Source organism: Arachis stenosperma, chromosome 10 (assembly GCF_014773155.1).
Source record: "Arachis stenosperma cultivar V10309 chromosome 10, arast.V10309.gnm1.PFL2, whole genome shotgun sequence".
In the NCBI taxonomy this organism is placed as follows: Eukaryota; Viridiplantae; Streptophyta; class Magnoliopsida; order Fabales; family Fabaceae; genus Arachis; species Arachis stenosperma.
In genome coordinates, this window is record NC_080386.1 from 53,157,711 (window position 1) to 53,229,799 (window position 72,089).

The 72,089-nt window shown below is 38.8% G+C and overlaps 1 protein-coding gene and 1 non-coding gene across 2 annotated transcripts; one reads left to right on the top strand and one right to left on the bottom strand.

Moving 5' to 3' along the window:
* Positions 1 to 11,610: 11,610 nt before the first annotated feature.
* Positions 11,611 to 19,751, bottom strand: LOC130955508 (uncharacterized). The gene is made up of 4 exons (XM_057882379.1): positions 18,717 to 19,751; positions 17,886 to 18,023; positions 12,120 to 12,359; positions 11,611 to 12,030 (listed from the first exon to the last, which is right to left on the bottom strand). Exons 1-4 carry the CDS (start codon positions 19,614 to 19,616, stop codon positions 11,938 to 11,940), a joined length of 1,371 nt encoding a protein of 456 aa, XP_057738362.1. The 5' UTR covers positions 19,617 to 19,751; the 3' UTR covers positions 11,611 to 11,937.
* Positions 19,752 to 34,711: 14,960 nt separating this feature from the next.
* LOC130959619 (small nucleolar RNA R71) lies at positions 34,712 to 34,815 on the top strand. Its single transcript, XR_009078691.1, has one exon. It is a non-coding gene; the product is annotated as a small nucleolar RNA R71 (small nucleolar RNA).
* Positions 34,816 to 72,089: the final 37,274 nt, after the last annotated feature.

The following is a 72,089-nucleotide window of genomic DNA, read 5'->3' on the forward strand; positions in this document are numbered from 1 at the left end:
TACCTTTTGTGTTTGATCAAGAATGCATGATGGCTTTTGAAGATCTCAAAAGAAAACTTTCCTCAACACCCATTATAGCCCCACCTAACTGGGATTTACCTTTTCAGCTGATGTGCGATGCATCAGATTTTGCTATTAGGTAAGTATTATGACAGAGGAAAGACAAATTAGTACATATTATATACTATGCCAAAAAGTTCCTTAATGAAGCTTAAAAGAACTACACCACCACTAAAAAGGAATTACTAGCCATAGTGTTTGCATTTGATAAATTTAGATCATACTTCATTGGTTCTAAAGTGATTGCTTTTACTGGTCATGCAACACTGAAATATCTACTTGCCAAGCAAGAATCAAAACTAAGATTGATAAGGTGGATCTTACTGCTTCAGAAGTTCAACATTGAGATTAAAGATAGGAAAGTGGTAGAGAACAAGGTAGCAGACCAACTGTCAAGAATCCCTTGTGAAGAAGGCAACACACACTCCTTGCGTGAATGAATGTTTTCCAAACGAGCAATTGATGTTGATTTATAAGGCACCCTAGTTCACAGATATTGCCAATTTTAAGGCTACTGGGGAGCTACCTTTAGAGATCAACAAACATCAAAGGAGAAAGCTCATCAATAATGCCAAGTATTTCATTTGGGATGAACCATATCTCCTCAAAAGATGTTTAGATGGAAAACTTAAAAGATGCATCTTAGAGGAAGAAGGACAGGAAGTTTTATAGAATTGCCATAGTTCCTGTTATGGAGGGCATTTTGGAAGAGAAAGAATTGTGGCCAAAGTACTATAGTATGGATTCTTTTGGCCCACCATCTTCAAAGATGCAAAAGAACTGGTGAAGAACTGCAATGAATGCCAAAAGAGCTGGAAACATGCCCAAAAGAAATGAGATGCCATAATACTTCATCTTAGAGCTTGAACTATTTGACGTATAGGGGATTGACTTCATGGGACCATTCCCAATCTCATACTTAAATAAATATATTTTGGTGGCAGTAGACTATGTGTCCAAGTAGGTAGAAGCCATTGTAACCCCAAAAAATGATAATAAAGCGCTGATGAACTTTCTCAGGAAAAACATCTTTAGCCGGTTTGGAGTTTCCAGAGCTCTTACCAGTAATGGAGGAAGCCATTTCTGCAACAGACCATTAGAGACCCTTCTCCTGAGATATGGAGTCAATCATAAGGTTGCCACACCTTATCACCCCCAAACAAGTGGCCAAACAGAAATATCCAACAGAGAACTCAAAATGATTCTTGAAAAAACTGTGGGGGCTTCAAAAAAAGACTGGTCAAAGAAGTTGGATGATGCCCTTTAGGCGTATAGGATAGCCTTCAAGACACTAATTGGGAGGTCTCCATATCAACTAGTGTATGGAAAGGCTTGTCACCTTCCAGTAGAGCTTGAACACAAAGCATTCAGGGCTCTCAAGTTGCTGAACCTTGATAATAATGCTGTTAGTGAAAGAAGGATCCTGCAAGTTCGGGGTTGAAAGTTAATTAAGAAAAAGTTGAGGGGCTAAAATGCAATTGTTAAAAGTTAAGGGAGTCAAAATGCAATTTTCAAAAAAGTTTGGGAGCCAAAATACAATTTTTAAAAGTTGTATAAAATATTATTATTTTATTTTTAAAATATTAATATATAATTTAATTAATAATATTATTTTATTAATAATAATAAAATATTGATAAAAATGCAATTGTTCCTAAAAGCCTCAGGAAGGCAGTTTTAAGTCCAGAATTCTCTAATTCTCTTTATTAAACACCTATGGAAAGGTATAAGAAAAGGTATAGAGGTATGTAAGGTAATGAAATAACAATTAGAAATTCGTAACCGTGTTAGAAAAAAAAGGAGTTAAAAGCTATATAGAAGTGTACTTAGCCTTATAAAGTAAACAGAGAATTGTGAAATAAGATCACTGTGATGTTGTGATGCTCGATTTATGATTGTGGAGAGATGATAAAGATCATTGTTAAGTGATGGAAAGTATGGTTATATGTGACATATGAGCCTTCGGGCGATGCTTGAGAAATATTATGCGGGGACACCCGTATTGTGCTGTTGCTTCCCAAACAGACTGCGGTAAAGAGAGTCCTATCCCTGCAAGCTGAATCCTTGGTAGAGGCCTAACTCACATATCTACGGTATATTGAAATTTGAGCAAATGCCAGCCCTGCAAGTCGAGAGTACTTAGTAGAAGGTATGCGGTACTTAATCTGTAATCGATTAAGTTTTGGGAAGGCCTTATCTGAATTGGAGGGTCGGATTGCATCGGGTAAGGGTCAAAACCTACAAATGAGCGCATTACCTGAAGTAGGACCAGACATGCATCATACTTGTTTGTGCATAACTGTGTGATTGCATATTGATTGTGATTGTGCATCTGTTTTTTATTTCCTTTGCTATTTGTGTGTTGGCTTATAATATTGTTATGTACATATTTGTTTGAACTTAATTATGATTATGTGATCACGGACATTATAAATGAACTTAACTGTAAATTCTGACCTTACTAAGAACTCCCCAGTTCTTACCCCTTACACCTCTTCAGATGGACACGGGAGTCTTGTTCTACAGGATTGATCTTCTATATGTCCACGAAGACCCAGTGCGCAGCGAGTATTAAACTATTGTGCGGCACCTCATGTACATAATTATGTAGTACTTGGTAGACCTTTTCATCATCCTATTATTAGACCTTTCTTCGACCTTGATGTACCCTATGACTTTCCTCTTTCTTGGATGCAACTTGAGGAGGATCCCAACATGATAGTTATCACTTCCGACAGTGACGAACTAGGTGAGACGCTAGTAGGTGGGCATCACCACTCTCCCGGTGATCTTCTATGAGGTACGTTTGGACCAGAGACGATGAGACTTTTTGAGGCATCCAGTCTAACTCCGGTACGTTACGGTGTTTCCTTCACTTTTGCTAGTATGCTTAGAGGGAGTAGGCATGTTATAGTGTTAGGCTAGCATGGGTGCCAGCTTAGGTGCTTTTTGGATGGGCAGGCCCTGGGGCGCCTTATGTACATATATGTATATATTATATGTGTGACTAATTAAGGGATGTTGTATCACAGTTCTATACATGTATGATTGAGCCACTTCTGTATTATGATGTAGATTATGGTGTGATGTTCTATGTATTGCCTTATACTATTCTCTGAATGTGTGTACCCATATTTCCTTGTTATACTGTATGTATGTGACTCTAAACTACTATTGTTCTTAAAAAAATTACTCGTAAACTCGCGAGGTGTTAACAAAGAACAGGCTTATAGTTATTAAATATTACTTAAGTTGGGGAAGCAAGTTAGTAACGTTCAGCTTCTAGTATGATCATGACATGCTGGGAGTTGGGCCGTTACATTTTCTCTATTTCTCCAAACCAAAAATACTGTATATATCCCCTTAGTTTTTTTGTCAAAAAAACCCCGGTGCTTTGTGAATTCTGACATGACGCATTTACTTTCACTTTTAACCTGGTCTTAAAGTTTTTGGTGGATCGGAATACTAAAAATGCTCTTCATGTTCAAATTACAATTAAGACTCTTATTTTTCATGTATCTTTCTGGTTGACTATTAAATGGTAATTTTTTAGATTTTCATAAATTAATGTCTAAGGTTTGACTTGTTCATTTCTTAGTCCTTGTTCAACAATTGTATATCCAGGATAGCACTGTGGGTTTACTATTTGGCTTGCTTCTAGTTTTGTGTGGCAGCAGTGGTCTTCTGCAAAAATTTATTTCAATGGGAAAACTGTATGTCTCTCCGTATGCAATATTTTCTCTGGTTCCTTTGTATCATTTCATAAAACACCTTTTTGATTAATTATCAAGAACTATTTGTTTTCTTAATCAGTTAATGCTCTAATAATGTTGCTATATTTCTATACTAGTTTCCACTTTCAAGAGTTCTTTAAGGCCTAAACTTAAGGGCGCAATTTTTTCCATACAAGTCCTTGTCCAAATAAACATTAATATATCGACTCCAAGATATATTTAACACTATTTTCAGGTCCTCTTTTTAGGGGTTTTTTATGATATTTTTTTTGGTCGGGGGAAAGGGTTAGATATGATCATTTATATTATTGAATATATCTAATTGTTTATTGTTTATAACTTTAGGATGCTAATGAAGTCCTTGTATCTCACTACTACTTCTGTCTTGCCTTGGTCATTTGTTCCTCGCTTTCTTAAACTGATGATGCAGCTTTCATCTCATATAAGGGTAAGTCATAGTTGTTTCAAAGTTTTACTTCCACTTTCTTGCCTCTTTTTGCAATTTTCATGAGCTTCCTTTCCTTTCCACACAAATGAACTTTATCAGCTAGCTATTGTTGCTTTCTGCTTACTCTCTGCATGGGTAAGAAAACAATATACTAAGATTTCCTTTATTTGTGTGCCATTCCATATTGATTTTCCAAAATAATTCAAAGCCTAATGGCCTTGTCTAACATCTGTTTATATACAATTTGTTGGAGTAAACAATTAGTTATGATTCTATGCATTTTGTTAACTTTATTTAATATCTTTCGAGTGCAATGATAATCTCGGCCTTCGTCTTGAGTTGGGTTCATTTATGGCTAGTGTTATGGTTTCAACAACATATTTTGCTCAACATACTTTGGATCAGGTATCATTCTTGTGCTTACTTACTTTTTCTGAATTCTGAAGTTCATTGCAGTTGTCTGATTATGCTTTCATATTATATATAGGTGGAACCAATTCAAAACCTATTTGCAGCTCTTTTTCTCTAGAATTTCAAAATGCTTATACATGTGCAATTTCTTTGGAGCCATGTTGATATCTTGCTGGCCATTATATTCACTTTTATTAAAACACAGTGGAAGAAGATTTGATGTACATAGGAATATGAATTTTGAATTCTTTGAGGAAGGTGAGGCCAATCTTGTTTGTTGCTTACACTGATCTGCTTACATCACACCCTAGTTAGCCTATATTTGCTGCCATGAATTGCTGCAACTAAAATGATTCAACAAAGTGTTTAGAAAAGAATTCAACCTATATGTTTGAATATTGTTCTGTAACATGTAAGGATCCGAATGAAGATCTTGGTTAATAGTTACTGACAATTACTCAAATTAATGGTGTTGTAGCTCAGCTAGGGTTTTGGTAATTAGGGTCTTGTAAAACAATCCAACTATGCATACACTCTTTATTATAGTGATGACTGTGCATCATGTTATATTTTTCTATGCTTTTTTATATAAGAATTTAACTAAATCATGCTTAATTATTGAGTGTTTTTGTGCTTAATTCATAAGATTACTTTCATCTCTCTGATTTTGATTTATGTTGTAGAAAAAGGTAGCCAAGGAAGTAAAAAGTACAAAACAAAGCACTCATTGCGAAGGAACAATTGAAGACATCGAGCACCCAAATCAGCATGACCATGCCTTCTTCAATGAAGTATAATTTGATCTGTGGAGCTCCAATTGATGCCCTCCTAATTTCATTGGAAAGTAGACATCTAGAGCTTTCAAACGATATATAATAATATGGGATAGACATTCAATTTAGGATTCAAAAGCTAGCATTGAAAAAGGACCCTGGAAGCAAGCCTGGCGCTCTTGTCTAGCACTCTCCAGCAAGCTTGCACGAGAGCGCCAACATCCTAACAGCATGACCTTACCCTCTTCTAAGGAGCATAACTTGAGCTGCAGAGATCCAAATGACGTGATTGGAAAGTAGACATTTATGACTTTCCAATGATATATAATAGTATGGGATGTACAGTAAATTAGAGCCTCAAAATCTGGCATTAAAATGGACCCTGGAAGCAGGACTGGCATTATTGTCTGGCACTCTCTAGCAAACTTGCTCGAAAATGCCAGGATCCGGACAACATGACCTTGTCCTCTTCAAAGGAGCATAACTAGAGCTGTAGAGGTTTAAATGATGCGCTTCTAGTTGCGTTAGAAAGCTAACATTCAAAGCTTTACAACGATGTATAATAATATATAGTGGGCATGAAATTGGAGCACAAATAATTGGCATCTTTAAAGCCCCAAAAATGAACCAACATGAAGCAACAAAGCAAGCATCAAGCAAGGTCAAGCCCACCAACCTTGTCACACCTTACCAACCTTGTGCCCACGTTCTCCACCGGCGTTCTCCAACCAACTTCATGAAACCTTGTGTCCACGTTCTCCACTGGCGTTCTCCAGCCAACTTCATGGAGAACCCTACTTTCACCTCACCAACAACCATGCTCTCCAAAGTTCTCCAGCAAACTTGATGGAGAATGCCACTCACTCACCATACTTGACACTCCCTTGACAACACCTTGACACCCTTGTCACAACCTCAAGGCCACGCTCTCCCTCAAGTTCTCCCAAGAACGCAGTTCAAGCCTCAGCATGATGGTGTCACACTCTCATGGGGCATTTTTTGGCAAACATAACGTTCTCCTGGGAGTGTCCACGCCCTCTCCCAGCACTCTCCAAAGAGTGCCTCACAAGAAAATGCCTACGATTAATTTTCAAGAAAGAAATTGGGACTTGTGCCTACGCACAACCTGCTATGCGTACGCATACTGGGGAAGTTTGCGAAGGTGCGTAAGCACAACCCTTGGTTCGTATGCACAATGACTGGCGCTCACTTTTTACGCTCGCACACCAATGCCCATGCAAGCGCCAAACACCCCTCGAGCATCATTTTGGTTCACTTAAAATCACTCCAAGTCCATGCACATTCAAGCAAGCAAAGCCCACAAATGCCACTCAATCAAAGCCACAAGAAGCATCTAGAATAGATCATTTTCATTTTATTGTAATTTGCTTTCAATTTCATTTCAATTGGTACTTTTGGCTAGCTTATAAATAGGTTTTAGTTCATCATTGTAAGGGGCACTACCGAGAGAGTCTTCGGACTTCTCTCTTCTCACCCACATTTCTCTTCTCTTCCATTTTCTTTCTTACTTTGTAAATATTTTAGTTATGTATTACTAACTTTTTCCATTGGGAAAGAGAGCTCTATTGCGATTTGATGGATTAAATTATTTTTATTCTTCTTCTTCTCTTGGGATAGAAATTGAATGTACTTGGGTTTTGTGATTACCTTGGAAAGGGAATCATAGAACCATGCTTGAAATCTTTCTGACATTGGATTCGATTTGGGGTTGGTCGGATATAGTGACATGTAATTCTTCTAATACTTGGATCTATGAAGGTGTGTGGTATAATCAGTGATCAAACTTCATCTCTTCTCATGAGCAATTAGATCAAGGAATTGGCAATTGTTCAAGAGTGGGGAGATTGAATTGCCAAGGGATTGGAATTCAATCACTCATGATTGCCAAGAGATCAATGAATTGCATGATTGAATATGAGATGAAAGCAACTGATCCGGAGAATTCAATATCTCTTTATTCCAACGTTCATTTTATCTTTCTTTCTTATATTTACTTTATAGCCATTTACTTTCTTGCACTTTACTTTTCCGTACTTTACTTTCCTTGCCATTTACTTTCTTGCACATTATTGCTTTTCTTTACTTTCATGTCATTTATATTTCTTGTTGCTTATCACCCAATTATGATAGTCTAACTAGAATAATCAATCAACTATTTCTTGCATAATCCATTAATCTCTGTGAGATTCGACCTCACTCTTTGTAAGTTTTATTACTTGATACGACCCGGTGCACTTGCCAGTAGTTATTACGAAGGATAAATTTTTTCCGCATCATATAGACATTCTTTTGATACTAATATTTTATTTTAGTTTGATAATACTATGAACTTTTTTATTTTTTAAATATTATAAATGTTCGAATACAAGTTAGTTGAAAATTTGTATTTATTAAAGTTATATTTATTTTGTATGAAAACATGTTTATTTTGCAATAGAAAAAACTAAAAAAAAATTTATTTTACCCTATTAACGAATTTTTCATCTATATTTAGAGTTTAAAAATGCTTTCCCAAGGTTTCAATTACTGACGAAAAATCTGTCAAAAAATCGGACGGTTGAAGCAAAATGAAAGTGACAATTACTGAGGGAAATCTGTCCGTAAATCACTAACAAAAAATCTGTTGAAAAATCTTACAGTTTTTCAACGAAAGGGGGGACTATTACCGAGGAAAATTTTGCCGGTAACGGGAAAAAATCTATCGGTAAACTACCGACAAAAAAAATCTATTGGTAAATAATTTCTGATGAGCCTTTTACAGAAAATCTTTCGATAACCAAAAATTCACCTGTAATAAATACTAAATCTATCTGTAATAAGCAATTTTCTAGTTGTAACCGCTGGTGGTCACTGCCGGCATCGCTTGTGGTAACGATGGTGGAGTGTCTTCTCTCGTTGGTTGGAGGAAGAGGAAATTAGCGTTGAGGGAGGGAGGCATGGTGTGTGTCTTTGTTAGGGGAGGGGAACATCACCTTAAGTTAGTTGTTTTTTATTTTTCCGCCGTTAAAACGACGCTGTTTTAAGGAAAATTAAAAAACCGGAACCTTTAAAAAATTCAGCCAATTTGTCTGGTTCATCAGTTAACTATCAGTTTAATCGATTTTTCTACCAGTTTTTTATAAGATTTTGGGAATTAATTAGACCGGTCGATGATTGATTCCCGTTAATCCAATCGAACTGGTCAGTACGGTCCAGTTTTTAGAATTTCAGTTTATTATAATATAATGTTGGGAGTTTGGAACCAACGTTTTCTGTCATATTCTCATGAATATACAATTAATCTATTGATTGATGCATTAGATAATTTAGATCGTAATATTCAATAAAAAAATAAAAAAAACAACGGAAGAGGACATTATTATTGATCTCTGGAACGGAGGGCCTTTCTGTTTGTTAATAATTTGCACGTTGAAATCACAAAGGAGTCTATTGTGATGATATATTTTGGTTTTCGACACTGATGGCTTTGTCTATTTGTTTCTCCTTATATTTTTATTTAGTTTTCTTTCTTATAATGAATCCAATTGATAAACAATAAATATTCTTGCATTATTTGCTATAAATAAGTGAGAGGAATTCCTGTAAAAGGATTAGAAGATCCCACAAACTTTGAATTGCGTGTCATTCTTATATTTTTGTATTAAGACATTCATATAATTATATTTTATTGTATCATACTTATATGTATATGTATGTGAATTTAAGAGTAATATAGATAAAAATCATGTACATGCATATATTTTGGTTAAGAACATTGAGAATTAAGAATTTTTTTCTTAATCAAAATTATTCTTTTTTTTTGTTTGTGTTATACAAAAAAATTATTAATTTTTATATGTAAATGTATGTTTATAATTAAGGTCTCACAATATTATATGGTTGTTATACATTGTGTTTTATTGTGTAGCATCATTATTTTTATATTATGTGCGCATCTTCAATTTTTATTACATAAGAAAATTAGTAATAATTTAGATGATTGTACTCATCTATTTTATAAAATCTTGGTTTTGAAATAAATTAATTAAACATTATACTTTTAAAGTAGTATTTTTTTTAAAAATTGATTTATTTTGAACATTAAGAGTGTGGTGATATGTAATTTATGTGAATATTGGTCGACCCAAAGAAAGGTCTATATTTGACAGAGTTATATATATATATTAATGGTAAATATATGTTTGGATAACTAATTAAAAATAAATCAATACATATTATTTATATGGTCAATAATCGGCACAAAAAAAATTTATTGTTTGACCAAATAATAAACAACGAACCTTATGTTTAATTTCTATTTGATTATGCAATTATTAATCAGTCCAAATGAAGGTTGGTGTTAGCCAATTGATAAAAAAATATATGCAATAAAAAATAGATATAATTTTCAAGTTTTTATGTGAATAATAACTCAATCCAAAATAGGCTTATTTTTTGACTGAAATCACTAAATTATGTTGAGAATATTTGGTAAGTCGTACTAAATAAATTTATGTGTAAGTAATTTATACGGGTATGGATTGGTCCAAAAAAAATTTTGTATTTGACCAAATTATATACGCATTTGTGATAATAAACATGTAATACTTATCTAATTTTATGTGAATAATAAATTTGTACAAAGATAAACTTATTGTTTGACAATATTTATTATCAATGTTTAATTAGTGTATTAAAAATATCGATTACAAAATATTTCTATCCAAAGACTAAATATTAACGTTGTGGCCACCATCATATAAATTTTATTTACACAATATGTAACTTAAGTAAAGATATTTTATTTTAAAATTAAGTTTGTCAATGTTTGTATCTAGACTTTGCATTAAAAATTGAATAAGTCTCAAATAGCAAAATTGAACCTTAAAAGGTTAGATTGCTCAAATCGTATAAGTCTTGTGATCTTAAAATATGAGATTCTAAAAGACTTACGGACAGTTGTGATCTTAAAATATGAGATTCTAAAAGACTTACGGACAGAAATGAAGGTTACTACTACAAAAAAATTTTCTTAAGAATAAGAAATACAAAAGCATTATATTAAAAGTAATAAGATTTGAAACAAGTATGACATTTGTCTTGTAAGCAAAATAGGGTGTATACACGACTGCAGATCTCACGAGCGCAATGACATCCAATAACAAAAAGCTAGGACGTAACATTGTAATCGCCAATTTGCCATTCTTTATACTTCTTTGATTCTGTTCCTGGACGTTCTTCAGCTGCAGAATCGAAACGTGATGGAGTTTTGTCCTTCTCAAGATGCTCTTGTAATTCTTGACCGCAAATCGAGAGTTGCAAAGTGTCTCCAGGTGAGAATGTTACTTTCAGTGAGCTTCTCAGCCAAAGGTATGTTGAATGGTTTGTTGGCGGAGGTGGCGGTTGCATTCACCATTATTGCAGTATCTTCAATGGAGTGTTCGTAGTTGTTGGTGTCATTAATTGAACATGAATCATCGGCCATGAATCAGTATGGCTCGTGATACCATGTGAACATTCATAGAGAAAGAGAGAAGAAAGACGAGACGAGAAAGAGGAATTATGTTGTTGTCTGAATATTGTGATTATCCATCGAGTCTGTTAGAGTGCTAGGTATATATAGTATGGAGTAACAGATATAACTAACTAAGCACACTTGGACAATTCTGTTTTGCCTAACAGCTTTAACTAACACATCAGTACATCACACTTTACTATCCTAACAAGAATCCTGTACGAACTAATGTTGCAATATCACTAGCCAAGGAATAATGCTGAAAAATCGTTAATTTGAGAAGCAAGCGATCATTGACCATGTTAACACTGTTTTGAGAGACAATTAGACAAAGCCCTAAAGACTATGACACCCCAAAAGACAAAAAATAGCAACCATGGAGCTCATGAAATACAGTTTGACCGTTGAGTTTATGTCAATGGGGGGAGAAAACATCAAGAATGAATTACAGATTCATGAAAGTACCCAGTTACTGCAGTGGGTAATATAATTATCTACTCTCACCAGGAGCATGGAGTTGAAGCAACCAAAGACAAAGTGTCAAAGATAACTTTAGTGATGGAGGGTTTCAAATACTATTGTTAAGTTTGTCACAGGTAAATGATGTTTAAATCAACACAATGTCTCAACATGATATGCACAAATAATACAACTCAACTCAATCACAAATTAAGATTTACTTCTTTTTCTTCTCTATTATTAGCTTTTAATTGCCTTATGGGGCAGAAAACACAGGCTACATTAGGTAGCTGAAATAGGAGTCATACAAAAAAGAATGTCTTGAAGCTGGAGACAAGTTTATAAAATAGTGTATCAAATTTCCTATATTTTCATAGGGAGACAGATATTGTAGTCTGTATTTGTTATCTATTTCAACTACCAACAGTAGCCTCAGATATTTATTCCAAAGAACATAGTATATCATATCCTTGAATATTTTTATAGATTAGCAAAGCAACCCAACCCCCTACTTATTTGAGAAACAACTGCTAAATCCTAAGGTTGTGATGGTTCTGGAAACAAACTCAAGGAACTTATCAGAGACTCGTATACCTCTATACCATTCAAGTACACTGTTTCTCGTAGATGCTGCAAAAGTTAAGGTCACAAGAGTTACCTGAAGAATAAACAAAATATCATTCAGTCATCATGAATAAATAGGAAAAGAATTTTCAAACCTCGTTGTGGTCATGGAGCAAGATGGGAGTGTTTCTCATTGGAGAGAAACCAAGAACTGGAATTCCTTTTTGTCTAAGGAATCGGGCATCAGTAGTCGAAGCGAGAATTTCAGGCTTTGAAAGCTTTCCTCCAGCTGATGTTATAGCTTGCTTGAACACTGACCACCATGGATTGGAATCATTAATTGCAGTCATTAATGGCCGTCCCAAGTAGTCTCTAATGGGTCCTTTCTCAATTAACTGCAATATTTGGTTGCCCAAAGACAAGACGAAATCATTATGTTGCGCTCAAGGTGTGAATGACGAAGACCGATATTTAACAATAATCACAACTTTATTAATGTCTCTTGGTTTGTTAACAAGTAATTTACAACATTTCTTATATCCGTAAAAAGAATGTTAGAAATTACAGAAATTCTTGCATGATCCCAGTGCGCTCTAAAAGCAACCAACTACTCAAATTTCATTTATAATAATTAAAATATATTAAAAAGATTAAAATTGAACAGGTTATAGTTACTCTTACAGCATGCATTAAATGTACTCTAAACACGTAGTAGTATTTCTCTATGCATTATGATACTTGCTAGCAAAGCGGCAGCTAAAAAGGATAGTTGTGCACATAAAAATCATTTATGACAGCATCAACTGATAAAAGGAAAATTGTACCTACGGTCAGGAAATTTTCAACTTTAACGAATTCTAGTCACTTGAACAAAATCTAACAACATGGAATCATTAAGAAACATGAATAATAAAAGAGAATAATATATATTGCAGCAAATGTAAGATTCAGAAATCTTTGCATCCAGGTGGCAAATGTGCAACATCAATGACAACCTCAGGCATGGAGTTTGCAATTTTCAAAGGCTTAAATATGTTTTCTATCTGTAAACTGTATCAAATTCAGTTTTGGTACATATAGCTTTTACTTATTTATTTTATTCTTTTGTTTAGCTTAATCCAAGATTTCCTGCAATATGCATATTTACTCCCTAAATAACCATTGCAATGGACCAAAAAGTTGTATAGGGCCGAAAACTAAAGGCCACTAGTCCAGTAAATTTTACTTGTAAGAAAATCATATACATATTGAAAGATTACAGCACTTAAATGTTTACAGCCGTCATTAAGTTTTGAAGAAGTTTTTACAAAACTGTTATATTGAAAGTTCATACCCAATAAGTTTTTACAATAAAATTTCACATTAATCCCACATCGTTGGATAGACTTTCAATACACTTTAATTCAATGTAGTACAAACTTCCAAACTCTATAGCTCACGTTGCGATAGAAGAGTAGATAAACTCCACAAGATAGCATTGGGAATGGAATAAAAAGAATGTTCATGGCATCTATAGATACGTTTATGCTAGAACCTAATTACATAATTTGATCCACAAAGTTGATCCCATCGAGTGGGAAATTATTTAGTTGTTGCTACAACTAGGAGCAGAATAAACTTAGACTACGCAACTTGATAATTAACTCCGTCTATGTTACACTTGCGGTACATAGCTGGTCCCAAGCCCGGATAAAGGAAGAGGGTTGTGTTAGGTCTTCGGCAACCAACATAAAAATATAGCCGAACCCCCATGACATGAATCAAAGACATTATTGCGCTAAAGTTAGGTCGTTGCCCGAAAGCAACGCGCCGTATGGCTCGAGTACGGTGTCAAAGCAAGAGCCGCTGCATCGGTGCTCGGATGTAGTGTTAAATGAGCAACGGTTCTCGTGTTTTCGTGAACGGACGAGGATAAATAAGCTAGTTCACAAAGTAAAAGGTAAAGGTCGAAGCGACAGAAGATTGAGATTTGGGACATGGAACATAGGCACTCTAACAAGAAAGTCCATGGAGGTGATGGACACCATGACAATGAGGAAGATTAATATTATGTGCCTACAAGAAACGAAATGGGTTGGTGCAAAGGCTAGGGAGTTGGATACTTCTGGTTTCAAACTTTGGTATACAGGAAATGTGAAGAATAGGAATGGGGTTAGAATAATTGTGGATAAGCAGTCGAAGAAGAACGTAGTGGATGTCAAGAGGGTGGGAGATTGGATCATCTCTATTAAACTTGTGGTGGAGAGAGATGCTTTCCATGTGATTAGCGCCTATGCACCGCAAGTGGGTTCGGACGAACAACATAAGATAAGGTTTTGGGAGGATCTAGAGTTTGGTTCAAGGCATACTTTTGGGAGATAAGATTTTCTTAGGAGAAGATTTAAATGGCCATGTTGAGAGAGAAATGACTGGATATGGGAGTATTCACGGAGGTCATGGTTTCGGGATGATCAATGCCGAGGGTAAAACTATTTTGAACTTTTCCTCAACCTTTGATCTTCTCATCGCAAATACATGTTTTAAAAAGAGAGAGAACATCTTATAACCTATAAGAATGGCATGACAAGCTCTCAAATCGACTTCTTGTTGAGGAGAGTCAACCAGAAATTTTGCATTAACTGTAAAATTATCCTGGGAGAGAGTTTGACAACACAACATAGGGTGCTCGTCATGGATTTTCGCGTTGAACAAAAGTTGAGGAAAAGACATCATACGAAGAACCCAAGAACGAGGTGGTGGCGAATGAAAGGTGAGAAACAAAGAAGCTTCCTAAGACGGGTAGGAGAAGAGGCAAAGTGGGATGGGAATGGAAGCACAGAAGAGATGTGGAGGGAGATGGCAGAAGTTATTAGAAGAATAGCAAAATAAAGTTTTGGTGAATCTAAAGGAGTAGGACCAAGAGACAAGGAGTCCTGGTGGTGGAATGCGAGTAAACAAAAAAGATAAAGATAAAAAGGGAATGCTTTAAAGAATGGTCTTTTTGCCGCAATGCAGATAACTGGGAAAAATATAAGACGGCTAAGAAAGAGACAAAAGTGGCTGTAAGTGAAGTAAAAACAAGAGCATACGAGGGTCTCTACCAGTCTTTAGGCACGAAAGAAGGAGAAAAAGGTATATATAGAATCGCAACAAGCCGGGAAAGAAGAACGAGAGATTTGGATCAAGTTAAGTGCATAAAGGATAAGGATGGAGAGGTGTTGGCTCAAAAGGAGAAGATAAATGAAAGGTGGAAGAACTACTTCTACGAGTTATTTAATGAAAGACAGAAGACTCTTCCGAGCGTTGGTCGATTATGCACAAGGGAAGAAGATCAAAACTTTGACTAATATCAAAGGATTCGAGACTTCGAGGTAAAAGAGGCTCTAAAGCAGATGAAAAATGGTAGGGCAGTAGGACCTGATAATATTCTGATTGAGGTTTGGAAGGGTCTTGGAGAAAAAGATATCAACTGGTTAACCAAGCTTTTAATGAGATTTTAAGGTCAAAGAAGATGCCTAATGAGTGGAGAAAGAGCACCTTGGCACCTATCTACAAAAATAAGGGGGATATACAAAGTTGCGAAAACTATAGAGGGATTAGGTTTATGAGTCATACTATGAAGTTTTGGGAAAGGGTGATAGAACGAAGGTTGAGAAAAGAGACACAAGTAACAGAGAAACAATTTGGATTTATGCTAGGAAGATCTACCACTGAAGCGATATACCTATTAAGAAGGATGATTGAGAGATATCATAGTAGTAAAAGGGATCTACATATGGTGTTTATTGATTTGGAAAAAGCGTATGATAGGGTACCAATGGATGCCTTATGGAAGGTTTTAGAAAATGGGAGAGTAAAGATTGCATATATTCGGGCAATTAAAGACATGTATGATGCGGTCACAACTAGTGTGAAGACACAAGGTGGTGTAATGGAGGAATTCCCTATTGGTATAGGATTACACCAGGGATCATCCTTAAGTCCATACCTTTTCACATTAGTCTTGGAAGTACTCACAAAGCACATCCAAGAGCCTGTGCCATGGTGCATGCTTTTTGCTGACGATATCGTCCTTATGGGAGAGTCAAGGGAACACCTAAATAAGAAGTTGGAGTTATGGAGAAAAGCTTTAGAAGTGTATGGTCTGCGCATAAGCTGTAGCAACATGGAATATATGGAATGTAAGTTCAGTTTGAGAAGGGAAAACCCCAATATAGAGGTGAAGATTGGAGAAAACATCCTAGAAAAAGTTAAAAGTTTTAAGTATCTTGGGTGCATCATACAAGATAATAGAGAGATTGAACAGGATGTAAATCATAGGATCCAAGCAGGTTGGTCAAAATGGCGGAGTGCATCTGGTTTTATATGCGACAAAAAAGTGCCCTTAAAACTTAAAGGTAAATTCTATCGCACCGCTATAAGATCGGCTATGCTATATGGTACGGAGTGTTGGGCGGCTAAAGGGGAGCACGAACATAAACTGAGTGTGGCAGAGATAAAGATGTTGAGATGGATGAGTGGTCATACGCGATTGGATAAAATAAAGAATGAAGATATAAGGGAGAGAGTTGGAGTAGCACCCATTGTAAAAAAGATGGTTGAATCGCGTTTCAGATGATTTGGACATGTGAGAAGAAGACCGATAGAACATCCAGTCAGGAGGGTGGATGAGATGAAAGATGGACAAAGGGCGAAAGGTAGAGAAAGACCTAAGAAGACCATCCATGAGGTGGTCAAACGAGATCTACATGTAAACGGTCTCTCTGTAGACATAATATATGACAGAACGCAATAGCATCGTTTGATTCATATAGCCGACCCCACTTAGTGAGACAAAACTTTGTTGTTGTTATTGTTGTTTATGCAACTTGATAATTGCCTCTATAGGGATACCTAATTCCAAACTCTCAAATAAATAACAGTGCAGACAAATAAAAGGATAATAGGTTCGTTTGCTTGTGCTTTCAGGATAAAAGAAGTACGTTTCTTTTTCTTTTCTTTTTTAACGAAAAAAAAAGTACTTATTTTATTTTTTGAGTTGTTTGTTAGTGATTCAATAAAAAAAAAAAACAAAAGTGTTTTCCACTTTCCACCTTGTTTCAGAAATAAGTCTAGCAAAAGCTGTTGAAGAGAGAGGAAAATCTACTAAAATATTAAGATTACTAATTTATTATCTTCATATATTTTTAAAAAGACGAATATATCCATTTAAAAAACATAAAACCCTAACCATTATACAAATCCTTATTTTCTCTGTTAATTAAATTAAAATAATATTTTTAATTAAAATATCATTAAAAATAGCATTGTTAATATTTTCTATGAAATATTTATGTAGAAATTTTGTTTTATACCGATTTTTTATTTTAAAAAATTACCATGTTATGTAAAATAATTTGTTTTTAAATCATGACCACAATTGTAATTTTATAAAATGTACTTATATATTTGTCATATTCAAACAACTTAATTGCTTCTAATTCTAATAAAAAGTACTTCCATAAATATATCCAAATACATTTCTGCTCCTACTACTTCTACTTCTACTTCCGGAGAAGTATTGCTTTCAACCGCACAAATAAAGAAGCCTATTATCTAAGTTTTAACTCGAGGAGAATCAAGTGTTTATGGGATAAAAAATACCAGAGTTTGGGTGCAAATCCCTCCTCCACTACTTTGCTTAAGCTATAGCTTTCCAGTTCATTCGTAAAGAAAAAAGAAAAAGAAAAAGATGGATTATGCTAAAACAAGACAAACAAAGTAGCATCAAATTGAGAAGGCCCTAAATCTGTTCTGAGTCTTGCAAATTTTTCGCACATTATACTGTATATTAAGTTACTAATCAGTAATCACCATATAGAAACAACCTAGCTTAGACATAGAAGCAATGCATGACCTATTTTTAATCAACATCCCCAAGACGAAAATCAGATAGCTATTACCTCATACGACATATTTCTAATAACTGGTGCCCATTCAGATGCGATTCTCCTCCTCATTTCATCAGGGTCCGTTGTAGGGGTCAACCTGAGATCAAAACCAGCCTCTGCTTCTGAAGGTTGCACATTCATCACAAACCCCTGCACACAAAAGAACATTTAACAATATTCAAAACCAACTATTAGAACGCACACATGAAAAAAGCAACCACAGCCTTAACAACTGTAAAAACACAAAGAAAAGAACCAAATACAGCAAAAACTAAATAAAAACAATGCTGGAGAAAGGTAATTTTTATCACAAATTAATTAGGACAATAATGTGACATACACTTCGGTGATAATGATACTACTCGGACAGAGATCACCTGTTCCACTACCACGTTCATATTCAAATTGGACGAGTGCCTATTTATTTTTATTTATTATTATTTTGGTGATTTTATAAGTTTCTTTCTAACAAGTGTCTAATTTTTATTGGTGGGACATGAATAAAAACACAACAGTAGCACAGGTGATCTCAATCTGATACAACCCTATTACCATTTCCATTTACATTCAAATACCTACTTAAGTGTTTATGTTCAAAATAAAAACTCTAACAATCGTCTTAATGTCCAGTAAGAATAAACAAATATGTATACAAGTTAAATCCAAAATAGATATCTCTCTAAAAACGATTTTTATACAGAAGTTGAATCCATAAACAAATAAACGAACTCAGATTCTGATTGCATCTAATTAGATGTCCAAGTAGAAGAAGTTTTACTTACAAGTTAAATCCAAAAATAAATATATAAATAAATGCACAAACAAACAAAAAAATGAACTCACAGATTCTGATTGAAGCCCAGCCTTGAGATAAACAGGATTAACCGAAACAACTTCCGAATTCAAAGCTTTCCCAGTCTTAACAACATCGAACTGGCTCTCCCTAAACCTGTTGATAACCTCAACGCTCTTCATCAAATTCTCCATGGCGCTCCCATCATACATCCAGGCCCCGTGTCCGGGTTGCCCCCTCGCCTTAATCTTCAGCCCCCACGGCGATCTATCGGCATAGAACACTCTGTACTCATCCCCAGGAGACGCCTGCCCTTCGTCGAGCGCAAATCCAACCTTCAACTCCGCGAACTCCTTCGATTCGACGAACTTAGCAGCCCCGTCGGCACCTCCAATCTCTTCGTCGGGGACGAGTGACACGTGGACGGATCTTGAGGGGGTGAATCCGCGGGCCTTGAGGTTGCGGATGGCCTCGAGGTACTGCATAGCGATGCACTTGTCATCCTGGGCGCCTCGGGCGAAGATGGCGCCGTCGTGGGAGCGGCGGAAGGCGGAGAAGGGAGGATGCTGCCATTTGGAGGGCTCGGCGGGGACGGAGTCGAGGTGGGAGTTGAGGAGGATGGAAGGGAGGGAAGGGTCGGTGCCTTGCCATGTGAGAAGGAGGAGGGGCTTGTTTGGGGAGAAGTAGAGGGTTTGGTAGCGGAGGGCGAGGGATTCGGCTTGGGAGATGAGGTAGGAGACAGCGGAGGAGTAGGCTGGGTTGGGGTGAGCGGTGTTGATTCGGAGGTAGCGTTGGAAGCGGGTGATTGAGGTATCTGCTTCATCTTGTTTCTCTTCCTGCTCTTGGGTTATAGTTGTGGAGAGGGAAAAGGGTGTGAAAAGGAGAAGGAGGAGAGTGAAGTGGATGAGAGAGAGATGAGATTGGCGAGAGTGTGAAATGGAGCTGGCCATGGCTAAGGGGGCAAGAGGACGGTCACTCGGTCAGTCAACGCCTACCTTCCGACAATGGTTTAATCGGAGTTCATGTTGGTGTGGGGTGGTGTAGACCTTTTGGGGACCTGCCTCATCAAGTTGCTTGATTGATGCACTTTTATCATTTAATTTTTATTTCGTTTTACTATTGATGTAAGATTCTTTCATGCCATAGAAAAAATTATTTAGAGCTTGTTTGGAATGGTAGATGATGCAGATTTTACAAAGCACAAATTAACAGAAGTATATCAAATCGCCTCAAATGATATTAAGAGAGTAGGTTATCGTTTCTACGAAATTAACAGATTAAACAAGTAATAATTAATTGATTATTCTAGTCAGAAAATTAAAAACTTAGGATTTCAAGAACAGTTAACATAAAAATAGAAAATTTAACAAAAGTAATAATAAACGAGTGAAAAAACAATATGATTAAGAGAGTTAAGGAGTTTAGATATATTCTTCCGAAAAAATGCTTTTCACTCTACACTTTGATTATACAAAATTATACTTATGTCAAATCATAAATAATTAAACTTCAATTCCTTGGTAATTCAACTTCTCTAATCCTAATCAATTATCAATTTCTTGATTAATCAATTGTGACAAGAGATTTAATAACGTTCACTGATTTAAAAATCACACAATTCTCAAGAATTAAACTGAGTTGATTCGATGTCACTTATCAAGTCCAAGTTCAAAACATAAGAATCATGAAAAGTTTTCAAGCTTAATTCAGTTAATTAACTTTTTCAAGATATTAAAAGAATTCAAGTCAGAAGAGAATTATTTTCTAACACATTTAAATCTTTTAGATGTAGAATGAAAACTCTTTCTTAAGAAAATATCAATACATTAATCAAAATCGAAAAGTTATAACATTAGTATATAGGAATCAACAGAGCTCCTAACATTAACCGAGGATATTAGTGACTCATGATTCAAAAGAAAACCTAGAATTATGAATTGTAAAAACTGCTGACGAAGCTCCCGTATGTGACTCTTCTTCTTATTATATTAACCCTAAAACTACTTCCAAATTCAAAACTAATTAAGACTCAACTTAAAAAAGAATCAAATCTAGCTAATTAATGTTTTTCTTCTCAAGTCAAGCTTTAGATCTTTCTCCTCATGATCCGCAATTAATGCTAGAATTCATGGACTTAGGTTAAGCCTTAAGTTAATCACTTAAGTATTTGAAGAGTTAGAGGACTTGCTAAATGAATTAAGGCCACTAGAAGAAGTCCATTTGGTGCCTAGAATGTATGGCCTCATGCGTGCAATGTATGGCCTAGTCTTGGGAGTGTTAGCTTCTATTTCATGCTTCACGTTGCACGCACACACCTCCCATGTTGCACGCATAGAATTCCATGGAGAATTACCCTCTGTTAGCTCCTTCACGTTGCACGCACAGGGACTCACATTGCACGACTAGCTTTTGGCATCTGTTGACTCTCTATTTTCTTTTCACGTTGCATGGCTAGGTGATGACTTACACCATCTATCTATTTTTTCATAAAGAATAACCATAGAATGGATAAATTTTCACTAATTTGATGCATTATTCAGATATGCATCATAAATTAGTAGGACACTACTTTGAAATCTGATATTGCATGTATTTCAGGAGGAAAGAGCAACAAAAGAGGATAGAAGCAAGCATGGAAGGCTGGGTGTGGCACTCCAAGCCATCATGGGAGTGTCATGTGGCCCTTGTGAAAGCGTGGCACGCCAAGGTCTCAGAGCTGGCGTGCCTGCTGGCATGCCTGGGCGTGGCACGCCGGGCTAGTATTCTAGAGAATGATGATTGATACAACATAAGAGGCATGCCATTGGCACTTCCATGGGCGTGGAACGCCAAGAATCTCAACACAGGCGTGTATGCTGGCGTTTTTGAACGTGGCACGCCAGGCTTATTTTCCAGAGAAATAAGGTTGGTGTAGCATTGCGAGTATGCCATGGGCGCTTGAAGGAGCGTGGCACGCCATGAACTTTAAACGGGCGTGTCTACACGCGTGTCTAGGCGTGGCATGCTAGGTTCACAATCTAGAGAGAAATGCTAGCGCAGCATGAGGGGCGTGCCACTGGCGCTTTCGAAAGCGTGGCAAGGCCAGGATCTTAAGTTAGCGTGTATACAGGCATGTCTAGGCGTGGCACGCCCATTGTAGAAAATAGAGGGATGAAATGGTTGCAGCATTGTTAGCGTGTTCACTGGCATGCTCGAAGGCATAGCACGCGAAGCTTTACAGTGGGCATGTGCGCTGGTGTGCCTGGGCATTGCATGCCAGGCTTGTGATCTAGAAAGAGGACTCGAGAAGTAACATAGTGGGCGTGCTCGAAGGCGTGGCACGCCAAAGACCTTAATGTTGGTGTGTCTACTGGTGTGTATTGGCATGCCACGCCAGGCTATTTTTCCAGAAGGGAAGATATGTTGCAGCATTGAGGGCGTGCCAACTGTGGCCTGCGAAGGCGTGCAATGCCAAGTTCCTAAAGCCGGCGTGCCTACTGGCATGTTTGGGCATAGCACGCCAGGCCAACGTTCTAGGAAGGAGAAATGAGAGCATCATTGGAGGCGTGCCATTGGCGTGCCTGGGAGTTTTATGCCAAGAGTTTCAAAGTTGGCGTGCCAGGACGTGGCACCCTGATGACTTGCATCATCTACCTCCTTCTTTTACCTAAATGAACCATAAAAAGAGTGATATCTCATTTAATGAATGAAATTTCATGAACTAAATGATGAATTTTATGGTACATTGCTTTGAAATGAGTTTGTTTGAGTTTCAGGTAAAAGGAGCAACAAAAGAATAAGTAAATAAGAAAAAGAAGCTGGGCGTGTGTGTTGGGCATGCCACTTGGTGCAAACGCCAGTAATTTGAATGGGCGTGGCATGCCGGCCAAGGGGCGTGGCACGCTAGTTATCAAGACCAGAGAAGAATCCATGAAGCTTACTATGGGCGTGGCACGCCAACTATGCATTCCAGGGGAGCATTCTTGAAGACTCACTATGGGCGTGGCACGCCAGAGCTAGGCATGACACGCCAACTAAATATTTCAGAGAGCATTTTTTAAGACACACAAGAAGGCGTGGCACGCCAGGCTGAGCGTGGCACGCCAACACTATCATGTACAATGGGTGTGCCACTTGAGGTTGAAGGTGTGGCACGCCAATGCAACTAAGTAGAGGGGAGTTGAAGGTCCAAAACACTGGGCGTGCCACTTGGGCTCAAAGGCGTGGCGTGCCAACCTCGTTCGTGTCTTGGGCGTGCCACTTGGGTTTTAGGTGTGGCACGCCAAGCTTGAAGGGCTCAATACCAAAATCGGCGTGCCACTTGAACTCGAAGGCGTGGCACGCGAACCTTGTTCTTACCCTGGGCGTGCCACTTGAGCTCGAAGGCGTGGCACGCCAGTTTAATGTTCCAGAAAGGAAGGATGCAGCCCCCACCATGGGCGTGCCACTTGAACTCGAAGGCGTGGCACGCCAACCTTGTTCTTACCCTGGGCGTGCCACTTGAGCTCGAAGGCGTGGCACGCCAGTTCATTGTTCCAAAAATGAAGGATGCAGCCCCCACCATGGGCGTGTCACTTGAGGTCGAAGGCATGGCACGCCAACGCAAAGTGACCAGGGGCGTGCCACTTGAATAGTGGGTGTGGCACGCTAGTTACTGGACCAAAAAGGGTTTACTCATGCTTTATCGAGGGCGTGGCACGCCAGTTCAACTCTCTAGAGAAGACAATAAAAGCCTTATTGAGGGCATGTCACGCCACTACTGAGCGTGGTACGCCAAGCTTATTTTCCAGAGGAGAAGGCTGAAGAGTTCATAGAGGGCGTGGCACGCCAGTTCTGGGCGTGCCACGCCAATTCAAATATCCAAAGAGGAAGAAGAAGGAGATCACACTGGGCGTGCCACTTGAGCTCGAAAGCATGGCATGCTAGGCTAGCTGTATGCGAAGGGTGTGCCACTTGGAAGCCAAGCGTGGCATGCCAAGCCAAGGTGAGGAGCTAGGCGTGGCATGCCGCTCACACGCCAAGCACATGGTTCATTTTAATGAGTTTTTCCTTTTATTTTCAATTGTAATTTTCTTTGCCCTTTTTGTAATTTTACTTTCTAGTGATAGGAGTAGTATAAATACCCCCTGAGAGTACTGAAAAGGGTGTTAGAAAGTTGGATTGGTAGCTTAGCTTAGCTTAGTTTTTCCATCTGGTGGACTTTTCTCTAAGCTATGAGTAGCTAAATGATGACTGCGCATCATGTACCCTTTTTCTTATCTAAAAGGACCATAAAAAGAGCATAATCTTATTGAATGAATGGAATTTCATGAAACAAATGATATATATTATGGTACATTGCTTTGAAATGGGTTTGTGCTGAATTTTAGGTGAAAAGAGCAGCAAAAGGGGAAGAAAATAACAAATAAAGTTGGGCGTGCCACTTGAAGCTTTGAGCGTGCCACACCAAGCTTTTGAACCAACTCTCAACAATGGGCGTGCCACTTGGAACTCTGGGCGTGGCATGCCAGGCAAACATTCCAGCAAGAGAGATTGAAGAGTTCAACATGGGCGTGCAACTTGATGTCGAAGGCGTGGCACGCCAACCTTAATTGTGACTTGGGCGTGCCACTTGGGTTCTAGGCGTGGCACGCCAAACTTGAAAGAATTCAGTTCCAACATGGGCGTGCCACTTGGTGATATGGGCGTGGCACGCCATGCTTAAGTTCCAGAGGAGTTATTTTGAGCCCCACTATGGGCGTGGCACGCCAAAGCATTGGCGTGGCATGCCGAGGCATTTGCCAGCCTGACCGCCTCTCATTCAAATGAAGATATCTTAAGCTACACAACTTCAAATATGGTGATTTTAGTTTCATTAGAAAGTAGACATCCAGGGCTTTCCAACCATATATAACACTTTATAATGGACATCGAAATCATAGGGAGCAAAACACGTCACTGCAGAGTTACCAACCTGACCTCTTCATTTTCAAAGGAATATAACTTGAGTTGTAGAGGTCCAAATGTTGTGATCTTAGTAGCCTTGGAAAGCTTACATCAAGAGATTTTCAACGATATATAACACTCTATGGTGGACATTAAAACTAGAGGTGAAAAAGGCCATTAATTCAGCATTGTAAAACCTGGGCGTGCCACTTGATATCGAAGGCGTGGCACGCCAGCTCTATTTTCATAATGGGCGTGCCACTTGGAGTCTTGGGCATGGCACGCCAGTTCAAATGGCCAGAGAAGAGTTTTTGGTGCATCATTGAAGGTGTGGCACGCCAGTTTTGGATGTGGCACCCCAGTTTCACAACATATGGGGCGTGGCACGCCAGAAGTGGGTGTGGCACGCCGGGCTACCTGACAGACTGACCTAGTCACTTTCAAATGGGAATAACTTGAGCTACAGATATCCAAACGAGTTAATTCTAAAAGTGTTGGAATGCTGACATCCAGGGCTTTCCAACCATATATAATACTTTATGGTGGACATTTATTTTAAGGCCCAACCAACTCCATACCTTTAATATTGTAAAGTGGGTCATACTCCAAAGGGCAAAATCAAGTGGGAGTGGCACTTGGAACCACACGCCAACTTCTTCCTGCAGCCCCCAACCTTCAACCAAGCCCACTCCAACTCTCATTCAAGCCACAATTGTCAACCAATTAAGGCCACAAGAAGTATCTAGAATAGTTTACTCTTATTTCATTATAATTTGTTTTTAATTTCATTTAAGTTTGCAATTTAGGAGAGCCTATATAAAGGCCTTAGTTTCATAGAATTAGAGAGCAATCTATTAGGCTGGACACATTTGGAAGAGTGAGTCTTCGGACCTTCCTTCCCACCATTCTCTTCTCCTCTTCCATTTTCTTACTTGTGAATATTTTAGTTATGAATTACAAACTCTTTCCATTGGGAAAGAGAGCTCTATTGTTTTTCAATGGATTGATTGTTTTTATTCTTCTTCTTCTCTTCATCTCTCTTTGATTTACTAGAAGAAATTTCATTCTTCATTCTAGCATTCAATTATCTTGGAAAAGAGATTGAATGTATTTTGATTTTATGGGAACCTTGAATGAGGAAACATAAAACCATGCTTGAAATTCTTTCTCACACTTGAGTAGGATTTGGGTTTTGGTGTTTAGATATGGTGACATATAATCCTCCCTCTACTTGGACCTATGATGATGTGTGGTATAATCAGGAACCATTCTTCATCTCTTCTCATGAGCAATTAGACCAAAGAATTGGCTATTGATCAAGATTTGAGAGATTGAGTCACCAAGGAATTGGGGCTCAATCAATCATGATTTCCAAGAGGTCAATTAGTTGCATGATTAAAGATGAGATGAAATCAATTAATCTGGAGAATGCAATTCTCTTGATCCCAATGTGTATTTTATCTTTCTTTCTTTTATTTACTTTGTGGTTATTTACATTTTCTGCACTTTACATTTCCAGCACTTTACTTTCTTGTACTTTACTTTCCTTGCTATTTACTTTCTTGCACTTTATTGCTTTCCTTTACATTCATATTTTCTGTTACTTATCATCCAATTATGCTTGTCTAACTAGGCTAATTAATCAACTATTGCTTGCTTAGTCCATTAATCTCTGTGGATATGATCTCACTCCATTGTGGGTTATTACTTGACGATAATTTGGTGCGCCTGCAAAAGAACGGATTCATTATATGTGGGTGGTAAATTTCGGTCATCACTAAACTTCCTCTCATTGGGAGAGGGAGCTATGTTGTACTTGATGGATTTATGATGGTGAATTTCTTCTTCTCTTAATCTTCTCTTTGATTCGCTAGAAGGAATTTAGTTCTCCAAGCTTAGTGTTCAATCATCTTGGAAAAGAGGTTGAATGCAAAATGGGTTTCATGGAAAACTTGGAAAAGGAATCATGAAACCATGCTTGAACTCCCTTCTCACACTTGAGTAGATCTGGATTTTGGGATTGGATATGGTGACATGAAATCCTCTCGCTATTTGGATCTATGAGGATGTGTGGTATAATCAGGGACCAAGCATATCTCTCTTCATGAGTAATTAGAACAAGGAATTGGTTGATTATCAAGATTTGAGAGATTGAATCACCAAGGAATTGGGGTTCAATCAATCATGACTGCCGAGAGGTCAATGAGTTGTATGATTAAAGAAGAGATGATCTAGATCTAATCCAAAAAGAGCAACGTCTCCTAATCCCAATGAATCTTTCCTATTCTTATCTTCTCTATTCTTTATAGCTTTCTTTAAATTCTGTCATTACCCACTCCCCATTTACTATTCTGTCATTTGTGTTCCAGCACTTTACATTCTTGTTATTTACTTTTCTGAACTTTATTGCTTTTCTTTACCTTTAAGTCATTTACATTTCTACTAATTTAGAATTCTGCACTCAACAATCTCTATTGCTTAGCTTGACTAATTCACTCATTGATTAAAGTTGCTCAATCTACCAATCTCTGTGGGATTCGACCCCACTCATAGTGGGTTATTACTTGACGATACTTTGGTGCGCTTGTCAAGGAACATATTCATTATATAGTGAGTGAATTCCGGTCATCAAGTTTTATGGCGCCGTTGACGGGGATTGGTTTGAAATTGACAATGACTAAATTGATGGGTATTTAGATTAAGCATTTTTATTTACCTTGTCAATTCCTTTAATTTCAGTTTCTTATTCTCTTCTTTCCTTTAACATTTGAGTTTCCATTTGTTCATTGTATATATTTCCATTTTAGCATACTAATCTACTAACTGTTTGATCAATTGCACCAATCAATCTAACCATAAGTCTTAACAAGTGTGATTCCTCCACTTGTCTTTTGCTTGTTTGTTTCTGAATTTATGATAGGTAGAAGAAGAGAAACTTTAACCTCTTTTGATAGTGAATCTGAGAGGACCTTCCTTAGCCTAAGGAGGGAAGCAAGTGGTAAAGGAATAGTTGGAGAGGAAGCAGTGAAGGAAGATATGGATTTTACTGTAGAGGAGGAAATACATAATTATGTTAGGGAAGGTGCTGGTGACCATGTTGGGCAGGATAGAAGAGTTCTAGGCTCTTACATCAATCAAAACCCAAGAAATTGTAGAAGCACCATTCTAAAACCAACCATTCATGCCAACAACTTCGAGTTAAAGCCTCAACTCATCACCCTTGTTCAAAACAACTGCTTATTTGGAGGAAGTGCACAAGAAGATCCTAACCAACATCTAACCACACTTTTGAGAATCTGTGATATAGTGAAGGCTAATGGTGTCAACCCGAATACCTATAAGCTGCTGTTATTTTCCTTCTCACTCAAGGATAAAGCAGCTAAGTGGTTGGAATCATTTCTTAAAAAGAGTGTGACAACTTGGGAAGAAGTAGCGAACAAGTTCTTGGCAAGATTCTACCTTCTCTAAAGAGTTAATAGATTGAGAGCTGAGGTACAAACCTTTTGACAACAAGATGGGGAAACTCTCTATGATTCTTGGGAGAGACACAAAGAGTTGACAAGAAAATGCCCTCTGAACATGTTCAATGAATGGGTCCAACTGCATATATTCTATGAAGGTTTGTCACAAGAATCAAAGAAGACCCTAGATCACTCTTCAGAAGGCTCTCTTAACAAGAAGAAGACAATTGAAGAGGCCACAGACATAATAGAAACTGTGGCCAACAATGAGTATTTCTATACTTCTGATAGAAACTCAAAGAGGGGAGTAATGGAGCTAAATCATATAGATGCTATGCTAGTTAAAAACAAGGTGATTGCTGGTGCACGAAATTGTGATCACTACTTTTACACAGAACAATCCCCGGTAATGGCTCCAAAGACTTGGTGCTCAATACCATGGCATAAACACAACTTCGCACAACTAACCAGCAAGTGCACTGGGTCGTCCAAGTAATAAACCTTACGCGAGTAAGGGTCGATCCCACGGAGATTGTTGGTATGAAGCAAGCTATGGTCACCTTGTAAATCTCAGTCAGGCAGACTCAAATGGGTATAGTGATAAACGAATAAAGCATAAAGATAAAGATAGAGATACTTATGTATATCATTGGTGAGAGCTTCAGATAAGCGTATGAAGATGCCTTCCCTTCCGTCTCTCTGCTTTCCTACAGTCTTCATCCAATCCTTCTTACTCCTTTCCATGGCAAGCTCATGTAGGGTTTCACCATTGTCAGTGGCTACCTCCCATCCTCTTAGTGAAAACGTTGCCTATGCTCTGTCACAGCATGGGTAATCAGCTGTCGGTTCTCGGTCAAGCCGGAATAAAATCCATCGATTCTTTTGCGTCTGTCACTAACGCCCCGCCTGCTAGGAGTTTGAAGCACGTCACAGTCATTCAATCATTGAATCCTACTCAGAATACCACAGACAAGGTTAGACCTTCCGGATTCTCTTGAATGCTGCCATCAGTTCTCGCCTATACCACGAAGACTCTGATCTCACGGAATGGCTGGCTCGTTTGTCAGGCGAGCACTCGGTTGTCAGGCGATCAACCATGCATCGTGTATCAGGAATCCAAGAGATATTCACTAAGCCTCGTATGCTTGTAGAACAAGAGTGGTTGTCAGTCACTTTGTTCATAAGTGAGAATGATGATGAGTGTCACGGATCATCACATTCATCAAGTTGAAGAACAGGTGATATCTTGGAACAAGAACAAGCGGAATTGAATAGAAGAACAATAGTAATTGCATTAATACTCGAGGTACAGCAGAGCTCCACACCTTAATCTATGGTGTGTAGAAACTCCACCGTTGAAAATACATAAGAACAAGGTCTAGGCATGGCCGTGAGGCCAGCCTCCCAGTGATCAAAAGATTCAAAGATCTCCCGATGATCAAAGGATCTAAAATAATCCAAAGATGAAAAATACAATAGTAAAAGGTCCTATATATAGAGAACTAGTACATAGATGAGTAAATGACATAAAAATCCACTTCCGGGCCCACTTGGTGTGTGCTTGGGCTGAGCAAATGAAGCATTTTCGTGTAGAGACTCCTCTTGGAGTTAAACGCCAGCTTTGGTGCCAGTTTGGGCGTTTAACTCCCATTTAGGTGCCAGTTCTGGCGTTTAACGCTGGAATTTCTGTAGGTGACTTTGAACGCCGGTTTGGGCCATCAAATCTTGGGCAAAGTATGGACTATCATATATTGCTGGAAAGCCCAGGATGTCTACTTTCCAACGCCGTTGAGAGCGCGCCAATTGGGCTTCTGTAGCTCCAGTAAATCCACTTCGAGTGCAGGGAGGTCAGAATCCAACAGCATCTGCAGTCCTTTTGAGTCTCTGGATCAGATTTTTGCTCAGATCCCTCAATTTCAGCCAGAAAATACCTGAAATCACAGAAAAACACACAAACTCATAGTAAAGTCCAGAAAAGTGAATTTTAACTAAAAACTAATAAAAATATAATAAAAACTAACTAGATTATACTAAAAACATACTAAAAACAATGCCAAAAAGCGTACAAATTATCCGCTCATCACAACACCAAACTTAAATTGTTGCTTGTCCCCAAGCAACTGAAGATCAAATAGGATAAAAAGAAGAGAATATGCAATGAACTCCAAAAACATCTATGAAGATCAGTATTAATTAGATGAGCGGGGCTTTTAGCTTTTTGCCTCTGAATAGTTTTGGCATCTCACTTTATCCTTTGGAATTCAGAATGATTGGCTTCTTTAGGAACTTAGAATCCAGATAGTGTTATTGATTCTCCTAGTTAAGTATGATGATTCTTGAACACAGCTACTTCATGAGTCTTGGCCGTGGCCGAAAGCACTCTGTCTTCCAGTATTACCACCGGATACATACATGCCACAGACACATAATTGGGTGAACCTTTTCAGATTGTGACTCAGCTTTGCTAAAGTCCCCAATTAGAGGTGTCCAGGGTTCTTAAGCACACTCCTATTGCCTTGGATCACAACTTTATTTCTTTCTTTTTCTTCCTTTTTCTCTTTCTCCCCTTTTTTTTCGTTTTTTTTTTGTATTCACTGCTTTTTCTTGCTTCAAGAATCATTTTTATGATTTTTCAGATCCTCAGTAACATGTCTCCTTTTTCATCATTCTTTCAAGAGCCAACATTCATGAACCACAAATTCAAAAGACATATGCACTGTTCAAGCATACATTCAGAGAACAAAAGTGTTGCCACCACATCAAAATAATTAAACTGCTATAAAATTCAAAATTCATGCAATTCTATTCTTTTTCAATTAAGAACAATCTCTAAGAAAGGTGATGGATTCATAGGACATTCATAACTTTAAGGCATAGACACTAAGACACTAATGATCACAAGACACAAACATAGATAAACATAAAGCATAATTTTCGAAAAACAGAAAATTAAAGAACAAGGAGATTAAAGAACGGGTCCACCTTAGTGATGGCGGCTTGTTCTTCCTCTTGAAGGTCTTATGGAGTGCTTGAGCTCCTCAATGTCTCTTCCTTGTCTTTGTTGCTCCTCTCTCATGATTCTTTGATCTTCTCTAATTTCATGGAGGAGAATGGAGTGTTCTTGGTGCTCCACCCTTAGTTGTCCCATGTTGGAACTCAATTCTCCTAGGGAGGTGTTTAGTTGCTCCCAATAGTCTTGTGGAGGAAAGTGCATCCCTTGAGGCATCTCAGGGATTTCATGATGAGTGGGGTCTCTTGTGTGCTCCATCCTCTTCTTAGTGATGGGCTTGTCCTCATCAATAGGGGTGTCTCCCTCTATGTCAACTCCAACTGAATAACAGAGGTGACAAATGAGATGAGGGAAGGCTAACCTTGCCAAGGTGGAAGACTTGTCCGCCACCTTGTAGAGTTCTTGAGCTATGACCTCATGAACTTCCACTTCTTCTCCAATCATGATGCTATGAATCATGATGGCTCGGTCTAGAGTAACTTCGGACCGGTTGCTAGTGGGAATGATTGAGCGTTGAATAAACTCCAACCATCCTCTAGCCATGGGCTTGAGGTCATGCCTTCTCAATTGAACCAGCTTCCCTCTTGAATCTCTCTTCCATTGTGCGCCCTCTTCACATATGACTGTGAGGACTTGGTCCAACCTTTGATCAAAGTTGACCCTTCTAGTGTAAGGATGTTCATCTCCTTGCATCATGGGCAAGTTGAATGCTAACCTTACACTTTCCGGACTAAAATCCAAGTATTTTCCCCGAACCATAGTAAGATAATTCTTTGGATCCGGGTTCACACTTTGATCATGGTTCTTGGTGATCCATGCATTGGCATAGAACTCTTGAACCATCAAGATTCCGACTTGTTGAATGGGGTTGGTAAGGACTTCCCAACCTCTTCTTCGGATCTCATGGCGGATCTCCGGATATTCACCCTTTTTGAGTGAAAAGGGGACCTCGGGGATCACCTTCTTCAAGGCCACAACTTCATAGAAGTGGTCTTGATGCACCCTTGAGATGAATCTATCTATCTCCCATGACTCGGAGGTGGAAGCTTTTGCCTTCCCTTTCCTCTTTCTAGAGGTTTCTCCGGCCTTGGATGCCATAAATGGTTATGGAAAAACGAAAAAGCAACGCTTTTACCACACCAAACTTAAAAGGTTTGCTCGTCCTCGAGCAAAAGAAGAAAGAAGAGAGTAGAAGAAGAAGAAATGAGGAAGAAGGGAGTGGCTTATGTATTCGGCCAAGGAGGGGGAGAAGTGATGTTCAGGTTGTGTGAGAATGAAGGAGTGAAGAAGGGTATTTATGGGAGGGAGGGGGGGATAGGGTTCGGCCATTATGGGTGGGTTTGGGAGGGAAAGTGGTTTGAATTTGAAGGGTGAGGTAGGTGGGGTTTTATGAAGGATGGATGTGAGTGGTGAAGAGAAAGATGGGAGTTGATAGGTGAAGGGTTTTTGGGGAAGAGGTATTGAGGTGATTGGTGAATGGGTGAAGAAGAAGAGAGAGAGTGGTGGGTTGGTGGGGATCCTGTGGGGTCCACAGATCCTGTGGTGTCAAGGAAAAGTCATCCCTGCACCAAATGGCATTCAAAATCACGTTTTGAGCCATTTCTGGCGTTAAACGCCGGGCTGGTGCCCATTCCTGGCGTTTAACGCTAGGTTCTTGCCCTTTTCTTGCGTTTAACGCCAGTCTGGTGCCCCTTTCTGGCGTTAAACGCCCAGAATGGTGCCAGACTGGGCGTTAAACGCCCAACTGCTAGCCTCACTGGCGTTTAAACGTCAGTGGGTTCTTCCTCCAGGGTGTGCTATTTTTCTTCCTGTTTTTCATTCTGTTTTTGTTTTTTCAATTGATTTTGTGTCTTCTTATGATCATCAACCTACAAAATAAAATAAAATAACAAAGGAAAATATATAAAATATAACATTGGGTTGCCTCCCAACAAGCGCTTCTTTAATGTCAGTAGCTTGACAGAGGACTCTCATGGAGCCTCACAGATACTCAGAGCAATGTTGGAACCTCCCAACACCAAACTTAGAGTTTGAATGTGGGGGTTCAACACCAAACTTAGAGTTTGGTTGTGGCCTCCCAACACCAAACTTAGAGTTTGACTGTGGGGGCTCTATTTGACTCTGATTTGAGAGAAGCTCTTCATGCTTATTCTCCATGGTGACAGAAGGATATCCTTGAGCCTTAAACACAAAGGATTCTTCATTCACTTGAATGATCAGTTCACCTCCATCAACATCAATCACAGCCTTTGCTGTGGCTAGGAAGGGTCTGCCAAGGATGATGGTTTCATCCATGCACTTCCCAGTCTCTAGGACTATGAAATCAGCAGGGATGTAATGGTCTTCAATCTTCACCAAAACATCCTCTACAAGTCCATGAGCTTATTTTCTTGAGTTGTCTGCCATCTCTAATGAGATTCTTGCAGCTTGTACCTCAAAGATCCTTAGCTTCTCCATTACAGAGAGAGGCATGAGGTTTACACTTGACCCTAAGTCACACAGAGCCTTCTTGAAGGTCATGGTGCCTATGGTACAAGGTATTGAAAACTTCCCAGGATCTTGTTTCTTTTGAGGTAATTTCTGCCTAGACAAGTCATCCAGTTCTTTGGTGAGCAAAGGAGGTTCATCCTTCCAAGTCTCATTTCCAAATAACTTGTCATTTAGCTTCATGATTGCTCCAAGGTATTTAGCAACTTGCTCTTCAGTGACATACTCATCCTCTTCAGAGGAAGAATACTCATCAGAGCTCATGAAAGGCAGAAGTAAGTCCAATGGAATCTCTATGGTCTCTTTTTGAGCCTCAGATTCCCATGGTTCCTCATTAGGGAACTCTGTGGAGGCTAGTGCACGCCCATTGAGGCCTTCCTCAGTGGCGTCCACTTCCTCTCTTTCCTCTCCAGATTCGGCCATGTTTATGGCTTTGCACTCTCCTTTTGGATTTTCTTCTGTATTGCTTGGAAGAGTACTTGGAGGGAGTTCAGTAATTTTCTTGCTCAGCTGTCCCACTTGTGCCTCCAAATTCCTAATGGAGGACCTTGTTTCAGTCATGAAACTTTGAGTGGTTTTGATTAGATCAGAGACCATGGTTGCTAAGTCAGAGGGGTTCTGCTTAGAATTCTCTGTCTGTTGCTGAGAAGATGATGGAAAAGGCTTGCCATTGCTAAACCTGTTTCTTCCACCATTATTGTTGAAACCTTGTTGAGGTCTCTCTTGATTCTTCCATGAGAAATTTGGGTGATTTCTCCATGAAGAATTATAGGTGTTTCCATAGGGTTCTCCTAGGTAATTCACCTCTTCCATTGAAGGGTTCTCAGGATCATAAGCTTCTACTTCAGATGAAGCATCCTTAGTACTGCTTGGTGCATTTTGCATTCCAGACAGACTTTGAGAAATCAAATTGGCTTGTTGAGTCAATATCTTGTTCTGAGCCAAAATGGCATTCGGAGTATCAATCTCAAGAACTCCTTTCTTCTGACTTGTCCCATTGTTCACAGGATTTCTTTCAGAAGTGTACATGAATTGGTTATTTGCAACCATTTCAATGAGCTCTTGAGCCTCTGTAGGCGTCTTCTTCAGATGAAGAAATCCTCCAGCAGAGCTATCCAAAGACATCTTGGATAGTTCAGAGAGACCATCATAGAAAATACCTATGATGCTCCATTCAGAAAGCATGTCAGATGGACATTTTCTGATCAATTGTTTGTATCTTTCCCAAGCTTCATAGAGGGATTCACCATCCTTCTGTCTGAAGGTTTGGACTTCCACTCTAAGCTTACTCAATTTTTGAGGTGGAAAGAACTTTGCCAAGAAGGCATTGACTAGCTTTTCCCAAGAGTCCAGGCTTTCTTTAGGTTGAGAGTCCAACCATATTCTAGCTCTGTCTCTTACAGCAAAAGGGAATAGCATCAGTCTGTAGACCTCAGGGTCAACCCCATTAGTCTTGACTGTGTCACAGATTTGCAAGAACTCAGCTAAAAACTGATGAGGATCTTCCAATGGAAGTCCATGGAACTTGCAATTCTGTTGCATTAGAGAAAGTAATTGAGGCTTAAGCTCAAAGTTGTTTGCTCCAATGGCAGGGATAGAGATGCTTCTCCCATAGAAGTCGGGAGTAGGTGCAGTAAAGTCACCCAGCACCTTCCTTGCATTGTTGGCATTGTTGTTGTTTTCGGCTGCCATAGGTTCTTCTTCCTTGAAGAATTCGGTCAGGTCCTCAACAGAGAGTTGTGCCTTAGCTTCTCTTAGCTTTCGCTTCAAGGTCCTTTCAGGTTCAGGGTCAGCTTCAACAAGAATGCCTTTGTCTCTGCTCCTGCTCATATGAAAGAGAAGAGAACAAGAAAATGTGGAATCCTCTATGTCACAGTATAGAGATTCCTTGAGGTGTCAGAGGAAAAGAAAAGTAGAAGACAGAAATAGAAAATTCGAATTTATCAAAGAAGATGGGGTTCGAATTTTGCATTAAGGAATAGTGTTAGTCCATAAATAGAAGGATGTGAAAAGAAGGGAAGTAATATTCGAAAATTAAGTAAAAAAATTTTGAAAACATTTTTGAAAAACACTACTTGATTTTCGAAAATAAGAGTGGGAAAGAAATCAAATGATTTTTGAAAAAGATTTTGAAATTAGAAGTTAAAAAGATTTGATTGAAAACTATTTTGAAAAAGATGTGATTAAAAAGATATGATTGGTTTTAAAAAAAGATGTGATTGAGAAGATATGATTTGAAAAACATTTTAAAAAAGATTTGATTTTAAAATTAATGACTTGCCTAACAAGAAAAGATATGATTCAAACATTAAACCTTTCTCAACAGAAAAGGTAACAAACTTGAGATGTTCAATCAAATCATTAATTGTTAGTAAGTATCTTTGAAAAAGGAAAGAAATTGATTTTGAAAACATTTGATTGAAAAGATTTGATTTGAAAAAGATTTGATTTTGAAAAACTTTGAAAACTTGAAAAAAAAATTGATTTGAAAACAAAATCTTCCCCCTTGTGCCATCCTGGCGTTAAACGCCCAGAATGGTATCCATTCTGGCGTTTAAATGCCAGTCTGTCCTTCTTCACTGGGCGTTTTGAACGCCCAGCTTTTTCTGTGTAATTCCTCTGCTGCATGTTCTGAATCTTCAGTCCCCTGTACTATTGGCTTGAAAATAGAACCAAGATCAAATAAACAAGGCATGCAAGACACCAAACTTAAGATTAGACACTATACTCAAACAAGAAACATAAAATATTTTTGGTTTTTATGATTTTAAAAATTTTTTTGTGCTTTTTTCGAAAATTATATGGAAATAGAAAATAAAGGTTTCAGAATTCTCAATTTGAATTTCCAGGAATCATTGCAATGCTAGTCTAAGACTCCGGTCCAAGAATTAGACATGGCTTCACAGCCAGCCAAGCTTTCAAAGAAAGCTTCGGTCCAAAACACTAGACATGGCCAATGGCCAGCCAAGCCTTAGCAGATCATTGCTCCAATAGCAAGATTGATAGAGATCAACAAGCTATTGTGATGATCAGTTGAAACCTCGGTCCAATAAGATTAGACATGGCTTCACAGCCAGCCAGATTTCAGCAGATCACCATGAAACACTAGAATTCATTCTTAAGAACTCTGAAGAAAAATACCTAATCTAAGCAACAAGATGAACCGTCAGTTGTCCATACACAAGAACAATCCCCGGCAACGGCGCCAAAAACTTGGTGCACGAAATTGTGATCACTACTTTTACACAGAACAATCCTCGGTAATGGCTCCAAAGACTTGGTGCTCAATACCATGGCATAAACACAACTTCGCACAACTAACCAGCAAGTGCACTGGGTCGTCCAAGTAATAAACCTTACGCGAGTAAGGGTCGATCCCACGGAGATTGTTGGTATGAAGCAAGCTATGGTCACCTTGTAAATCTCAGTCAGGCAGACTCAAATGGGTATAGTGATAAACGAATAAAGCATAAAGATAAAGATAGAGATACTTATGTATATCATTGGTGAGAGCTTCAGATAAGCGTATGAAGATGCCTTCCCTTCCGTCTCTCTGCTTTCCTACAGTCTTCATCCAATCCTTCTTACTCCTTTCCATGGCAAGCTCATGTAGGGTTTCACCGTTGTCAGTGGCTACCTCCCATCCTCTCAGTGAAAACGTTGCCTATGCTCTGTCACAGCATGGGTAATCAGCTGTCGGTTCTCGGTCAAGCCGGAATAAAATCCATCGATTCTTTTGCGTCTGTCACTAACGCCCCGCCTGCTAGGAGTTTGAAGCACGTCACAGTCATTCAATCATTGAATCATACTCAGAATACCACAGACAAGGTTAGACCTTCCGGATTCTCTTGAATGCTGCCATCAGTTCTCGCCTATACCACGAAGACTCTGATCTCACGGAATGGCTGGCTCGTTTGTCAGGCGAGCACTCGGTTGTCAGGCGATCAACCATGCATCGTGTATCAGGAATCCAAGAGATATTCACTAAGCCTCGTATGCTTGTAGAACAAGAGTGGTTGTCAGTCACTTTGTTCATAAGTGAGAATGATGATGAGTGTCACGGATCATCACATTCATCAAGTTGAAGAACAGGTGATATCTTGGAACAAGAACAAGCGGAATTGAATAGAAGAACAATAGTAATTGCATTAATACTCGAGGTACAGCAGAGCTCCACACCTTAATCTATGGTGTGTAGAAACTCCACCGTTGAAAATACATAAGAACAAGGTCTAGGCATGGCCGTGAGGCCAGCCTCCCAGTGATCAAAAGATTCAAAGATCTCCCGATGATAAAAGGATCTAAAATAATCCAAAGATGAAAAATACAATAGTAAAAGGTCCTATATATAGAGAACTAGTATATAGATGAGTAAATGACATAAAAATCCACTTCCGGGCCCACTTGGTGTGTGCTTGGGCTGAGCAAATGAAGCATTTTCGTGTAGAGACTCCTCTTGGAGTTAAACGCCAGCTTTGGTGCCAGTTTGGGCGTTTAACTCCCATTTAGGTGCCAGTTCCGGCGTTTAACGCTGGAATTTCTGTAGGTGACTTTGAACGCCGGTTTGGGCCATCAAATCTTGGGCAAAGTATGGACTATCATATATTGCTGGAAAGCCCAGGATGTCTACTTTCCAACGCCGTTGAGAGCGCGCCAATTGGGCTTCTGTAGCTCCAGTAAATCCACTTCGAGTGCAGGGAGGTCAGAATCCAACAGCATCTGCAGTCCTTTTGAGTCTCTGGATCAGATTTTTGCTCAGATCCCTCAATTTCAGCCAGAAAATACCTGAAATCACAGAAAAACACACAAACTCATAGTAAAGTCCAGAAAAGTGAATTTTAACTAAAAACTAATTAAAATATAATAAAAACTAACTAGATTATACTAAAAACATACTAAAAACAATGCCAAAAAGCGTACAAATTATCCGCTCATCAATTGCAGCCTAATTAGCAGCTCTAACCAAGCAAATGGAGAAGAATCAAGTTTCAGCAATCAACACTCAAGCACCTATGCAAGAAGTTAGAGGATGAATATGAATGGGAACAAGCTAACTATGTGAACAATTCATCAAGACAACCATATGACCCCAATGGTAAAACTTACAACCCAGTTTGGAAGAACCACCCAAGACCACAAACCATATCACTCTAACCAATATCAATACAACAACCCCAACCATCAATCAAACAACCATAGACTGTACCACAATTCACACAATGCCCCCTACTAATCCAACCAACAACCACACAATAACCACTCTCAAACCCAAGATGTATCATCCTCAGCCCCACAACCATGTGATAACAGCAACAATTTTGCAAGATTGGAGGCTGCTATGTGATGAGCGGATAATTTGTACGCTTTTTGGCATTGTTTTTAGTATGTTTTTAGTATGATCTAGTTAGTTTTTAGTATATTTTTATTAGTTTTTAGTTAAAATTCACTTTTCTGGACTTTACTATGAGTTTGTGTGTTTTTCTGTGATTTCAGGTATTTTCTGGCTGAAATTGAGGGATCTGAGCAAAAATCTGATCCAGAGACTTAAAAGGACTACAGATGCTGTTGGATTCTGACCTCCCTGCACTCGAAGTGGATTTTCTGGAGCTACAGAAGCCCAATTGGCGCGCTCTCAACGGCGTTGGAAAGTAGACATCCTGGGCTTTCCAGCAATATATAATAGTCCATACTTTGCCCAAGATTTGATGGCCCAAACCGGCGTTCAAAGTCACCTACAGAAATCCCAGCGTTAAACGCCGGAACTGGCACCTAAATGGGAGTTAAACGCCCAAACTGGCACCAAAATGGGAGTTAAACGCCAAGAAGAGTCTCTACACGAAAATTACTTCATTGCTCAGCCCAAGCACACACCAAGTGGGCCCGGAAGTGGATTTTTATGTCATTTACTCATCTCTGTACACCCTAGTCTACTAGTTTCCTATATATAGGACCTTTTACTATTGTATTTTCATCTTGGTTCTTCTGGTTCCCTCTCTGGGGCCGAAACCAATGATCACACTATCACTTATGTATTTTCAACGGTGGAGTTTCTACACACCATAGATTAAGGTGTGGAGCTCTGCTGTACCTCGAGTATTAATGCAATTACTATTGTTCTTCTATTCAATTCCGCTTGTTCTTTATCCAAGATATCACTTGTTCTTCAACATGATGAAGGTGATGATTGACGCCCATCACCATTCTCACCCATGAACAAGGTGACTGACAACCATTCTTGTTCTACAAGCATCTGAGGCTTAGTGAATGTCTCTTGGATTTCTGATTGCATGATGCATGGTTGATCGCCTGACAACCGAGTGCTCGCCTGACAAACGAGCCAGCCATTCCGTGAGATCAGAGTCTTCGTGGTATAGGCAGGATCTGATGGCAGCATTCAAGAGAATCCGGAAGGTCTAACCTTGTCTGTGGTATTCTGAGTAGGATTCAATGATTGAATGACTGTGATGTGCTTCAAACCTGTAACCTACTGGGCGTTAGTGACAGACGCAAAAGAGTGATTCTATTCCGGTAGGGGAGGGAACCAAACCAGTGATTGGCAGCACTGTGACAGAGTGCGTGCATTAGCTTTCACTGCGCGGATGGGAGGTAGCTGCTGACAACAGTGAAACCCTACACGAGCTTGCCATGGAAAGGAGTAAGAAGGATTGGATGAAGACAGTAGGAAAGCAGAGAGACGGAAGGGAAGGCATCTTCATACGCTTGTCTGAAGCTCTTACACCAATGATATACATAAGTATCTCTATCTTTATCTTTACGTTTTATTCATCATCTATACCCATTTGAGTCTGCCTGACTGAGATGTACAAGGTGACCATAGCTTGCTTCATACCAACAATCTCCGTGGGATCGACCCTTACTCACGTAAGGTATTACTTGGACGACCCAGTGCACTTGCTGGTTAGTTGTGCGAAGTTGTATTGATCACAATTTCGTGCACCAAGTTTTTGGCGCCGTTGCCGGGGATTGTTCTTGTGTATGGACAACTGACGGTTCATCTTGTTGCTTAGATTAGGTATTATTTTTTCAGAGTTCTTAAGAATGAATTCTAGTGTTTCAAGGTGATGTTCTTATCATCACCAAAGCTGATTGATCATCATCAATTTAGCTCTTGAATGCAATGTCCTGCTGAAGCTTAGCCGGCCATGTCTAATTCCTTTAGACTAAAGCTTTAGACTAACATTGCATGATTCCTGGAATTCTCATTAAGAATTTTGATACCTTTATTTTTCTTTTCACCTAATTTTCGAAAAATCCAAAAAAATTATAAAATCATAAAAACCAAAAATATTTCTTGTTTAAGTCTAGTGTCTCATTTTAAGTTTGGTGTCAACTGCATGTTTCTGTTCTTCTTGCATTTTTCGAATTTTTGCATGTGTCTTAATTAATCTTCAAGTTGTTCTTGATGATTTTCTTGTTTTGATCTTTGAATTCTATTGACTTGAGTGTTTTGTTGTTTCTCATATGCATTCTCATTTTGTTAGTGTCAGTAGTGTACAAACTGCTAAGTTTGGTGTCTTGCATGCATTGTTATTTGATTTTAGTTGCATTTTGATTATTCCTCATTATTAAAAATCCAAAAAAAAAAATTTTAAATTTGTGTCTTTTCAAGTCAATAATACAGAGAATTGAAGATTCAGAACATACTGCAGAGGAATTATACAGAAAAAGCTGGGCATTCAAAAATGCCCAGTGAAGAAGACAGACTGGCGTTTAAACGCCAGCCAGGGTGCCTGGCTGGGCGTTTAACGCCCAAAAGGGTAGTAGTTTGGGCGTTAAACGCCAGAATGTGCACCATTCTGGGCGTTTAACGCCAGGATGGCAAAGGGGGAAGATTTTGTTTTCAAAATCAATTTTTTTTCAAGTTTTCAAAGTTTTTCAAAATCAAATCTTTTTCAAATCATATCTTTTCAATCAAATGTTTTCAAAATCAATTTCTTTCCTTTTTCAAAGATACTTACTAACAATTAATGATTTGATTGAACATTTTTTGCCTTTGCTGTTGAGGAAGGTTTTATGTTTGAATCATATCTTTTCTTGTTAGGCAAGTCATTAATTTTTTTTAAAATCAAATCTTTTTCAAATTGTTTTCAAATCATATCTTTTAAAATTGTTTTCAAATCATATCTTTTTAAAATTGTTTTCAAATCATATCTTTTCAATCACATCTTTTTAAAACCAATCATATCTTCTTAACCACATCTTTTTCAAAATAGTTTTCAATCAAATCTTTTTGATTTCTAATTTCAAAATCTTTTTCAAAAATCACTTGATTTCTTTTCCACTCTTATTTTCGAAAATCAATTAAGTGTTTTTCAAAATGTTTTCAAAATCTTTTACTTAAATTTTCGAAAATTACTTCCCTTCTTCTCACATCCTTCTTTTTTTGGACTAACTCTATTCCTTAATGCAAAATTCGAACTCCATCTTCTTTGATAAGTTCGAATTTTCTACTTCTGTCTTCCATTTTTCTTCCTCTGACACCTCAAGGAATCTCTATACTGTGACATAGAGGATTCCATATTTTCTTGTTCTCTTCTCTTTCATATGAGCAGGAACAAAGACAAAGGCATTCTTGTTGAGCCTGATCCTGAACCTGAAAGGACCTTGAAGAGAAAGATAAGAGAAGCTAAAGCACAACTCTCTTTAAAAGGACTTGACCGAATTCTTCAAAGAAGAAGAACACATGGAAGCCGAAAACAACAACAATGCCAACAATGCAAGGAAGGTGCTGGGTGACTTTACTGCACCTACTCCCGACTTCTATGGGAGAAGCATCTCTATCCCTACCATTGGAGCAAACAACTTTGAGCTTAAGCCTCAATTAGTTTCTCTAATGCAACAGAATTGCAAGTTCCATGGACTTCCATTGGAAGATCCTCATCAGTTTTTAGCTGAGTTCTTGCAAATCTGTGACACAGTCAAGACTAATGGGGTTGACCCTGAGGTCTACAGACTGATGCTATTCCCTTTTGCTATAAGAGACAGAGCTAGAATATGGTTGGACTCTCAACCTAAAGAAAGCCTGGACTCTTGGGAAAAGCTAGTCAATGCCTTCTTGGCAAAGTTCTTTCCACCTCAAAAATTGAGTAAGCTTAGAGTGGAAGTCCAAACCTTCAGACAGAAGGATGGAGAATCCCTCTATGAAGCTTGGGAAAGATACAAACAACTAATCAGAAAATGTCCATCTGACATGCTTTCTGAATGGAGCATCATAGGTATTTTCTATGATGGTCTCTCTGAACTATCCAAGATGTCTTTGGATAGCTCTGCTGGAGGATCTCTTCATTTGAAGAAGACGCCTACAGAGGCTCAAGAGCTCATTGAAATGGTTGCAAATAACCAATTCATGTACACTTCTGAAAGGAATCCTGTGAACAATGGGACAAGTCAGAAGAAAGGAGTTCTTGAGATTGATGCTCTGAATGCCATATTGGCTCAGAACAAGATATTGACTCAACAAGTCAATTTGATTTCTCAAAGTCTGTCTGGAATGCAAAATGCACCAAGCAGTACTAAGGAGGCTTCATCTGAGGAAGAAGCTTATGATCCTGAGAACCCTTCAATGGAAGAGGTGAATTACCTAGGAGAACCCTATGGGAACACCTACAATTCTTCATGGAGAAATCACCCCAATTTCTCATGGAAGAATCAAGAGAGACCTCAACAAGGTTTCAATAACAATAATGGTGGAAGAAACAGGTTTAGCAATGGCAAGCCTTTTCCATCATCTTCTCAGCAACAGACAGAGAGTTCTAAGCAGAATACTTCTGACTTAGCAACAATGGTCTCTGATCTAATAAAGACCACTCAAAGTTTCATGAATGAAACAAGGTCCTCCATCAGAAATTTGGAAGGACAAGTGGGTCAGCTGAGCAAGAAAGTTACTGAACTCCCTCCAAGTACTCTCCCAAGCAACACAGAAGAAAATCCAAAAGGAGAGTGCAAAGCCATAAACATGGCCGAATTCTGGAGAGGAAAGAGAGGAGGTGGACGCCACTGAGGAAAGCCTCAATGGGCGTGCACTGACCTCCATAGAGCTCCCCAATGAGGAACCATGGGAATCTGAGGCTCAAAATGAGACCATAGAGATTCTATTGGACTTACTTCTGCCTTTCATGAGCTCTGATGAGTATTCTTCCTCTGAAGAGGATGAGTATGTCACTGAAGAGCAAGTTGCTAAATACCTTGGAGCAATCATGAAGCTAAATGACAAGTTATTTGGAAATGAGACTTGGGAGGATGAACCTCCTTTGCTCACCAAAGAACTGGATAACTTGTCTAGGCAGAAATTACCTCAAAAGAGACAAGATCCTGGGAAGTTTTCCATACCTTGTACCATAGGCACCATGACCTTCAAGAAGGCCTTGTGTGACTTAGGGTCAAGTGTAAACCTCATGCCCCTCTCTGTAATGGAGAAATTAGGGATTTTTGAGGTGCAAGCTGCAAGAATCTCATTAGAGATGGCAGACAATTCAAGAAAACAAGCTCATGGACTTGTAGAGAATGTTTTGGTGAAGATTGAAGACCATTACATCCCTACTGACTTCATAGTCCTAGAGACTGGGAAGTGCATGGATGAATCCATCATCCTTGGCAGACCCTTCCTAGCCACAGCAAAGGCTGTGATTGATGTTGATGGAGGTGAACTGATCATTCAAGTGAATGAAGAATCCTATGTGTTTAAGGCTCAAGGATATCCCTCTGTCACCATGGAGAGGAAGCTTGAAGAGCTTCCCTCAAATCAGAGACAAATAGAGCCCCCACAGTCAAACTCTAAGTTTGGTGTTGGGAGGCCACAACCAAACTCTAAGTTTGGTGTTGAACCCCCACATTCAAACTCTAAGTTTGGTGTTGGGAGGTTTCAACATTGCTCTGATCATTTGTGAGGCTCCATGAGAGTCCTCTGTCAAGCTAATGACATTAAAGAAGCGCTTGTTGGGAGGCAACCCAATGTTTTATAATTAACTATTTCCTTTTGTTATTTTATCTTTTTTGTAGGTTGATGATCATAAGAAGTCACAAAATCCATTGAAAAAGCAAAAACAGAATGAAAAACAGGAAGAAAAATAGCACACCCTGGAGGAAGAAGCTGCTGGCGTTTAAACGCCAGTAAGCCTAGCAGTTGGGCGTTTAACGCCCAGTCTGGCACCATTCTGGGTGTTTAACGCCAGAAAGGGGCACCAGACTGGCGTTAAACGCCAGGAATGGGCACCAGCCCGGCGTTTAACGCCAGAAATGGCTCAAAACGTGGATTTTGATGCCATTTGGTGCAGGGATGACTTTTCCTTGACACCTCAGGATCTGTGGACCCCACAGGATCCCCACCAACCCCACCACTCTCTCTCTTCTTCTTCACCCATTCACCAATCACCTCAACATCTCTTTCTCTTCACCACTTACATCCATCCTTCATAAACCACCACTTCCCCCCTTTTTGGCCGAACCACAAAGCCATCTCCCTCTCCTCCATTTCTTCTTCTTCTACTCTCTGCTTTCTTCTTTTGCTCGAGGACGAGCAAACCTTTTAAGTTTGGTGTGGTAAAAGCATTGCTCTTTGTTTTTCCATAACCATTTATGGCATCCAAAGCCGGTTCAACTGAGAAGGCATGACCTCAAGCCCATCACTAAGAAGAAGATGGAGCAAACAAGAGACCCTTCTCATCAAGAGATCCCTGAGATACCTCAAGGGATGCACTTTCCTCCACAAGACTATTGGGAGCAACTGAACACCTCCCTAGGAGAATTAAGTTCCAACATGGGACAACTAAGGGTGGAGCACCAAGAACATGCCATCCTCCTCCATGAAATTAGAGAAGAATCATGAGAGAGAAGCAACAAAGACAAGGAAGAGACATTGTGGAGCTCAAGCACTCCATAAGACCTTCAAGAGGAAGAACAAGCCGCCATCACTGAGGTGGACCCGTTCTTTAATCTCCTTGTTCTTTATTTTCTGTTTTTCGAATTTTTATGCTTATGTTTATCCATGTTTGTGTCTTATGATCATTAGTATCTTAGTGTCTATGCCTTAAAGCTATGAATATGAATCCATCACCTTTCTTAAATGAAAACTGTTTTTATCACAAAAGAACAAGAAGTACAGGATTTCAAATTCATTTTTAAAACTAGCTTATTTAGTTTGATGTGGTGGCAATACTTTTTCTGAATGAATGCTTAAACAGTGCATATGTCTTTTGAATTTGTGGTTCATGAATGTTAAAATTGTTAGCTCTTGAAAGAATGATGAAAAAGGAGACATGTTACTGAGGATCTGAAAAATCATAAAAATGATTCTTGAAGCAAGAAAAAGCAGTGAATACAAAAAAAAAAAAAAGAGAAGGAGAAAAACGAAAAAGAAAAGAAAAAAAAAGAAAGAAATAAAGATGTGATCCAAGGCAAAAAGAGTGTGCTTAAGAACCCTGGACACCTCTAATTGGGGACTCTAGCAAAGCTAAGTCACAATCTGAAAAGGTTCACCCAATTAAGTGTCTGTGGCATGTATGTATCCGGTGGTAATACTGGAAGACAGAGTGCTTTGGGCCACGGCCAAGACTCAATAAGTAGCTGTGTTCAAGAATCATCATACTTAACTAGGAGAATCAATAACACTATCTGGATTCGGAGTTCCTAAAGAAGCCAATCATTCTGAATTTCAAAGGATAAAGTGAGATGCCAAAACTGTTCGGAGGCAAAAAGCTACTAGTCCCGCTCATCTAATTTGGAGCTTAGTTTCATTGATAATTTGGAGTCTATAGTATATTCTCTTCTTTTTATCTTATTTGATTTTCAGTTGCTTGGGGACAAGCAACAATTTAAGTTTGGTGTTGTGATGAGCGGATAATTTGTACGCTTTTTGGCATTGTTTTTAGTATGTTTTTAGTATGATCTAGTTAGTTTTTAGTATATTTTTATTAGTTTTTAGTTAAAATTCACTTTTCTGGACTTTACTATGAGTTTGTGTGTTTTTCTGTGATTTCAGGTATTTTCTGGCTGAAATTGAGGGATCTGAGCAAAAATCTGATCCAGAGACTTAAAAGGACTACAGATGCTGTTGGATTCTGACCTCCCTGCACTCGAAGTGGATTTTCTGGATTACCTTGTCTGTGGTATTCTGAGTAGGATTCAATGATTGAATGACTGTGATGTGCTTCAAACCTGTAACCTACTGGGCGTTAGTGACAGACGCAAAAGAGTGATTCTATTCCGGTAGGGGAGGGAACCAAACCGGTGATTGGCAGCACTGTGACAGAGTGCGTGCATTAGCTTTCACTGCGCGGATGGGAGGTAGCTGCTGACAACAGTGAAACCCTACACGAGCTTGCCATGGAAAGGAGTAAGAAGGATTGGATGAAGACAGTAGGAAAGCAGAGAGACGGAAGGGAAGGCATCTTCATACGCTTGTCTGAAGCTCTTACACCAATGATATACATAAGTATCTCTATCTTTATCTTTACGTTTTATTCATCATCTATACCCATTTGAGTCTGCCTGACTGAGATGTACAAGGTGACCATAGCTTGCTTCATACCAACAATCTCCGTGGGATCGACCCTTACTCACGTAAGGTATTACTTGGACGACCCAGTGCACTTGCTGGTTAGTTGTGCGAAGTTGTATTGATCACAATTTCGTGCACCACTATGTCACAATTGGCAGGGAGTATTGCCACTGTTGCAGAGAGACAATTGTAAGCTGAGAAGAAGATAGATTCAATCCAAGAGGAGGCTAGATCCAACATAAAGAACCAAGGGGGCAGCCATCTCAAAATTGGAATCACAATTAGGATATCTATCCAAGCAAATATGAATGCCTACAAACACATTCCCAAGTGATACCATAACCAATTCTAGAGGGGAATGCAAGGCCATCACACTAAGAAGTGAGAAGGTGGTGAAGGAAACATCCTAAGCCACAATTTACAAGAAAAAGAAGTTACAAATGACTTAGAAATCAAGAAGGAAGAAGAGACACATATCCTAGCCCCACCAAAGCAAGTCTTGAAACCCTATGTACCAAAAGCACCCTACTCACAAAGGCTGAGAAAGGATGGGAAGGATAGCCAATTTTCTAGGTTCTTAGAGATCTTTAAGAGGCTTCAAATCAACATCCCTTTTGCGGAGGTACTAGAGCAAATGCCACTTTATGCCAAGTTCTTAAAAGATCTCATGACAAAGAAGAGAAAGTGAGGAGAAAAAGAAATTGTAGTGCTCACGGAGGAATGTAGTACCATCATACAAAAGAAGCTTCCCCAAAAGATGAAAGATCCTGGGAGCTTCCAAATCCCCTGCTTCATAGGGGATATTAGCATTGAAAAAGCATTGTGTGATTTGGGAGCCAGCATCAACCTTATGTCCTTAATCATGATGAAAAGAATGAGAATTAAAAAGGCCAAACTAACAAGAATGGCCCTTCAATTAGCTAATAGAACATTCAAATTTCCTCATGGGGTGGTGGAAAAATTGTTGGTGAAAGTGGGAGAATTCATATTCCCAACAGACTTTATTGTGCTTGATATGGTGGAAGAGGCCAATGCATTAATCTTATTAGGGAGACCATTCTTAGCTACAGCTGGGGCCATAATTGATGTGCAAAAGGGAGAGTTGGTCCTAAGGCTACATGAAGAAAAGATGGTGTTCAATGTTTTCACTGCAATGACCTACCCCAAGGAATCCATTGGAGAATGTATGATGGTAAACACAATGGAGAAGATAGTTCAATGAGTCCTAGAAGAAGATCAATATGAATAAGTAAAAGAGCAAGACCCTCAAATATTAGGTGGTGAACTACCACAAGAATTCATAGAAGGATCAATCATGTTGGACAAGGCAAGCTAGAAGGAAGTGGAAGCACCAAAGTTGGGGTTAAAGACCATGCCTCCAAGCTTAAAGTATGCCTACTTGGGTGACAATGACACATATCCAATAATCATCAATTCAAGCTTGAGTGAGGAACAAGAAGAGGAGCTTATCAATGTGCTGAGACAACACAAGGATGCCATAGGATCGACACTTTCAGATTTGAAGGGGATCAGCCCTTCAGTGTGCATGCATAAAATCCTTCTTAAGGAGGATGCCAAGCCCTCAATATAACCCCAAAGAAGACTAAACCCAACAATAAAGGAAGTGGTGCAAAAAGAATTGCTAAAGTTATGGCAAGCAAGGGTGATTTATCCTATCTCAGACAGCCCTTGGGTGAGTCCAATCCAAGTAGTCCCCAAGAAGGAAGGAATCACAGTTGTGCCAAATGAAAGAAATGAATTGATACCAACAAGAACAGTGACTGGATGGCGCATGTGTATAGACTACTGGATGCTCAATGATGTTGGAGAGGGCATTTTCCTACTACTAGGAAGGACCATTTTCCTCTACCATTCATGGATCAAATGTTGGAGAGACTTGTTGGACATGAATACTAATGTTTCTTGGATGGATACTCAGGCTACAATTAGATTGTAGTGGACCCTAAAGACTAAGAGAAGACTTCTTTCACTTGCCCTTATGGTGTTTTTGAATATAGATGTATGCCTTTTGGTTTGTGCAATGCACCTTCTACATTCCAAAGGTGCATGCTGTCCATTTTTTTAATATGATTGAAAGGTTATTGAGGTCTTCATAGATGACTTTTCAGTGTTTGGTGACTCATTTCCTAAGTGCTTACACCATCTTGCCTTAGTGCTAAAGAGATGCCAAGAGACTAACCTAGTTTTAAACTGGGAAAAGTATCATTTTATGGTCACCGAAGGGGTGGTCCTTGGCCACAAAATCTCTAAGAAAGGCACAGAGGTGGACATGGCCAAGGTGAAAGTGATTGAGAAATTACCCCCACCTTGCAATGTCAAAGCAATTAGGAGTTTCTTGGGGCATGCTATGTTTTATAGAAGGTTCATTAGAGACTTTTCAAAGATCGCCAAACCTTTAAGTAACTTGCTTGTCTCTAATGTACCTTTTATCTTTGATAGAGAATGTTTGCAAGCCTTTGATGAGCTTAAAAGCAAACTCTCTGATGAATCCATATTTGATGATGATTTTTGGTTGAAATTGAATGGATTTTATCATATAAACTTGCACTTATTCCCTTAAATAGCATGCTTTTGAACTTTCCTCCTAATTTGTGCTTGATTATGAAAACATGCTTTTTAATGCCTAATTTAACCTATTTTATTCCATTTACCTTCCATTCGATGCCTTGATGTCGTTTGTGAGTGATTTTAGATGTATAAGGCAAGAATGGCTTGGAGAAAATGGAAGAAGAGCATGCAAAGTGGAGGAAGCATGAAGAATCAAAGGAAAAGAGCACAGCAATGTGTGCGTATGCACAGACCTACGTGCGTACGCACAGCCATCAGAACAAAGCCATGCGCACACGTAAGCCACTTCATGGGCGCCGCGCGTCCATTCAAGCATTGCCTAGTGTGCGTGCGCACAACATCTTGTGCGTATGCATAGGAAGAGATTTTTGGCAGAGTGTGCGTGCTCACACGTCTGTGCGTACGCACAGGTGGCTGGTACGGAAATTACAACTACAAACTAACCGGCAAGTGTACCGGGTCGTACCAAGTAGTACCTCAAGTGAATGAGGGTCGATCCCACGAGGATTGATGGATTAAGCAATAATGGTTAAATGATTTACTTAGTTAGACAAACAGAAAATGGTGTTTGAGAGTTCAAAAGCATAAACAGTAAATTCAGGAAATCAGAAAAGCAAGCAGTAAATAAGATGTGAATAATATATGTGAATAATATATTCCTAAAACTAAATAATATCTTTTTCTATTTTTAAATAAAATTGAAGCTTAATTAGAATATTTGGGAGATTGCGTGCAGGGTTTGAGGAGAGCTAGGGACCACTTGGATCCTTAATAACCCACGCCCAACTTTGACATTTGTTGCGCCTTACTTGAGAATGTGGGTAGCATGTGTTGGTGTGCAAGGCTTATGTTGTTGTGCCCTACTTGAGATGAAACAAAATCAATGTGGCGTGCTTTTATTGTGTCTTGTGCCTAACTTGAGATATCTCAAGTTAGGCACAGCCTTGGCAGAACAGGTGGAAAGGAAGTATGAACTATTATATATTGTTGGAAAGTTCTGGAAGTTAGCTTTCGAACGCCACTAGAATCACGTCCATTGGATCTCTGTAGCTCGAGTTATTCAAGTTTGAGTACAGAGAGGTCAGGGTTGATAGCATCATTCGCCTTCTTCTTTTTTTCTGCGGAAACTCCATCAAATCTAGCCAAATGCTACCTAAAATAAACAGAATTGCAAATGATTCAAAGTAGCATCCATAGTGGCTAAAAGATAATTTATTCTTGATTAAACTCGACAAATTGAATGCAAACTCACTAGAAAAAGATAGGAAAGATGCTCACGCATCACAACACCAAACTTGAATTGTTGCTTGTCCTCAAGCAACCAAAACTAATACAAGGTTAAGATGTGAATTTGCATGAGAAGTGAGAGTTCAGTTATGCTCATGTCTCTCCTTAAAGTGGGGTTTATCTCTTACGATTCTGAACAATTCTAGCATCTCACTCTCCTTTGAATCAGAGGAATATCAATGTAATTCGGAATTAGAATCCGGATCATGTTATGAGTTCTCTAATCTTTATACCTCAGTTTAATACTTGAACACAGAAGATATCCCTTAATTCGCAATTAACTGGTGCTTTGTATCTTGAACCTAGCCGTGACTTTAAATGTTCTATCTTAAGGGCTAATTGACACAAAAACACCACAAGCTTTTTAAATGGGGAACTCTTTTGAAGTTCTAATTTTTCTTTCAGCTACTCCCAGACAGTGGTGCTCAAAGCCTTTGGCATACTCTACTAAATGCATTTGATCTCGACTCTAAATGTTCTGTCTCAAGAATTACTTGAGACAAGAACACCACAAGAATATGACTAGGAAAACAACTCTTTGAGCTTTTAATCATGTCTGACCTCCCTAGTCATTGATGCTCAGAGCCTTGGACCTTATTTTTATTTTTCTTTTGCTTCAAGGATTAGGATTTCACTAACTTCAGAGAATTCATAATAGTTCTCTAAATTCCTGTTCCTCATACTGAGAACATCCTTTGTTTCAAACTCAACTATGCACTATTTATGTCTTGCATTCAGAATCACAATTAATACCACCACAATTAAGTAAATAAGACTATTCTTTGATTTAAACTTTATTTCTCATGCAATGCATCTTTTTCTTCTTTTTCTTTTGGATTCAAGTTCAGTGAGCAATACATCAGGAACTTTTCAGAATTAAAAGTAAATAACAGAATAAAAATAACTAATTTAACTAGAACCTAGGAATTGAAATAACAAAGGATCATGCAGAAACCAAGTAAAATAGCAGAAAACAGGAATATAACATAATAAGAACGGGAGAAAATATAGAATGAAAGGAACTCAACCACCTCAGTTATCCTAGTGGTCGTCTCATTCTTCAGGCTGTGCTCCTCCGTGAAGATGATTCGCCTCCCTCTGGTGTCATTAAAATAAATAGCAAAGTCACAAGCGAAGTGACAACACCAAACTTAAAAGTTTGCTTGTTCTCAAGCAAGGAAAAACTGAAAATAGAGAGGGACATAAAAAAACGCACGGGAGAGTAAAAACAAATATTATTGCAAAATAAGCCGAAAATAATAAAAAGACAAGAAAGATAATAAGTAAATTTTTTTTATTTTCTTGTTTTTTTTTCATATACATATATATATATATAATTATTTATTTATTTATTTGTTTATTGTATTTATTGTATTTATTTATATATATATGGGGGGGGGGGACGTGTATATATATATAAGGAAAGGGGGTGGGGTCACGTGTGGATTTTGGAAGGGGGGAATTGGCTCGAGCATTGAAAAATGAGAGGATCTGGTGATTGAGTTGAGGGGTGGGGACCGAATTAAATAAGATTTGGTGCAGGAATAGGTTAATTTTTTTAGGAAGTATTGGTGGTAATAAGGTGGGGTGAAAAGAGGAAGGGGCTGGGGTAGTTAGGCTGCGCCTAACTCCAAGTTGCGAGGCGCCTAACGAGAGGCACACGTCCGCACTCTGCGCTTAACTTGACTCAAAACTGCGCCTAACTTGAAGTCAGGTCTTCCCTAGCACGCCTAACTGGAAGTCACACCTTCTTTTGCTGCGCCTAACTTAAATTCGGTTGCGCCTAACTTGAGGTATGTCTTTACAGCTTGCGCCTAACTTGAAAATTCTCAAGTTAGGCGCAGACCCTCCAGAGAGAATTGTTCCTTTGTGCGTAATGTACGGCGCCTAACTTGAAAATTCTCAAGTTAGGCGCAGACTCTCTAGTGCAAAATTCTCTTCCACGCATAGTATGTGGCGCTTGACTTGAGATTTTCAAATTAGGTGTCACCCAAATCTGAATCAATATCCTCTCAGGTGTTCGAAACTCTGTATTTAGGAACCTATTTTTATTTTTTTAATATTCTGCATGATCAAAATACACGTAAAATAAAGGAAAAATAGTAGAAACTCAATGAAATTCAAATAAATAATAAAATCAAAGCAACAGAAATTAAAATAAGGATATGAAAACATCGGGTTGCCTCCCGACAAGGGCTTCTTTACCGTCACTAGCTTGACTATCAGCTCCTCTAAGGAGGAGGATTATAGGGGCTCAGTTCCTCACCCCTCACCTTAAACTTCTTTCCTGTGTCTTCATAAAGTAACTCAATATGCTCCAAAGGGAGGATTCTGTTTACGGTATAAGTCCATATTGGATTGCTAATCAACACCACATTCATTCTTGGGGAGAAACCTTCAGTGGAGATCTTTTTGTTTTTCCATCCCCTGGGTATTTTCTTCTTTTTAGGAACCTCATCCTTGGTGGATGATGCATTCCCGACACCAAACTTAGGTTTGATGTTAGGAGGAATTTTATTGATTGTCATCAAAGGAGGTTTGAGCTGCGGATTTTGCTGTCCGTCATCAGGGGGTTTGTGAAGGTTTGGATCAATAAGCTCAGTCTGCATGCACCTCTCTTCTTCACCTGATGAATGTATATCCTTGAAGAAACGAAAGACTAGTTGCTTATTATGCACTCTAAGCACTAATTCACCTTCTTCCACATCAATCAGAGCTCTTCCAGTGGCTAGGAATGATCTTCCCAGAATTATATAGGCATTCTCATCCTCCCCTGTGTCAAGAATCACAAAATCTGCTGGGAGGAAAAACTTACCCACTTTGACCAAGATATTATCCACTAATCCGTATGCAGGCTTTATAGATTTGTTTGCCATCTGTAACGCTATCCTTGTGGGTTGCGCTTCTTGGATTTGCAGCTTCTTCATCACAGACAAGGGCATTAAATTGATGCTTCCTCCCAGATCACATAACGCTTTCTCAAAGGTTGTGTTCCCAATGGTGCATGGAATTTGAAAGCTCCCTAGATTCGAGATCTTCCTTGGAAAGTTATTCTGAATGATGGCACTATATTCCTTAGTTAGGACCACTGTCTCATCTCCCTTTAAAGGCTTCTTCTTTGATAATAGCTCCTTCATGAACTTGACATAGAGAGGCATTTGTCCCAAAACCTCAGCAAAAGGAATATTAATTTGCAACTTTCTGAAGACTTCCAAGAACTTTGAAAACTACTTGTCCTTGGTCTCCTTTTGAAGTCTCTAAGGATATGGCATTTTAGGCTTGTACTCAGGAGCCTTTAGTAATGTAGGATAAGTGTCAAGAGAGTCCGGGAATGGGTTGTCCGCACGCTTTGGAGGAACGTGCTCTACTTCTTCCTTTTTCTCCTCTGGAGCTTCTTTTTCAACTGGCTCCGCATTAACTTGTGCTTTCGTACTTGCCACTTGTCCACTTATGAAGGTGATAGCATGCATTCCTCTCTTGGATTTGGAATTGTGTTACTAGGAAGGCTATTAGTGGTCCTCTGATCAATTTCATTAACTTTTATGGCTAATTGACCCATCTGAATCTCCAAGTTCTTGATTGATTCTCTGGTTTTCTGTTTAAAACTTGCCAATATTGCTTCCAAATTATTGTTTCTACTGGGGCTGAGAAATTGCTTGCTGAGATGACTGAAACTGGTGGTTATTAAAATTATTCTGTTGAAAACCACTTTGAGAATTATTATTAAAATTTTGTGGCCTCTAAGGTTGCTCTCTCCACCCAAAATTTGGGTGATTTCTCCACCTTTGATCGTAGGTCTTAGAGTAGGGATCATTATTGGGATTCTAGGAGCACTCCCCATGTAATTGACCTATTTAGAAGAAGATTGAGCATAATCATAATTTTCATTTTGCATAAATTTACCTGTCATGTCATAAGGGACCTCTTGAGGTGGATTTTGGGTGTTGACAGCTGAAACTTGCATTCCACTCAACTGTTGAGTAAGTAGATTTCTTTGTTGAGACATAAGCTTATTTTGAGTAAGAAAAGCATTAACAGCTTCCACTTCCAACACGCCTCTCTTCTGAGAGGTCTCAAAGTTCATAGAATTCCTGTTAGATGAATATAGATATTGATTGCTAGCAACCAATTCAATAAGCTCAATAGTCTCCTCCGGTGTCTTCTTCATGTGCAATGAACCACCTGCAGAATTATCTAAGCACATCTTGGACATTTCACAGAATTATCTTAGGTCCATTTGGAGAATATATCCGGAGGGCATTGCCTAGTCAGTAGCTTGTATCTCTCCGAAGCTTCATAAAGAGTTTCACCATCCTTCTGCCTGAAGGTCTGAACCTCCACCCTAAGCTTAGTCAACTTCTTTGGTGGGAAAATTTAGTAAGAAACCCAGTAACAACCTTGTCCCAAGTATCCAAACTCTCCTTGGATTGTGAATCTAGCCATAGCTTTGCTCTATCCCTTAGAGCAAACGGGAAGAGCATGAGTTTGTACACCTCAGGGTTCACTCCATTTGTCTTCACAGTATCACAAATCTGCAGAAAATTAGAAATAAATTGATTTCGGTCTTCTTGGGGCAGACCATGATACTAGCAGTTTTGTTGCACCCGGGTGACCAATTATGGCTTCAACTCAAAGTTGTTTGCAACTATAGGAGGCACCACAATGCTTTTTTCCATAAAGATCTGCAGTAGGAGTAGTGTAAGAGCAAAGCACTCTCCTAGGTTGTTCATTCCCATTCGGATTTGCCATATTGGCATTAGCAGCATTATTATGATCCATAGTGGATTCTGCAGCCTTGAAAAGTCTTGCTTGTTGCAAACTGATGACAAGTCATCTTAGCCTAGTTTCACTAGTCTTTTTCTTTGTTTTCATTAGGTTTTATGCACTTTCTTTCATTCTAAGTAAGTGATTTGGAATGGAAATGCATGACTTCTTTGAATCAAACAACCACCATCTAATTGATGCTAAATCATGAGGTTTAGGCTAAATTTAATTGACTTTTAATGATTTATAAACCTTGTGAATTTGGTGATACTTTGATTGGTTGTTTTGATTTCTTGTAGGTGAAGAAAAGAAGAAAAGAAGAAAGCGTGGCTTAAGAAGTGTGGTTCAAGGAAAAAGAAAAGTGTGGCAAAGAACATAAGGAAGTGTGGCACATGAAAGGAGCACAAAGGAAAATTTCAAGGAGGCAATGTTTCAATGCTCTGCTCACTTTGTGAGCTGAGCACAATTTGAAGCAAAGAAACAGGGAAAGGAAAAACAATGCTCAGCTCACCAAGTGAGCATTATCGGGCTCCCACAAGAAATAAATCAAAGAAAATAAGTTGCCAATGCTTGCTCCAAGGTTTGAACCCATGACCAAAGAGGATGGGGGAGCGCTACTCACAAGAGAAAATAAGCAAAAAATGGCCAAATGCATCATCCAGGATTCGAACTCAGCACCTAGAGGAAGCAAGGAGCAAGGCACCACAAGAAAACCATGGAAAAGCTCCAGCGCATGCACTCAGCAAGTTTCGAACCAAGGACCTCTCCTTGTGAGCACCAATGCTCAGCTCACTTGGAGAGCTGAGCGCTACCCATGGGCATCACGCGAGCACTTTGACACGGGCCAAGGGGAGTGGAGCGCGCACTTGACACGGTCCAAGGAGCACAAGGCGTGCAACAAATTTTTGCACCAAGGCACCAATGCTCAGCTCACTTTGTGAGCTGAGCATTCCCCTGGTACCCCCCTCAACATTGCACGCTATAAGGGAATCCACACAAGGCCTCAATGCTCAGCTCAACTTGTGAGCTGAGCATCCTCTTGGAACCAAATTCTTCATGGGCTAAAAATTGAATTAAAAATCCAACTTAATTCATTTCTTCACCAAATCAAAAGCCCATCCAAATTATAAAATCGAAGAATAGAAAGTGTATAAATAGGAGCTAGTTTGATGTAATTAGGACCTCTAGAATCACTTTTGAATTTTCCTTTTTACTTTCATTTTCATTTTAAGCTCTTACTTTTGAATTTAGATCTTAGAGAATTGGGAAGGAGAATTGATCTCTCTTTTTCCTTGTTCTTGCTTGAGCACTCTTTAATTTTCATGCTTTGGGTCTTGGGTGAAGAATTGAAGAACTTCTGTTTCAATCTCACCTTGAGATCTCTTGTTTACTCTTTCTGCATAATTGAATTTCAAATTCCATTTACTGCTTCATCTTCTACTCTTTCTGCAATCTACTTTCATTTATTTCTTCTGCAATTGTTCTTGTTGGATCAAGGAAGGATTTGAGATCTAGAATTATTATCTAGTCTCTTCCACTCCTGAGATCTTCATCCTCCTTTAAATTGCTGCAAATTAAGCATCGCTCATTTTCTGTTTTTAGATCTTCAAAGCATTTTTACTTTTTCTGTTGAGATCTATTTCCATTTAATCAATCCTCTACTCTTTTGTTTGTTGCAATTTACCTTTGCTTGTTTAAATTCTGCAATCCCAACTCCCAATTCCTTTATGATTCAAGCAATTTACATTTCTTGCATTTTAAGCTTCAGTTATTTACATTTCTTGCAATCTAAGTTTCTATGCTTTACATTACTTGCACTTTAAGATTCAGCATCTTTACTTTCTTGCTCTTTGATTTACTGCAATATTCCCTTCTCCCTTTACATTCCAAGCAATTTAGCTTCTGTTAATGATAAACCACTCAACCAATACCTGATTCGCTTGACTAAATCAACTACTAAACTAAAATTGCTCAATCCTTTAATCCCTGTGGGATCGACCTCACTTTAAGTGAGTTTTACTACTTGATGCGACCCGGTACACTTGCCGGTGAGTTTTATGTCGGATCGTTTTCCGCACATCACAAACGCCGCCTGAAAGTCCTTTTAGGTTCAGGATCAAAGTCTAAGAGAGGTTCCTTATTTCTGTTCCTGTGCATAAATAGATAGAAGACAAGAAAAGATGGAATTCTCTCCGTTAGAGTGTAGAGAAATTCCAGTGAGGTAACCTAAGTAAAGAGATAAAATAAAAAAAATCACTGAATAAAATAAACACTAAAATTCAAAAATTACTATTAAAATTAAGATCAACAAGTTTGAAATTATTAGGTGAATTAAATAAGAAAAATTAAAATAAGACTAATTAGGGAACACCAAACTTAATTTCAGAAATTAAGAAAAATATTAGTATTAAATTATTATTATTATTTTTTTTGTTTACGAAAACCAAATAGTAAAAGAAAAGAGAAATAAAACGAAACAGCAGGGGATGGGGGCACGAATGAAAGAAAGAACGAACGAAGAAAAGAAAAAAATTAATGGAATAAAAATAAACAAATAAAGACACAAAAATTAATAATAATAAAATAAAACTAATTAAAAGAAAAATTATCTAATCTAAGAAATCAAACAACGAGTAGTTGTTGATGAGCGAATAATTTATACGCTTTTTGGCATTATTTTTAGTATGTTTTTAGTATGTTTTAGTTGGTTTTTATTATATTTTTATTAGTTTTTAGTTAAAATTCACTTTTCTGGATTTTACTGTGAGTTTGTGTGTTTTTCTATGATTTCAGGTATTTTCTGGCTGAAATTGAGGGACTTGAGCAAAAATCTGATTCAGAGACTGAAAAGGACTGCAGATGCTGTTGGATTCTGACCTCCCTGCATTCGAAGTGGATTTTCTGGAGCTACAGAAGCCTAATTGACGCGCTCTCAACGGCGTTGGAAATTAGACATCCTGGGCTTTCCAGCAATGTATAATAATCAGTACTTTGCCCAAGATTTGATGGCACAAAACCGGCGTTCCAAATCAGCTCAAAACTGCCCGGCCTTAAACGTCGGAACTGGCACAAGAATGGGAGTTAAACGCCCAAACTGGCACAAAAGCTGGCGTTTAACTCCAAGAAAAGTCTCTACACGAAAATGCTTCAATGTTCAGCCCAAGCACACACCAAGTGGGCCCGGAAGTGGATTTTTATGTCATTTACTCATTTCTGTAAACCCTAGTCTACTAGTTCTCTACAAATAGGACCTTTTACTATTGTATTTTCATCTCGAGATCTTTGAATCTTTTGATCACGTTTTGGGGGCTGGCCTCACGGCCATGCCTAGACCTTATTCTTATGTATTTTCAACGGTGGAGTTTCTACACACCATAGATTAAGGTGTGGAGCTCTGCTGTACCTCGAGTATTAGTGCAATTACTATTGTTCTTCTATTCAATTCGGCTTGTTCTTATTCCAAGATATTCATTCGCACTCAAGAACTTGATGAATGTGATGATTATGTGACGCTCATCATCATTCTCACTTATGAACACGTGCATGACAACCACTCCCGTTCTACAAGCAAACAAGGCTTGAATGTTTATCTCTTGGATTCTTTAATCGGAATCTTCGTGGTATAAGCTAGAATTGATGGTGGCATTCAAGAGAATCCGGAAGGTCTAAACCTTGTCTGTGGTATTCTGAGTAGGATTCAGTGATTGAATAACTGTGACGAGCTTCAAACTCCTGAAGGCTAGGCGTTAGTGACAGACGCAAAAGAATCAATGGATTCTATTCCAACCTGATTGAGAACCGACAGATGATTAGCCGTGCCGTGACAGGGTGCGTTGAACATTTTCACTGAGACGATGGGACTGTAGCCACTAACAACGGTGATGCCCAACATACAGCTTGCCATGGAAAGGAGTAAGAAGGATTGGATGAAGACAGTAGGAAAGCAGAGAGACGGAAGGGACAAAGCATCTCCATTCGCTTATCTGAAATTCTCACCAATGAAATATATAAGTATCTCTATCTTTATGTTTTACTCATATATCATCCATAACCATTTGAATCTGCCTGACTGAGATTTACAAGATGACCATTGCTTGCTTCATACCAACAATCTCCGTGGGATTGACCCTTACTCGCGTAAGGTTTATTACGTGGACGACCCAGTGCACTTGCTGGTTAGTTGTGCGAAGTTGTGATAAAGAGTTGAGATTGCAATTGAGCGTACCATGTTGATAGCGCCATTGATGATCACAATTTCGTGCACCAAGTTTTTGGCGCCGTTGCCGGGGATTGTTTCGAGTATGGACAACTGACGGTTCATCTTGTTGCTTAGATTAGGTATTTATCTTCAGAGTTCTTAAGAATGAATTCTAGTGTTTCAAGGTGATGTTCTTATCATCACCAAAGCTGATTGATTCTCATCAATTTAGCTCTTGAATGCAATGTCCTGCTGAAGCTTGGCTAGCCATGTCTAAAGCCTTTAGACTAAAGCTTTAGACTAACATTGCATGATTCCTGGAATTCTCATTAAGAATTTTGATACCTTTATTTTCTTTTTCCACTTAATTTTCGAAAAACCAAAAAAAATTTACAAAATCATAAAAAACCAAAAATATTGTATGTTGAATCTAGTGTCTCATTTTAAGTTTGGTGTCAAATGCATGTTTCTGTTCTTCTTGCATTCATTCATGTGTCTTAAGTGATCTTCAAGATGTTCTTGATGATTTCCTTGCTCTGATCTTTGAATTCTCTTGACTTAAGTGTTTTGTTATATGCATTCTCATTTTGTTAGTGTCAGTAGTATACAAACTGCTAAGTTTGGTGTCTTGCATGCATTGTTATTTGATTTTAGTTGCATTATTAAAAATCCAAAAAAATTTTTAACTTGTGTTTTTTCAAGTCAATAATACAGAGAATTGAAGATTCAGAACATACGGCAGAGGAATCATACAGAAAAAGCTGGGCGTTCAAAACGCCCAATGAAGAAGGAAAACTGGCGTTTAAACGCCAGCCAGGGTGCCTGGTTGGGCGTTTAACGCCCAAAAGGGTAGTGTTTTGGGCGTTAAACGCCAGAATGGATACCATTCTGGGCGTTTAACGCCAGGATGGCACAAGAGGGAAGATTCTGTTTTCAATTCAAATTTTTTTCAAGTTTTCAAAATTTTTCAAAATCAAATCTTTTTCAAATCAAATCTTTTCAATCAAATCTTTTTCAAAATCAATTTCTTTCCATTTTCAAAAATACTTGCTATCAATTAATGATTTGATTCAACATTTCAAGTATGTTGCCTTTTCTGTTGAGAAAGGTTTAATGTTTGAATCATATCTTTCCTTGTTAGCCAAGTCATTAATTTTTAAAATCAAATCTTTTTAAATTGTTTTTCAAATCATATCTTTTTAATCACATCTTTTTCAAAAATAGTTTTCAATCATATCTTTTTGATTTCTAATTTCAAAATCTTTTTCAAAAATCACTTGATTTTTTTTTCCAATCTTAGTTTTCGAAAATCAATTAGTATTTTTCAAAATGTTTTTTTTAAAAAAAATCTTTTACTTTGTTTTCGAAAATTTCTTCCCCTCTTCTCACATCCTTCTATTTATGGACTTACACTATTCCTTAATGCACAATTCGAACTCCATATTTCTTGATAAGTTCGAATTCTCTACTCCTTCCTTCTATTTTTCTTTTCCTCTGACACCTTAAGGAATTTCTATACTGTGACATAGAGGATTCCATATTTTCTTGTTCTCTTCTCTTTCATATGAGCAGGAGCAAAGACAAAAGCATTCTTGTTGAGGCTGACCCTGAACCTGAAAGGACCTTGAAGCGAAAGCTAAGAGAAGCTAAGGCACAACTCTCTGTAGAGGACCTAACAGAAATCTTCAAACAGGAAGAACCCATGGCAGCCGAAAACAACAACAATGCCAACAATGCAAGGAAGGTGCTGGGTGACTTTACTGCACCTACTCCCGACTTCTATGGGAGAAGCATCTCTATCCCTGCCATTGGAGCAAATAACTTTGAGCTTAAGCCTCAATTAGTTTCTCTGATGTAACAGAATTGAAAGTTCCATGGACTTCCATTGGAAGATCCTCATCAGTTTTTAGCTGAGTTCTTGCAAATCTGTGACACTATCAAGACTAATGGGGTTGAACCTGAGGTCTACAGACTTATGCTATTCCCTTTTGCTGTAAGAGACAGAGCTAGGATATGGTTGGACTCACAATCTAAAGAAAATCTGAACTCTTGGGAAAAGCTAGTCAATGCCTTCTTGGCAAAGTTCTTTCCATCTCAAAAATTGAGTAAGCTTAGAGTGGAAGTCCAAACCTTCAAACAGAAGGAAGGAGAATCCCTCTATGAAGCTTGGGAAAGATACAAACAATTAATCAGAAAGTGTCCCTCTGACATGCTTTCTGAATAGAGCATCATAGGTATTTTCTATGATGGTCTGTCTGAGCTGTCCAAGATGTCATTGGATAGCTCTACTGGAGGATCTCTTCATCTGAAGAAGACACCTACAGAAGCTCAAGAACTAATTGAAATGGTTGCAAATAACCAATTCATGTACACTTCTGAAAGGAATCCTGTGAATAATGGGACAAATCAAAAAGAAAGGAGTTATTGAGATTGGTACTCTGAATGCCATATTGGCTCAGAACAAAATATTGACTCAGCAAGTCAATTTGATTTCTCAAAGTCTGTCTGGAATGCAAGCTACACCAGGCAGTACTAAGGACGCTTCATCTGAAGAAGAAGCTTATGATCCTGAGAACCCTTCAATGGAAGAGGTGAATTACATGGGAGAACCCTATGGAAACACCTATAATTCTTCATGGAAAAATCATCCAAATTTCTCATGAAAGGATCAACAGAGACTTCAACAAGGTTTCAACAACAATAATGGTGGAAGAAACAGGTTTAGCAATGGCAAGCCTTTTCCATCATCTTCTCAGCAACAGACAGAGAATTCTAAGCAGAACAACTCTGACTTAGTAACCATGGTCTCTGATATATTCAAAACCACTCAAAGTTTCATGACTGAAACAAGGTCCTCCATTAGGAATTTGGAAGCACAAGTGGGTCAGCTGAGCAAGAAAATTACTGAACTCCCTCCTAGTACTCTTCCAAGCAATACAGAAGAGAATCCAAAAGGAGAATGTAAGGCCATCAACATGGCCGAACTAGGAGAGGAGGAAGAGGCAGTGAACACCACTGAGTAAGACCTCAATGGACGTCCACTGGCCTCCAATGAGTTCCCCAATGAGGAACCATTGGAATCTGAGGCTCACACTGAGACCATAGAGATTCCATTGGATTTACTTCTGCCATTCATGAGCTCTGATGAGTATTCTTCCTCTGAAGAGGATGAGTATGTCACTGAAGAGCAAGTTGCTAAATACCTTGGAGCAATCATGAAGCTAAATGACAAGTTATTTGGTAATGAGACTTGGGAGAACGAACCTCCTTTGCTCACCAAAGAACTGGATGACTTGTCTAGGTAGAAATTACCTCAAAAGAGACAAGATCCTGGAAAGTTTTCAATACCTTGTACCATAGGCACCATGACCTTTAAGAAGGCTCTGTGTGACCTAGGGTCAAGCATAAACCTCATGCCTCTCTCTGTAATGGAGAAGCTAGGGATCTTTGAGGTACAAGCTGCAAGAATCTCACTAGAGATGGCAGACAATTCAAGAAAACAAGCTTATGGACTTGTAGAGGATGTTCTGGTTAAGATTGAAGACCATTACATCCCTGCTGATTTTATAGTCCTAGAGACTGGGAAGTGCATGGATGAATCCATCATCCTTGGCAGACCCTTCCTAGCCACAGCAAAGGCTGTGATTGATGTGGACAGAGGAAAATTGATCATTCAAGTGAATGAAGAATCCTTTGTGTTTAAGGCTCAAGGATATCCCTCTGTTACCATGGAGAGGAAGCATGAAGAGCTTCTCTCAAAACAGAGTCAAACAGAGCCCCCACAACCAAATTCTAAGTTTGGTGTTGAACCCCCACATTCAAACTCTAAGTTTGGTGTTGGGAGGTTCCAACATTGCTCTGAGCATTTGTGAGGCTCCATGAGAGCCCACTGTCAAGCTACTGACATTAAAGAAGCACTTGTTGGGAGGCAACCTAGTGTTATATTTATCTATTTTCCTTTGTTATTTTATGTTTTCTGTAGGTTGATGATCATGGGAAGTCACAAAATCAATGGAAAAAGTAAAAACAGAAAAAAACAGCACACCCTGGAGGAACACCTTGCTGGCGTTTAAACGCCAATATGGGCAGCAAATGGGCGTTTAACGCCCAGTCTGGCACCATTCTGGGCGTTTAACACTAGAAAGAGGCACCAGACTGGCATTAAACGCCAGGAAAGGGCAAGATGCTGGCGTTAAACGCCAGAAATGGGCACCAGCCCGGCGTTTAACGCCAAAATTGGCACAGAGAGCATTTTTGCTCGCCACTTGGTGCAGGGATAACTTTTCCTTGACACCTCAGGATCTGTGGACCCCACAGGATCCCCACCTACCCCACCCCCACTCTCTCTCTTCTTCATCCATTCACCAATCACCTCAACGCCTCTTCCTCAAAAACTCTTTACATATCAAATCCCATCTTTCTCTTCACCACTCACATCCATCCTTCGTAAAATCTCACCTACCTTACCATTCAAATTTAAACCACTTTCCGTCCCAAACCCACCCTCCCATAACCGAACCCTACCCCTCTCTCCACCCCTATATAAACCCATCTTCACTCCCTCATTTTCACACACCCTAAACACTACTTCTCCCCCTTTGGCCGAACCACAAAGCCACCTCCATCTCCTCTATTTCTTCTTCTTCCACTCTCTTCTTTATTCTTTTGCTTGAGGACGAGCAAACCTTTTAAGTTTGGTGTGGTAAAAGCATTGCTTTTTGTTTTTCCATAACCATTTATGGCATCCAAGACCGGAGAAACCTCTAGAAAGAGGAAAGGAAAGGCAAAAGCTTCCACCTACGAGTCATGGGAGATGGAGAGATTCATCTCAAGGGTGCATCAAGACCACTTCTATGAAGTTGTGGCCTTGAAGAAGGTGATCCCTGAGGTCCCTTTCAAACTCAAAATGAGTGAATATCCAGAGATTCGACATGAGATCCGAAGAAGAGGTTGGGAAGTTCTTACCAACCCTATTCAACAAGTCGGAATCTTGATGGTTCAAAAGTTCTATGCCAATGCATGGATCCCCAAGAACCATTATCAAAGTGTGAACCCGGACCCATTATCAAAGTGTGAACCCGGACCCAAAGAATTGGCTTACAATGGTTCGGGGGAAATACTTAGATTTTAGTCCGGAAAATGTAAGGTTGGCATTCAACTTGCCCATGATGCAAGGAGATGAACACCCTTACACTAGAAGGGTCAACATTGATCAAAGGTTGGACCAAGTCCTCATAGACATCTGTGAAGAGGGCGCCCAATGGAAGAGAGATTCAAGAGGGAAGCCGGTTCAATTGAGAAGGCATGACTTCAAGCCCGTAGCTAGGATGGTTGGAGTTTATCCAACCTCAATCATTCCCACTAGCAAACCGCTCTGAAGTTACTCTAGACCGGGCCATCATGATCCATAGTATCATGATTGGAGAAGAAGTAGAAGTTCATGAGGTTATAGCCCAAGAACTTTAAAGGTGGCGGACAGTCCTCTACCTTGGCAAGGTTAGCCTTCCTCATCTCATTTGTCACCTCTGTTATTCAGTTGGAGTTGACATAGAGGGAGACATCCCCATTGATGAGGACAAGCCCATCACTAAGAAAAGGATGGAGCAAACAAGAGATCCCACTCATCATGAAATCCCTGAGATGCCTCAAGGGATGCACTTTCCTCCACAAAACTATTGGGAGCAAAATCAACACCTCCCTAGGAGAATTGAGTTCCAACATGGGACAACTAAGGGTGGAGCACCAAGAACATTCCATCCTCCTCCATGAAATTAGAGAAGATCAAGAATCATGAGAGAGGAGCAACAAAGGCAAGGAAGAGACATTGAGGAGCTCAAGCACTCCATAAGATCTTCAAGAGGAAGAACAAGCCGCCATCACTAAGGTGGACCCGTTCTTTAATTTCCTTGTTCTTTATTTTCCTGTTTTTCGAATTTTCATGCTTATGTTTATCTATTTTGTGTCTTATGATCATTAGTGTCTTAGTGTCTATGCGTTAAAGTTATGAATGTCCTATGATCCATCATCTTTCTTAAATGAAAAATGTTCTTAATTGAAAAAGAGAAAAATTGCATGAATTTAAATTTTATAACAGATTAATTATTTGATGTGGTGGCAATACTTTTGTTTTCTGAATGTATGCTTAAACAGTGCATATGTCTTTTGAATTTGTTGTTCATGAATGGTTGGCTCTGTTGTGATCCAAGGCAAAAAGAGTGTGCTTAAGAACCCTGGACACCTCTAATTGGGGACTCTAGCAAAGCTGAGTCACAATCTGAAAAGGTTCACCCAATTAATGTCTGTGGCATGTATGTATCCGGTGGTAATACTGGAAGACAGAGTGCTTGGGCCACGGCCAAGACATAAAGTAGCTGTGTTCAAGAATCATCATACTTAACTAGGAGAATCAATAACATTATCTGGATTCTGAGTTCCTATAGAAGCCAATCATTCTGAATTTCAAAGGAAAGAGTGAGATGCCAAAACTATTTAGAGGCAAAAAGCTAAAAGCCCCGCTCATCTAATTAATACTGATCTTCATAGATGTTTTGGAATTCATTGCATATTCTCTTTTTTATCTTATTTGATTTTCAGTTGCTTGGGGCAAGCAACAATTTAAGTTTGGTGTTGTGATGAGCGGATAATTTATACGCTTTTTGGCATTGTTTTTAGTATGTTTTTAGTATGTTTTAGTAGTTAGTTTTTATTATATTTTATTAGTTTTTAGTTAAAATTCACTTTTCTGGACTTTACTGTGAGTTTGTGTATTTTTCTGTGATTTCAGGTATTTTCTGGCTGAAATTGAGGGACTTGAGCAAAAATCTGATTCAGAGACTGAAAAGGACTGTAGATGCTGTTGGATTCTGACCTCCCTGCACTCAAAGTGGATTTTCTGGAGCTACAGATACCCAATTGGCGCGCTCTCAATGGCGTTGGAAAGTAGACATCCTGGGCTTTCCATCAATGTATAATAGTCCATACTTTTCCCAAGATTTGATGGCCCAAAACGGCGTTCCAAATCAGCTCAAAACTACCCGGCGTTAAACGCCGGAACTGGCACAAAAGCTGGCGTTTAACTCCAAGAAAAGTCTCTACACGAAAATGCTTCAATGTTCAGCCCAAGCACACACCAAGTGGGTCCGGAAGTGGATTTTTATATCATTTACTCATTTCTGTAAACCCTAGGCTACTAGTTCTCTACAAATAGGACCTTTTACTATTGTATTTTCATCTTGAGATCTTTGAATCTTTTGATCACGTTTTGGGGGCTGGCCTCACGGCCATGCCTAGACCTTGTTCTTATGTATTTTCAATGGTGGAGTTTCTACACACCATAGATTAAGGTGTGGAGCTCTGCTGTACCTCGAGTATTAATGCAATTACTATTGTTCTTCTATTCAATTCGGCTTGTTCTTATTCCAAGATATTCATTCGCACTCAAGAACTTGATGAATGTGATGATTATGTGACGCTCATCATCATTCTCACTTATGAACGCGTGCCTGACAACCACTCCCGTTCTACAAGCAAACAAGGCTTGAATGTTTATCTCTTGGATTCTTTAATCGGAATCTTCGTGGTATAAGCCAGAATTGATGGCGGCATTCAAGAGAATCCGGAAGGTCTAACCCTTGTCTGTGGTATTCTGAGTAGGATTCAATGATTGAATGACTGTGACGAGCTTCAAACTCCTGAAGGCTAGGCGTTAGTGACAGACGCAAAAGAATCAATGGATTCTATTCCAACCTGATTGAGAACCGACAGATGATTAGCCGTGCCGTGACAGGGTGCGTTGAACATTTTCACTGAGAGGATGGGACTATAGCCACTGACAACGGTGATGCCCAACATACAGCTTGCCATGGAAAGGAGTAAGAAGGATTGGATGAAGACAGTAAGAAAGCAGAGAGACGGAAGGGACAAAGCATCTCCATTCACTTATCTGAAATTCTCACCAATGAAATACATAAGTATCTCTATCTTTATGTTTTACTCATATATCATCCATAACCATTTGAATCTGCCTGACTGAGATTTACAAGATGACCATAGCTTGCTTCATACCAACAATCTCCGTGGGATCGACCCTTACTCGCATAAGGTTTATTACTTGGACGACCCAGTGCACTTACTGGTTAGTTGTGCGAAGTTGTGATAAAGAGTTGAGATTGCAATTGAGCGTACCATGTTGATGGCGCCATTGATGATCACAATTTCGTGCATCAGTTGTCAATCACAATCAATCCCCGGCAACGGCGTCAAAAACTTGGTGCGAAAATTACAACCACAAACTAACCAGCAAGTGCACCAGGTCGTACCAAGTAGTACTTCAAGTGAATGAGGGTCGATCCCACGAGGATTGATGGATTAAGCAACAATGGTTAATGATACGTGGAAATTAAGAATTCTCACGTAACCGGGTAGTTTAGTTAGGCAAACATTGTTTTGGTTTCATGAGAATTCAAAATTCTTGAATGTAATGACAAGTAATTAAAATAACTAAAATAAGGAAAGCAAATTAACTGAAATGAAAGTAAATAACTGAAACTTAAATGGCAAGAAACTTAAATGACATTAAGAATAGAGTGCAGGAAAGTAGTGTGCAGAATTATAAATAACAGAGAAGTAAAATTGCAAGTAATTAAAGGCTAAACCTAAATAGTAGGAATGTTAAATTGCTTGAATATAAAAGGGGATTGGGTAGTGGGCATTGATAAACCACTATTTTATGGTTTATCTTGTGCTCAACTGTGTGGTTTTTATCAAACCTTTGCACACTTATTCGTACAAATTGCATGGTTTTACAATTCCTTCCTAGTTTTGTTCTATGGTTGAACTTGCTTCCTAAGCCTCTAATTTGTGTATTTTAATTCCCCTCTCTACCATTCGATGCCGTGATCCATGTGTTCAATGATTTCAGGCTTTATAGGACAGGAATGGCTTGGAGGATGGAGAGGAAGCTTGCAAAAATAGAAAGAGCACAAGAAATAAAGGAGACAATCAGCGAGGAGCGACGCGCACGCATGGCTCACGTGTGCGTGTGAATTGGAGTTCGCTCAACGACGTGTGCGCGTGCCTGACGCGTGCGCGTGACAAGGAAAATCGCCAAATGACGCGCACGCGTGAGTGACACGTACGCATGACATGCGTGATCTGCAGAAATTGCAGAAAATGCCGGGGGCGATTTCGGGCCAGTTTTAGACCCATTTTTCAGCCCAAAAACATATATTAGAGCTAGGGAACAGTAGAGACTCAAGGGGACATTCTCATTACGCATAATTTTTGTTTTAGTTTAGAATCTAGAGAGGGATTTCCACTTCTTCCTCTAGGTTTTCTTCACATTCATAGTTCTTAGAATTTTATTGCTTTTTGCTATTGATTTGGATATTGAGAAGAGTTGCTACCTCCGTTGAAGTTTCATTTATTCTAGTTTGTTCCTTTGTCCCTTACTCTTTCATATCCTTAATCCTTGTTCAGAGTTACAATTGGATTGTTTTTAGAATTTATTAATGCAAAGAACTATTTTTACCTTTACTCAATTTTCAGTTATTGTTTATCATGTCTTCCTCTTATTCCCTTTTTAATTCTATGCAAGTAATTTTCATGGCAATGGAGTAGACTCCCAACTTGACTTGGGGGTTGATTAAGAGGAGAACCTTGAGTTGGAATGCTCAAGTGATAAGTTAAATTGGAAGTTGTTGGCTAATTCTCTATTTGCTAACGCTAATCCTTCCCAAGGGAGAGGATTAAGACTTGCGAATAAGGGTTAGCTCAATCACTTGACTTTCCTTTATTTAGTAAGCGTTAACTAAGTGAAAATAACAACCTCTTGATACTACACTTGAGAAAATCCAACAAAGACAGAACTTCCAATTAATCATTCCCTCGGTCAAGGCCTTTTCATTTTGAATACATAAATCCCTTTAATTTACATTGCTTTAATTCACAATCCTTTAATTTTCTGTTCTTCATCTCTAAAAAATTCTTGGAAAACCTATGATCAATAAAATAGCACTATTTTTTCAACTCGTTGGGAGACGACTTGGGATTCATACTCCCAGTATTTTATTTCTAAATTTTGTGACAACTCTTTTAAATTGATACGCAGAACTTTTACTGATTAGAAACTATACTTGCAACACTGATTTTCGAATTAAATTCTTAATAGGTAATTTTTCGTACGTCAGGCATTCAAAATAACTAAAGAACAAAGGAAATGAGAATTGATGGTAGAGATCACTAAGGATCAGAGGTGTAAATTCATATAAATTGATGATGATCAATTCCTTCTCAATCATGGGGATAGATCCATGGCGGATTGTAAATAATTGAGTCCCAATCTCTTGGTGGCTCAATTTCTCTCAACACAATCAATTGCCACTCTCGTGATCTAATTGTTCATGTGAAGAGATGAAGCTCAATAGCTAATCCTTCATGCCACACAATTCTCAGGATCTCAACCAAGGGTGGTTACATCTCACATACCAACCAAAAGTATATCAATCAAGAGAATTATGAAAGGATGAACTCTAAACTGAATTCTATGACTCCTTTCTCAAGTTCATCACAAAATTTAAATAGATCCAACCCCCTTAAGGTAGTGATTGGATCTGTGAAGAACAAGAGTTTCCTCTTGGAGAAACCCACTTGAATTGAGAAGAAAAGAAAAGCTATCAATTCATTTGAATAAATAGAGCTCTTCCCCTAGTGAAAATGGAGTTTAGTGAATCATAGCTCCAACTTCAACAACCATTGCCAATTGGAAATTAAACTATGTGTAGAGAAGAATGAAAGATAAAGAAGAAGAAATTCTTAAAACTGAAATTTGAAGTTACAAATAAAACAAAATAGCTCCCTGGTATACTTCCCGAAATGTGTAGTAAAAGTGAAAGTGTAGTGTAAGAGTAAAAGTGTCTAAAAAATTCCCTTTAAGTACAAAACTCTTCCCTATTTATACTGGTCCTAAAGCTCTTTGAGAGGCCCTCAATCATGTTTGTTGGGTTAGCAAATTGGGCTTTGTTCTTGTTGGATTAGCTAGCTCATGAGGGGAGTTGCTGCCTGATGCGGCAGAAATTGGTGAATTAAAAATTATTAAAATATATACGTTGCAAGTATAGTTCTTAACTCACCAGAAATCCACTTATCAATTTAGAAAGGTGTTATAAAAATTTAAATTTAAAATACTGGGAGTATGAATCCCAGGTCGTCTCCCAACGAGTTGCAGAAAAGTGTGCTATTTTATTAATCAGATATTTTCAAAAAGGTTTGAGTTGAGTAAACAGGGAATTAAATTGGAGAATTTGAATAATGTAAATAAAAGCCTAGACTGGGAGTTGATTAGTTGGAAGCCCCATTAATGTTGGGGAACTCTCTAGATTAATTGATAATTAAAGGTTATCCTGTTTAATTATCTCTTACTAGGTAAGGGAAAGTCAAACAAGTTGGAATGCTATGTCCGTTCGCAAGTTGCAACCCACTTAATTAAAAAGGGATTGGTGTTAGTGACTAGAGGGAAATCCAACACTAAACCCAATTACAATCTTTCTTTTAAGCCTTCCAACTCAAGGATTCCTTTCAATCAACTCCCCATCAAGTTAGGGAACTACTCGCTCATTGAGAATGTAAAATTCATAACATGTGAAAAGGAATTAAAGAAAGACATTGTAAATAAAAACCAAAATAATCAATTAAATATGAAAGTAATCATTGTATTAAATAATCCTAAAAATATTCCAATGGTAAAATTAACAAAGCAAAGGACATGGAAGAGTAAAGCCAAGTAAAAAAAAGAACTAGAATGACGAAGTCTTGATGAGGTAATAACTCTTCTCAGTATCCCAATGCAAAAAGTGATAGAAAAATAAAAATCCTAAAGACTATGAATGTAGAGAGAAAAACCTAGAGGAGGAGTAAAAACTAGATCTAAAACTAAAACTGTGTAGAATGAATTGTTGTTCCTGGTTCTGCATGTTCTCTGGCTCTAGTCTGCTGTTCTGGGCCGAAAGCTGGGTCAAAATAGGGCCCGGAATTGCCCTCAGTGAATTCTGCAGATTATGCAGATCGTGCACGTCACGCGATCGCGTCATCCATGCGAACGCGTCATTCGCGTTTTTCCTTGCCACGCGTTCGCGTCGTCCACGCCTCCGCGTCACTTGTGCTTTTCCATTCCGCGTGGTTGCGTGAGCCATGCGGCCGCGTCACTGCGAT

Excerpts from the sequence above, each read along its gene's own strand:
- LOC130955508 (XM_057882379.1), bottom strand. The coding sequence starts at position 19,616 with ATGGCCAGCTCCATTTCACACTCTCGCCAATCTCATCTCTCTCTCATC. Across the intron at positions 18,024-18,716 it reads CTGGGCTTCAATCAGAATCT|GGGTTTGTGATGAATGTGCA; the intron begins GTGAGTTCATTT and ends TTTTGTGTGCAG. Across the intron at positions 12,360-17,885 it reads TTAGAAATATGTCGTATGAG|TTAATTGAGAAAGGACCCAT; the intron begins GTAATAGCTATC and ends CAAATATTGCAG.